Here is a 70,118-nt window from a genome sequence, read left to right as displayed (position 1 = left end):
CCCCGTCTGGGAGGAAGTGAGGAGCACCTCTGCCCGGCTGCCCCGTCTGGGAGATGAGGAGCACCTCTGCCCGGCCGCCCCGTCTGGGAGGTGAGGAGTGCCTCTGCCCGGCCGCCACCCCGTCTGGGAGGAAGTGAGGAGCACCTCTGCCTGGCTGCCCCATCTGGGAAGGGAGGAGCGCCTCTGCCCAGCCGCCACACCGTCTGGGAAGTGAGGAGCGCCTCTGCCTGGCCACCCCGTCTAGGAGGTGAGGAGCGCCTCTGCCCGGCCGCCCAGTCTGGGAAGTGAGGAGCGTCTCTGCCCGGCCGCCCAGTCTGGGAAGTGAGGAGAGCCTCTGCCCGACCGCCCTGTCTGGGAGGTGAGGAGCGCCTCTGCCTGGCCGCCACCCCGTCTGGGAGGAAGTGAGGAGCGTCTCTGCCCGGCCGCCCCGTCTGGGAAGTGAGGAGCGCCTCTGCCCGGCCGCCCGGTCTGGGAAGTGAGGAGCGCCTCTGCCCGGCCGCCCCCTCTGGGAAGTAAGGAGCGCCTCTGCTCGGCCGCCCCGTCTGGGAAGTGAGGAGCGCCTCTGCCCGGCCGCCCCCTCTGGGAAGTGAGGAGCGCCTCTGCTCGGCTGCCCCGTCTGGGAAGTGAGGAGCGCCTCTGCCCGGCCGCCCCGTCTGGGAGGTGAGGAGCGCCTCTGTCCGGCTGCCACCCGGTCTGGGAGGAAGTGAGGAGCGCCTCTGCCTGGGCGGCCCCGTCTGGGAAGCGAGGAGCGCCTCTGCCCGGCCGCCCTGTCTGGGAGGTGAGGAGCGCCTCTGCCCGGCTGCCCTGTCTGGGAGGTGTACCCAACAGCTCTGAAGAGACAGCGACCATCGGGAGCAGGCCATGAGGACGATGGCGGTTTTGTTGAAAGGAAGGGGGGGGAAGTGTGGGGAAAGAAAGGACAGATCAGATTGTTGCTGTGTTTGTGTAGAAAAGGGTGGGTATAGGAGACTCCATTTTGTTCTGACTAGGAGAAATTCTTCTGCCTTGGGATGCTGTTGATCTATGGCCTTGCCCCCAGCCCCGTGCTCTCTGAAACATGTGCTGTGTCAAGTCAGGGTTAAATGGATTAAGGGCGGTGCAAGATGTGCTTTGTTAAACAGATGCTTGAAGGCAGCATGCTCTTTAAGAGTCATCACCACTCCCTAATCTCAAGTACCCAGGGGCACAAACACTGCAGAAGGCCGCAGGGACCTCTGCCTAGGAAAACCAGAGACCTTTGTTCGTGTGTTTATCTCCTGACCTTCTCTCCACTATTATCCTATGACCCTCCCATATCCCCCTCTCCGAGAAACACCCAAGAATGATCAATAAATAATTCATAAATTAAAAAAAAAAAAGAAATTGAATATAGGGTGCTATGCTCTGAATGTGTCCCCCTAAAATTAATCACCAATGCCATAGGATTAGGAAGTAGGGCTTTTAGGTAGTGATTCAGTCATGAAGGGAGAGTCTTCACGAATGAGTTTAGGATCCTTACACAAGGACTGGAGGGAGTGGGCTTCCCCTGTTTTGCCCTTCCGCCTTCTGCCATGTGAGGACACAGTGCATCTCCTCCTGAAGACACAGTGCACAAGATACCATCTTGGATGCAGAGACCAGGCCCTCACCAGACACCAGTCCTGCTGGCACCCTGATCTTGGACTTCTAGCCTATGGAACTGTGAGAAATATATTTCTGTTCTTCAGAAATTACCCAGCCTAGTGTATTTTCTTATATAGTAGCACAAACTCATTAAGGCATAATTCCTCTTATCATTTTCTTCTACCATTTTCTTTGTTGCCTCTTTAGCACTGGGTCATTTTATATTTGATCCTTCATAATATCTCTTACTTTTGGTTTTTCACATTTCTGTTCCAAGTGTATTCTTAGATATATATTTTCCACGATTAGTATCCAGGTCAGAAAGTCCAGAATATGTTCTTTTAAGGGTTCCATTTCTGCAACAATAAAGTATTAATGCCTCCTGTAAACTAGGTATTTCCTTTCCAATTGTAACTGCCATCTGGAAGCAAAGTAGAATTACAGTCCATGAGTGTGGAGGTGATTTTTCAAGTATCTAGAGTATGGTTAAATGCTGGTTTTTAATGACACAGATACATTGATTGCTTGGCACACTAAGGTATCAGTTGCTAGTTATCTCTGTATTTATCCATATGGTTACAGAGGGAAAGTACAGACCGTGAAGTTGGACCAGCTGTCATACCCACAACATTTGGGGAGCTTTGATTTTTTTTTAACCTTTAGCTGCTTAACTGTAACACATAGCAGCTCAGGTGAAAAGCATCTTTATTGTGGGGACTTTCCCTTAGTGCTCTGTGGCACAAAAGTGCAGACCTATGTAGAAGCATTTAAGTATTTTGTGCATCAACAGGAAAATTAAAGGAACAAATTCTTATTGTATCCTTTAGTCCCTGAAGACAAAACCACAGTGACAGTAACTGGGTCATGGCATTGTATTCAGAGAGGGTCAGCCTTGGTCTTTCAGAGAGAAACCCCTTTACCCCACCATCAAGACTCACAGAGCAGATGGGAAAGTTCAGGTGGAACATGCAGTGAATAGCAAACATGGTGACAGGGGCTCACTGCCATGCACTGCCATGCCTGCCATGGTCAGCAGACCTGTCTTCTACTTGACAACAGGCAAGTGAGAAACATTTTCTTGGAGATTTTCTTGATTCTTCCCAGTTGTGGCAGGATGGACTGACTTAGAGGAGCTCAGGAAGGTTGTTAAACAACACAGAAACACAAGACGAATTGTACTCCTCATCACGCCTATGTTAGAGCAGCAGGTCCTTGAAGCCTCAGCCACTCCTGGACACAGCATAATGCCCCTAATGATTTGAAATTTGGCTGCTAATCCCTGTATCCAGGGACAAAAAGAGACATAAACAACAAAAAGTTATAAAATAAGTGTGCCTAACATCTGCTTATTGTGGGAGGTAGGGATTTAAGATATAAGAATTTAGCTGCATGTGGAAGCTCACATCTGTAATCTCAGCACATTGGGAGGCCAACGCAGGAGGACGGCTTGAGCCCAGGTGTTTGACATGAGCCAGGCAACACAGTAAGTCCCCATTCGTACAAAAATATTTTTGAAGAAAAGTAGTTGAGTGTGCGGGCACATATCTGTAGTCCCAGGTACGTGGGACGCTGAGGCAAGAAAATTGCTCAAGCCTGGGAGATTGAGGCTGTAGTGAGCTATGATCACAACAATGCACGCCAGCCTGTGAGTCCGGAGACCCGAAACGGCACCCTCAAGCAGGGTCCACCTCCACCAGTAGAAATCGGCTCAAGGAGGTCCTGAGGACAGGACTCCCGGGGTCTTGCCCTGGGGTGCCGGAAGCCCCCACTCCCACAATGCCCCCTACTACATCCCCGCTCCAGCCACCACCGCGACTGCCACAGAAACCCCCGTCCACGCATCACAGAACCTGTTTAAAACGGCCGCAGCCAGACCTTGAAGAGCAAACCAGGCGTTGCCCTGGGAAATGCGCATGCGCGAGGCGCGAGCCCATTATCCTGTCACAGTTACTCCAACGGTTGGCTGAGGACGACTCCCTGAACCTTATCAAAGCAGGAGCCCTTCGTGGCAGTGAGTTGGTGTTGAGGCTCCAGCCTGACCAATCCTATGGGTCGACAAAACAGTTTCAGGACACCAGAATACACGGAGAGTCGACCATGATGCAGAAAGAGCAGAGGGAGTCCAGGGAAAACAGCGCAGCCTCACAGCCTCAGGCCTGCACGGACAGTGCTCAGGTGAGTGCCCCCAAAACAGCTGCCCCCCGCGATGTCGAGGACAGGTCAGCCTGTGTGCCCGTGGGCTGCACTCCACCCTAGGGTCGTACTCCTGAAGAGCAGAACCCCAGGGATTGCCTGGGGGTGTGCGTTTCTAGGCCACTGCTCTATGTCTGTGGACCTGTGTCTCCCATTCTCTCTTCTATGTCTCTCACTCTCTGTCTGTGTCTCTTGCTTTCTCTGTCTCTGTGTGTGTGCCCGTGTGTGTGTGTGTGTGTGTGTGTATGTGTTGGGAACAATGTGCCCAGTGAGCCACGAAGAGGTTTCTTGCATGTCAGCCTACGTTCATGCAGCCTCTTTCTGCATTTCTGCTTGGCTCAGGTTGTCAGTTGTCCATCGTTTCCGGGGCGGTTCCACATTGGTTTCTGAAGGCCTCGACGATGTGAGGAGATGCGTCTTCCACAAAGACATTGAAATTTCATACCGATCCTGAGCTACCTCTTTTCTACGATCAACATGACCACACTATAGGAAAACAACAACAACAACAAAAGCCTCACTGGAGCTACTTGTCTTGCAGGAGGGGAGCAGACCGACTTGAAAGGAAACAGTGCTATCTCCTTGTGGCTCTTCTCTGAGAAAAGAAGCCCCACACCGAAATCTTACAGAAGTTGAGAACGGGACATGGCAGGATTCCGGTCAACGGATTCCTGGCCTCTAAGGACAAGTAACCCCTTTGGCACTCCTCCCCTTATGCGCGTGGCGGTGGTTTCCAGGTGCTGTATGTCTTTCCCGGGGATTGTTGGAAAGGTCACCTTTACCCCCCTTCCAAGGGGCACATGCGTGGACACCATTGTTGGTTTCGCCATCGCACCATATGCCCCGGTGACACACATTCACACCATCTGCTCTGGGATACACTGGTGCCACGCGTGATCGCATTGTCTTCACCTCGGATTCGCCCCGTCCCTGTTTGAACCTGTCCTGAAAGCGGTGTCGGCTTGCAGGAGCACCAGGGCTTTTAGAAGTGGGGCACGCCACTGCTCTTTCAAAGGAAGACGGAGGCAGAGGGATCACGGTTCAGTGAACTTTCAGCTGACGCCATGCCTTGAGGGCCATGGGATCATTCTGTGATGCAGGGAGGCCCTGTCTGCCTCACCAGATATGCTGAGTCCATTCTTTCTCACACGGAGGGGTCCAAACTCGGATCTGAAGAGGAGTTCTAAGAACCCAGCAGCCGCCCTGAAGCTCCCCGTCCATCGGTGGAAGTCGGCTCAAGGAGTACCTGAAGAAGGGACTCCTTGGGGCTTGGCCCTGGGACATCCGCGGCCCCCTCTCCCACGCCGCCCCAAACTGGACCCCGGATCCAGCCGCCGCCGCGGCTGCAGCAGGAGCCTCGCTGCTGCCGCCGCCGCGCAGCGGTGGCCTAATTTAAAGGGGACACAGCCTGACTGCCAGGAGCGGAGCGCGATTCGGCCCAGCCAGTGCTCATGCGCGAGGCGAGAGCGGCTTCTCCCGTCACAGTGCTTCCCACGGTTGTCTTAGAAACCAGTCCCTGAGGCTTGGCAAAGCAGGAGCCCTCCGTGGCAGTGCTTGGGTGTCGGGGCTCTGAGGCTCCGGCCTGACCTCTCCACGGGGTCCACGGGAACGTCTCCGGATGGCAGGAGTCGCAAAGGGCCGACCAGGATGAGGAAACCCCGGGCGGAGTCCGCGGGAAGCAGCACGGCATCCCAGCCTCAGGCCTGCCCTGACGGTGTTGGGGTGAGTCTCCTCAAAAGTCCTGCCGCCATGATCTCGAGGACAGGTCGGCCTGCGTGCCCCTGGGCTGCTCTCTCACCCTAGGGTCGTTCTGGTCGAGAGCAGAATCCCGCAGCCTCAGGGGTTGCCTGCGGGTGTGTGTTTCAATGGCTCTGCTCTAGGACTCTGTGTGAGTGTCTGTGTGTGTGTGTGTCGTTTGTGTGTGTGTGTGTGTGTGTGTGTCTGTGTGTGTGTGTGTCTCCCATTCTCTCTTCTCTCTGTGTCTCTCAGTCTCTGTGTGTTTCTTTCCCTCTCTCTGTCGGTTTGTGTGTGTGTGCGCCCGTGTGCGTGTGTGTCTTTGGCCGAACGTACCCTGTGCGCCACAAACCGATTTCCACCATGTCGGCCTGTCTTTGGTGAGCCTCTTTGTGCGTCTCTGCCTGGGTCATGGAGCCCGTTGTCAATCGTCTTCGCCGCCGCGGATCCGCTTTGGGTGTGTGAAGACCTGGTCCACGTGAGGGGATACGTCGGTCCCGGAGCAATGGAAATCTCATCCCCGTCCTGAGCGGCCTCTTTTCTGGGATCCAGATGAACACACTGCAGCCAAGGACAAGATCCCCACAGGAGCTCTGAGAAATGAAGCCACACCACCATACAGTCTGGAAGAGGAAGCCGGGAATGGGAGATGGCAACTATCCCTGTCACTGGAACGCTGGCTTCTCTGGACAAGCCACCCTTTTGGGACCCCTCCCCTTATGCCCGTGGCGGTGGCACGGTGCTGTATCCTGCCTGGGCTCTGGGCTCTGGCCTCTGCTCTGTCCTCCCTCTTGCTCTGCCTCCCCTGTTTCTCAGGGGCCCGGATGCCTCTCGCTCTGGCCACATGTCTTCAACAAAGATGACTTCCCAGTCCGTCAGGGAGACACTTCCTGGGGATCCCTGTCATGATTCTTTCTCTCTCCAGACGTGTTTCTGCTTCATTGGTCAGGTCTCATGACCCTGAAGCTCTTGGCTTCCATCCGTGTCTCAGACAGGGAAGCTTCCTTCTTCTCCACGTTTCCCCTCATGGGTGGGTGGATTGCCTAGAATGAGCGCTAGGCGACCGTGACTGGCCTTGTCTTCTAGGACAGGTGGTGTCGCGTTTCCTCTGCACTTCCTGTCTCATTCTGGAGGGACATCCTCTCCTCTGCTCCTGGGTGGACTGACTTCCTTGATGTTCGGGCCGAAACGAATGTCAGGGAACCAAAGGGACTGGGCTGGGGCTGGGGCTGGGGCTGGGCGCAGGGGAGGTTTCGTCGGGGCTACCAGGGCGGTGGAGGGTTGGGGATGGGGCGAATTTTGCGGAAACCTCTTTGCTCCTCTGGTAGGCGTTTGAAAACGCGGCTTGGGTCAGGCACAGGCCCCCCAGCCCCGCGGTTCCCAGACGTTCTTTGATTTTCCTCGGCATTGAGGGGCACTTTCATCCCTTGTTCCCCCCTTCCACCGGACCATGCCTGGAATCTACCGTTTGTTTCGCCGTCGCCCCGCCCCATATGCCTCCGGTGACACACGTTCACACCGTCTGCTGTGGGATCCGCCAGTGCCACGCGTGGTCACATGGTCTCCACCTCGGAATCGCCCCCGTTCTTGTTTGCACGTGTCCCGTAAGGCGCGGTCGGCTCTCCGGAGCCCCAGGGCTTTTAGAAGCGGGGCAGGCCACTGCTCTTTCAGAGGAGGAGGGAGGCAGAGGGATGATGGATCAGTGAATTTTCAGCTGACACTACGCCTTGAGACCTATGGGATCATTCTGTGCTGCGGCGAGGCCCGGCCTGCCTCACCACGTATGGTGAGCCCATCCTATTTCACTCGGAGGGGGCCGAAATCGGATCTGAAGCGGAGTCCCGGGGACACAGCAGGCGTCCTCAAGCTCCCCCTCCCTCGGTGGATGTCGGCTCAGGGAGGTCCTGAGGACAGGACTCCTGGGGTTTGGCCCTGGGACAGGACACCCGCGGCCCCCTCTCCCACGCCGCCCCAAACTGGACCCCGGATCCAGCCACCGCCACGGCTGCAGCAGGAGCCTCGCTGCTGCCGCCGCCGCGCAGCGGTGGCCTAATTTAAAGGGGACGCAGCCTGACTGCCAGGAGCGGAGCGCGAGTCGGCCCAGCCAGTGCGCATGCGCGAGGCGCGAGCGGCTTCTCCCGTCACAGTGCTTCCCACGGTTGTCTTAGAAACCAGTCCCTGAGGCTTGGCAAAGCAGGAGCCCTCCGTAGCAGTGCTTGGGTGTCGGGGCTCTGAGGCTCCGGCCTGACCTCTCCACGGGGTCGACGGGAGCGTCTCCGGATGGCAGGAGTCGCAAAGGGCCGGCCAGGATGAGGAAACCCCGGGCGGAGTCCGCGGGAAGCAGCACGGCATCCAGCCTCAGGCCTGCCCTGACGGTGTCGGGGTGAGTCTCCCCAAAAGTCCTGCCGCCGTGATCTCGAGGACAGGTCGGCCTGCGTGCCCCTGGGCTGCTCTCTCACCCGAGGGTCGTTCTGGTCGAGAGCAGAACCCCGCAGCCTCAGGGGTTGCCTGCGGTTGTGTGTTTCAATGGCTCTCCTCTAGGACTCTGTGTGAGTGTCTGTGTGTGTGTGTGTCGTTTCTGTGTGTGTGTGTGTGTGTGTGTGTGTGTGTGTGTGTGTCTCCCATTCTCTCTTCTCTCTGTGTCTCTCAGTCTCTGTGTGTTTCTTTCCCTCTCTCTGTCGGTTAGTGTGTGTGTGCGCCCGTGTGCGTGTGTGTCTTTGGCCGAACGTACCCTGTGCGCCACAAACCGATTTCCACCATGTCGGCCTGTCTTTGGTGAGCCTCTTTGTGCGTCTCTGCCTGGGTCATGGAGCCGGTTGTCAACCGTCTTCGCCGCCGAGGATCCGCTTTGGGTGTGTGAAGACCTGGTCCACGTGAGGAGATACGTCGGTCCCGGAGCAATGGAAATCTCATCCCCGTCCTGAGCGGCCTCTTTTCTGGGATCCAGATGAACACACTGCAGCCAAGGACAAGATCCCCACAGGAGCTCTGAGAAATGAAGCCACACCACCATACAGTCTGGAAGAGGAAGCCGGGAATGGGAGATGGCAACTATCCCTGTCACTGGAACGCTGGCTTCTCTGGACAAGCCACCCTTTTGGGACCCCTCCCCTTATGCCCGTGGCGGTGGCACGGTGCTGTATCCTGCCTGGGCTCTGGGCTCTGGCCTCTGCTCTGTCCTCCCTCTTGCTCTGCCTCCCCTGTTTCTCAGGGGCCCGGATGCCTCTCGCTCTGGCCACATGTCTTCAACAAAGATGACTTCCCAGTCCGTCAGGGAGACACTTCCTGGGGATCCCTTTCATGATTCTTTCTCTCTCCAGACGTGTTTCTGCTTCATTGGTCAGGTCTCATGACCCTGAAGCTCTTGGCTTCCATCCGTGTCTCAGACAGGGAAGCTTCCTTCTTCTCCACGTTTCCCCTCAGGGGTGGGTGGATTGCCTTGAATGAGCGCTAGGCGACCGTGACTGGCCTTGTCTTCTAGGACAGGTGGTGTCGCGTTTCCTCTGCACTTCCTGTCTCATTCTGGAGGGACATCCTCTCCTCTGCTCCTGGGTGGACTGACTTCCTTGATGTTCGGGCCGAAACGAATGTCAGGGAACCAAAGGGACTGGGCTGGGGCTGGGGCTGGGGCTGGGCGCAGGGGAGGTTTCGTCGGGGCTACCAGGGCGGTGAAGGGTTGGGGATGGGGCGAATTTTGCAGAAACCTCTTTGCTCCTCTGGTAGGCGTTTGAAAACGCGGCTTGGGTCAGGCACAGGACCCCCAGCCCCGCAGTTCCCATTCGTTCTTTGATTTTCCTCGGCATTGATGGGCACTTTCGTCCCTTGTACCCCCTTCCACCGGACCATGCCTGGAATCTACCGTTTGTTTCGCCGTCGCCCCGCCCCATATGCCTCCGGTGACACACGTTCACACCGTCTGCTGTGGGATCCGCCAGTGCCACGCGTGGTCACATGGTCTCCACCTCGGAATCGCCCCCGTTCCTGTTTGCACGTGTCCCGTAAGGCGCGGTCGGCTCTCCGGAGCCCCAGGGCTTTTAGAAGCGGGGCAGGCCACTGCTCCTTCAGAGGAGGAGGGAGGCAGAGGGCTGATGGATCAGTGAATTTTCAGCTGACACTACGCCTTGAGACCTATGGGATCATTCTGTGCTGCGGCGAGGCCTGGCCTGCCTCACCACGTATGGTGAGCCCATCCTATTTCACTCGGAGGGGGCCGAAATCGGATCTGAAGCGGAGTCCCGGGGACACAGCAGGCGTCCTCAAGCTCCCCCTCCCTCGGTGGAAGTCGGCTCAGGGAGGTCCTGAGGTCAGGACTCCTGGGGTTTGGCCCTGGGACAGGACACCCGCGGCCCCCACTCCCACGCCGCCCCAAACTGGACCCCGGATCCAGCCGCCGCCACGGCTGCAGCAGGAGCCTCGCTGCTGCCGCCGCCGCGCAGCGGTGGCCTAATTTAAAGGGGACGCAGCCTGACTGCCAGGAGCGGAGCGCGAGTCGGCCCAGCCAGTGCGCATGCGCGAGGCGCGAGCGGCTTCTCCCGTCACAGTGCTTCCCACGGTTGTCTTAGAAACCAGTCCCTGAGGCTTGGCAAAGCAGGAGCCCTCCTTGGCAGTGCTTGGGTATCGGGGCTCTGAGGCTCCGGCCTGTCCTCTCCACGGGGTCGACGAGAGCGTCTCCGGATGGCAGGAGTCGCAAAGGGCCGGCCAGGATGAGGAAACCCCGGGCGGAGTCCGCGGGAAGCAGCACGGCATCCAGCCTCAGGCCTGCCCTGACGGTGTCGGGGTGAGTCTCCCCAAAAGTCCTGCCGCCGTGATCTCGAGGACAGGTCGGCCTGCGTGCCCCTGGGCTGCTCTCTCACCCGAGGGTCGTTCTGGTCGAGAGCAGCACCCCGCAGCCTCAGGGGTTGCCTGCGGGTGTGTGTTTCAATGGCTCTGCTCTAGGACTCTGTGTGAGTGTCTGTGTGTGTGTGTGTGTCGTTTGTGTGTGTGTGTGTGTGTGTGTGTGTGTGTCTGTGTGTGTGTGTGTCTCCCATTCTCTCTTCTCTCTGTGTCTCTCAGTCTCTGTGTGTTTCTTTCCCTCTCTCTGTCGGTTTGTGTGTGTGTGCGCCCGTGTGCGTGTGTGTCTTTGGCCGAACGTACCCTGTGCGCCACAAACCGATTTCCACCATGTCGGCCTGTCTTTGGTGAGCCTCTTTGTGCGTCTCTGCCTGGGTCATGGAGCCCGTTGTCAATCGTCTTCGCCGCCGCGGATCCGCTTTGGGTGTGTGAAGACCTGGTCCACGTGAGGAGATACGTCGGTCCCGGAGCAATGGAAATCTCATCCCCGTCCTGAGCGGCCTCTTTTCTGGGATCCAGATGAACACACTGCAGCCAAGGACAAGATCCCCACAGGAGCTCTGAGAAATGAAGCCACACCACCATACAGTCTGGAAGAGGAAGCCGGGAATGGGAGATGGCAACTATCCCTGTCACTGGAACGCTGGCTTCTCTGGACAAGCCACCCTTTTGGGACCCCTCCCCTTATGCCCGTGGCGGTGGCACGGTGCTGTATCCTGCCTGGGCTCTGGGCTCTGGCCTCTGCTCTGTCCTCCCTCTTGCTCTGCCTCCCCTGTTTCTCAGGGGCCCGGATGCCTCTCGCTCTGGCCACATGTCTTCAACAAAGATGACTTCCCAGTCCGTCAGGGAGACACTTCCTGGGGATCCCTGTCATGATTCTTTCTCTCTCCAGACGTGTTTCTCCTTCATTGGTCAGGTCTCATGACCCTGAAGCTCTTGGCTTCCATCCGTGTCTCAGACAGGGAAGCTTCCTTCTTCTCCACGTTTCCCCTCATGGGTGGGTGGATTGCCTAGAATGAGCGCTAGGCGACCGTGACTGGCCTTGTCTTCTAGGACAGGTGGTGTCGCGTTTCCTCTGCATTTCCTGTCTCATTCTGGAGGGACATCCTCTCCTCTGCTCCTGGGTGGACTGACTTCCTTGATGTTCGGGCCGAAACGAATGTCAGGGAACCAAAGGGACTGGGCTGGGGCTGGGGCTGGGGCTGGGTGCAGGGGAGGTTTCGTCGGGGCTACCAGGGCGGTGGAGGGTTGGGGATGGGGCGAATTTTGCAGAAACCTCTTTGCTCCTCTGCTAGGCGTTTGAAAACGCGGCTTGGGTCAGGCACAGGCCCCCCCAGCCCCGCGGTTCCCAGGCGTTCTTTGATTTTCCTCGGCATTGATGGGCACTTTCGTCCCTTGTTCCCCCCTTCCACCGGACCATGCCTGGAATCTACCGTTTGTTTCGCCGTCGCCCCGCCCCATATGCCTCCGGTGACACACGTTCACACCGTCTGCTGTGGGATCCGCCAGTGCCACGCGTGGTCACATGGTCTCCACCTCGGAATCGCCCCCGTTCCTGTTTGCACGTGTCCCGTAAGGCACGGTCGGCTCTCCGGAGCCCCAGGGCTTTTAGAAGCGGGGCAGGCCACTGCTCTTTCAGAGGAGGAGGGAGGCAGAGGGCTGATGGATCAGTGAATTTTCAGCTGACACTACGCCTTGAGACCTATGGGATCATTCTCTGCTGCGGCGAGGCCCGGCCTGCCTCACCACGTATGGTGAGCCCATTCTATTTCACTCGGACGGGGCCGAAATCGGATCTGAAGCGGAGTCCCGGGGACACAGCAGGCGTCCTCAAGCTCCCCCTCCCTCGGTGGAAGTCGGCTCAGGGAGGTCCTGAGGACAGGACTCCTGGGGTTTGGCCCTGGGACAGGACACCCGCGGCCCCCTCTCCCACGCCGCCCCAAACTGGACCCCGGATCCAGCCGCCGCCGCGGCTGCAGCAGGAGCCTCGCTGCTGCCGCCGCCGCGCAGCGGTGGCCTAATTTAAAGGGGACGCAGCCTGACTGCCAGGAGCGGAGCGCGAGTCGGCCCAGCCAGTGCGCATGCGCGAGGCGCGAGCGGCTTCTCCCGTCACAGTGCTTCCCACGGTTGTCTTAGAAACCAGTCCCTGAGGCTTGGCAAAGCAGGAGCCCTCCGTGGCAGTGCTTGGGTGTCGGGGCTCTGAGGCTCCGGCCTGACCTCTCCACGGGGTCGACGGGAACGTCTCCGGATGGCAGGAGTCGCAAAGGGCCGACCAGGATGAGGAAACCCTGGGCGGAGTCCGCGGGAAGCAGCACGGCATCCCAGCCTCAGGCCTGCCCTGACGGTGTCGGGGTGAGTCTCCCCAAAAGTCCTGCCGCCGTGATCTCGAGGACAGGTCGGCCTGCGTGCCCCTGGGCTGCTCTCTCACCCGAGGGTCGTTCTGGTCGAGAGCAGAACCCCGCAGCCTCAGGGGTTGCCTGCGGGTGTGTGTTTCAATGGCTCTGCTCTAGGACTCTGTGTGAGTGTCTGTGTGTGTGTGTGTGTCGTTTGTGTGTGTGTGTGTGTGTGTGTGTGTGTGTGTCTGTGTGTGTGTGTGTCTCCCATTCTCTCTTCTCTCTGTGTCTCTCAGTCTCTGTGTGTTTCTTTCCCTCTCTCTGTCGGTTTGTGTGTGTGTGCGCCCGTGTGCGTGTGTGTCTTTGGCCGAACGTACCCTGTGCGCCACAAACCGATTTCCACCATGTCGGCCTGTCTTTGGTGAGCCTCTTTGTGCGTCTCTGCCTGGGTCATGGAGCCCGTTGTCAATCGTCTTCGCCGCCGCGGATCCGCTTTGGGTGTGTGAAGACCTGGTCCACGTGAGGAGATACGTCGGTCCCGGAGCAATGGAAATCTCATCCCCGTCCTGAGCGGCCTCTTTTCTGGGATCCAGATGAACACACTGCAGCCAAGGACAAGATCCCCACAGGAGCTCTGAGAAATGAAGCCACACCACCATACAGTCTGGAAGAGGAAGCCGGGAATGGGAGATGGCAACTATCCCTGTCACTGGAACGCTGGCTTCTCTGGACAAGCCACCCTTTTGGGACCCCTCCCCTTATGCCCGTGGCGGTGGCACGGTGCTGTATCCTGCCTGGGCTCTGGGCTCTGGCCTCTGCTCTGTCCTCCCTCTTGCTCTGCCTCCCCTGTTTCTCAGGGGCCCGGATGCCTCTCGCTCTGGCCACATGTCTTCAACAAAGATGACTTCCCAGTCCGTCAGGGAGACACTTCCTGGGGATCCCTGTCATGATTCTTTCTCTCTCCAGACGTGTTTCTCCTTCATTGGTCAGGTCTCATGACCCTGAAGCTCTTGGCTTCCATCCGTGTCTCAGACAGGGAAGCTTCCTTCTTCTCCACGTTTCCCCTCATGGGTGGGTGGATTGCCTAGAATGAGCGCTAGGCGACCGTGACTGGCCTTGTCTTCTAGGACAGGTGGTGTCGCGTTTCCTCTGCATTTCCTGTCTCATTCTGGAGGGACATCCTCTCCTCTGCTCCTGGGTGGACTGACTTCCTTGATGTTCGGGCCGAAACGAATGTCAGGGAACCAAAGGGACTGGGCTGGGGCTGGGGCTGGGGCTGGGTGCAGGGGAGGTTTCGTCGGGGCTACCAGGGCGGTGGAGGGTTGGGGATGGGGCGAATTTTGCAGAAACCTCTTTGCTCCTCTGCTAGGCGTTTGAAAACGCGGCTTGGGTCAGGCACAGGCCCCCCCAGCCCCGCGGTTCCCAGGCGTTCTTTGATTTTCCTCGGCATTGATGGGCACTTTCGTCCCTTGTTCCCCCCTTCCACCGGACCATGCCTGGAATCTACCGTTTGTTTCGCCGTCGCCCCGCCCCATATGCCTCCGGTGACACACGTTCACACCGTCTGCTGTGGGATCCGCCAGTGCCACGCGTGGTCACATGGTCTCCACCTCGGAATCGCCCCCGTTCCTGTTTGCACGTGTCCCGTAAGGCACGGTCGGCTCTCCGGAGCCCCAGGGCTTTTAGAAGCGGGGCAGGCCACTGCTCTTTCAGAGGAGGAGGGAGGCAGAGGGCTGATGGATCAGTGAATTTTCAGCTGACACTACGCCTTGAGACCTATGGGATCATTCTCTGCTGCGGCGAGGCCCGGCCTGCCTCACCACGTATGGTGAGCCCATTCTATTTCACTCGGACGGGGCCGAAATCGGATCTGAAGCGGAGTCCCGGGGACACAGCAGGCGTCCTCAAGCTCCCCCTCCCTCGGTGGAAGTCGGCTCAGGGAGGTCCTGAGGACAGGACTCCTGGGGTTTGGCCCTGGGACAGGACACCCGCGGCCCCCTCTCCCACGCCGCCCCAAACTGGACCCCGGATCCAGCCGCCGCCGCGGCTGCAGCAGGAGCCTCGCTGCTGCCGCCGCCGCGCAGCGGTGGCCTAATTTAAAGGGGACGCAGCCTGACTGCCAGGAGCGGAGCGCGAGTCGGCCCAGCCAGTGCGCATGCGCGAGGCGCGAGCGGCTTCTCCCGTCACAGTGCTTCCCACGGTTGTCTTAGAAACCAGTCCCTGAGGCTTGGCAAAGCAGGAGCCCTCCGTGGCAGTGCTTGGGTGTCGGGGCTCTGAGGCTCCGGCCTGACCTCTCCACGGGGTCGACGGGAACGTCTCCGGATGGCAGGAGTCGCAAAGGGCCGACCAGGATGAGGAAACCCTGGGCGGAGTCCGCGGGAAGCAGCACGGCATCCCAGCCTCAGGCCTGCCCTGACGGTGTCGGGGTGAGTCTCCCCAAAAGTCCTGCCGCCGTGATCTCGAGGACAGGTCGGCCTGCGTGCCCCTGGGCTGCTCTCTCACCCGAGGGTCGTTCTGGTCGAGAGCAGAACCCCGCAGCCTCAGGGGTTGCCTGCGGGTGTGTGTTTCAATGGCTCTGCTCTAGGACTCTGTGTGAGTGTCTGTGTGTGTGTGTGTGTCGTTTGTGTGTGTGTGTGTGTGTGTGTGTGTGTGTGTCTGTGTGTGTGTGTGTCTCCCATTCTCTCTTCTCTCTGTGTCTCTCAGTCTCTGTGTGTTTCTTTCCCTCTCTCTGTCGGTTTGTGTGTGTGTGCGCCCGTGTGCGTGTGTGTCTTTGGCCGAACGTACCCTGTGCGCCACAAACCGATTTCCACCATGTCGGCCTGTCTTTGGTGAGCCTCTTTGTGCGTCTCTGCCTGGGTCATGGAGCCCGTTGTCAATCGTCTTCGCCGCCGCGGATCCGCTTTGGGTGTGTGAAGACCTGGTCCACGTGAGGAGATACGTCGGTCCCGGAGCAATGGAAATCTCATCCCCGTCCTGAGCGGCCTCTTTTCTGGGATCCAGATGAACACACTGCAGCCAAGGACAAGATCCCCACAGGAGCTCTGAGAAATGAAGCCACACCACCATACAGTCTGGAAGAGGAAGCCGGGAATGGGAGATGGCAACTATCCCTGTCACTGGAACGCTGGCTTCTCTGGACAAGCCACCCTTTTGGGACCCCTCCCCTTATGCCCGTGGCGGTGGCACGGTGCTGTATCCTGCCTGGGCTCTGGGCTCTGGCCTCTGCTCTGTCCTCCCTCTTGCTCTGCCTCCCCTGTTTCTCAGGGGCCCGGATGCCTCTCGCTCTGGCCACATGTCTTCAACAAAGATGACTTCCCAGTCCGTCAGGGAGACACTTCCTGGGGATCCCTGTCATGATTCTTTCTCTCTCCAGACGTGTTTCTGCTTCATTGGTCAGGTCTCATGACCCTGAAGCTCTTGGCTTCCATCCGTGTCTCAGACAGGGAAACTTCCTTCTTCTCCACGTTTCCCCTCATGGGTGGGTGGATTGCCTAGAATGAGCGCTAGGCGACCGTGACTGGCCTTGTCTTCTAGGACAGGTGGTGTCGCGTTTCCTCTGCACTTCCTGTCTCATTCTGGAGGGACATCCTCTCCTCTGCTCCTGGGTGGACTGACTTCCTTGATGTTCGGGCCGAAACGAATGTCAGGGAACCAAAGGGACTGGGCTGGGGCTGGGGCTGGGGCTGGGTGCAGGGGAGGTTTCGTCGGGGCTACCAGGGCGGTGGAGGGTTGGGGATGGGGCGAATTTTGCAGAAACCTCTTTGCTCCTCTGGTAGGCGTTTGAAAACGCGGCTTGGGTCAGGCACAGGCCCCCCCAGCCCCGCGGTTCCCAGGCGTTCTTTGATTTTCCTCGGCATTGATGGGCACTTTCGTCCCTTGTTCCCCCCTTCCACCGGACCATGCCTGGAATCTATCGTTTGTTTCGCCGTCGCCCCGCCCCATATGCCTCCGGTGACACACGTTCACACCGTCTGCTGTGGGATCCGCCAGTGCCACGCGTGGTCACATGGTCTCCACCTCGGAATCGCCCCCGTTCCTGTTTGCACGTGTCCCGTAAGGCACGGTCGGCTCTCCGGAGCCCCAGGGCTTTTAGAAGCGGGGCAGGCCACTGCTCTTTCAGAGGAGGAGGGAGGCAGAGGGCTGATGGATCAGTGAATTTTCAGCTGACACTACGCCTTGAGACCTATGGGATCATTCTCTGCTGCGGCGAGGCCCGGCCTGCCTCACCACGTATGGTGAGCCCATCCTATTTCACTCGGAGGGGGCCGAAATCGGATCTGAAGCGGAGTCCCGGGGACACAGCAGGCGTCTCAAGCTCCCCCTCCCTCGGTGGAAGTCGACTCAGGGAGGTCCAGAGGAGAGGACTCCTGGGGTTTGGCCCTGGGACAGGACACCCGCGGCCCCCTCGCCCACGCCGCCCCAAACTGGACCCCGGATCCAGCCGCCGCCACGGCTGCAGCAGGAGCCTCGCTGCTGCCGCCGCCGCGCAGCGGTGGCCTAATTTAAAGGGGACGCAGCCTGACTGCCAGGAGCGGAGCGCGAGTCGGCCCAGCCAGTGCGCATGCGCGAGGCGCGAGCGGCTTCTCCCGTCACAGTGCTTCCCACGGTTGTCTTAGAAACCAGTCCCTGAGGCTTGGCAAAGCAGGAGCCCTCCGTGGCAGTGCTTGGGTGTCGGGGCTCTGAGGCTCCGGCCTGACCTCTCCACGGGGTCGACGGGAACGTCTCCGGATGGCAGGAGTCGCAAAGGGCCGACCAGGATGAGGAAACCCCGGGCGGAGTCCGCGGGAAGCAGCACGGCATCCCAGCCTCAGGCCTGCCCTGACGGTGTCGGGGTGAGTCTCCCCAAAAGTCCTGCCGCCGTGATCTCGAGGACAGGTCGGCCTGCGTGCCCCTGGGCTGCTCTCTCACCCGAGGGTCGTTCTGGTCGAGAGCAGAACCCCGCAGCCTCAGGGGTTGCCTGCGGGTGTGTGTTTCAATGGCTCTGCTCTAGGACTCTGTGTGAGTGTCTGTGTGTGTGTGTGTGTCGTTTGTGTGTGTGTGTGTGTGTGTGTGTCTGTGTCTGTGTGTGTGTGTGTCTCCCATTCTCTCTTCTCTCTGTGTCTCTCAGTCTCTGTGTGTTTCTTTCCCTCTCTCTGTCGGTTTGTGTGTGTGTGCGCCCGTGTGCGTGTGTGTCTTTGGCCGAACGTACCCTGTGCGCCACAAACCGATTTCCACCATGTCGGCCTGTCTTTGGTGAGCCTCTTTGTGCGTCTCTGCCTGGGTCATGGAGCCCGTTGTCAATCGTCTTCGCCGCCGCGGATCCGCTTTGGGTGTGTGAAGACCTGGTCCACGTGAGGAGATACGTCGGTCCCGGAGCAATGGAAATCTCATCCCCGTCCTGAGCGGCCTCTTTTCTGGGATCCAGATGAACACACTGCAGCCAAGGACAAGATCCCCACAGGAGCTCTGAGAAATGAAGCCACACCACCATACAGTCTGGAAGAGGAAGCCGGGAATGGGAGATGGCAACTATCCCTGTCACTGGAACGCTGGCTTCTCTGGACAAGCCACCCTTTTGGGACCCCTCCCCTTATGCCCGTGGCGGTGGCACGGTGCTGTATCCTGCCTGGGCTCTGGGCTCTGGCCTCTGCTCTGTCCTCCCTCTTGCTCTGCCTCCCCTGTTTCTCAGGGGCCCGGATGCCTCTCGCTCTGGCCACATGTCTTCAACAAAGATGACTTCCCAGTCCGTCAGAGAGACACTTCCTGGGGATCCCTGTCATGATTCTTTCTCTCTCCAGACGTGTTTCTGCTTCATTGGTCAGGTCTCATGACCCTGAAGCTCTTGGCTTCCATCCGTGTCTCAGACAGGGAAGCTTCCTTCTTCTCCACGTTTCCCCTCATGGGTGGGTGGATTGCCTAGAATGAGCGCTAGGCGACCGTGACTGGCCTTGTCTTCTAGGACAGGTGGTGTCGCGTTTCCTCTGCACTTCCTGTCTCATTCTGGAGGGACATCCTCTCCTCTGCTCCTGGGTGGACTGACTTCCTTGATGTTCGGGCCGAAACGAATGTCAGGGAACCAAAGGGACTGGGCTGGGGCTGGGGCTGGGGCTGGGTGCAGGGGAGGTTTCGTCCGGGCTACCAGGGCGGTGGAGGGTTGGGGATGGGGCGAATTTTGCAGAAACCTCTTTGCTCCTCTGGTAGGCGTTTGAAAACGCGGCTTGGGTAAGGCACAGACCCCCCCAGCCCCGCGGTTCCCATTCGTTCTTTGATTTTCCTCGGCATTGATAGGCACTTTCGTCCCTTGTTCCCCCCTTCCACCGGACCATGCCTGGAATCTACCGTTTGTTTCGCCGTCGCCCCGCCCCATATGCCTCCGGTGACACACGTTCACACCGTCTGCTGTGGGATCCGCCAGTGCCACGCGTGGTCACATGGTCTCCACCTCGGAATCGCCCCCGTTCCTGTTTGCACGTGTCCCGTAAGGCACGGTCGGCTCTCCGGAGCCCCGGGGCTTTTAGAAGCGGGGCAGGCCACTGCTCTTTCAGAGGAGGAGGGAGGCAGAGGGCTGATGGATCAGTGAATTTTCAGCTGACACTACGCCTTGAGACCTATGGGATCATTCTCTGCTGCGGCGAGGCCCGGCCTGCCTCACCACGTATGGTGAGCCCATCCTATTTCACTCGGACGGGGCCGAAATCGGATCTGAAGCGGAGTCCCGGGGACACAGCAGGCGTCCTCAAGCTCCCCCTCCCTCGGTGGAAGTCGGCTCAGGGAGGTCCTGAGGACAGGACTCCTGGGGTTTGGCCCTGGGACAGGACACCCGCGGCCCCCTCTCCCACGCCGCCCCAAACTGGACCCCGGATCCAGCCGCCGCCGCGGCTGCAGCAGGAGCCTCGCTGCTGCCGCCGCCGCGCAGCGGTGGCCTAATTTAAAGGGGACGCAGCCTGACTGCCAGGAGCGGAGCGCGAGTCGGCCCAGCCAGTGCGCATGCGCGAGGCGCGAGCGGCTTCTCCCGTCACAGTGCTTCCCACGGTTGTCTTAGAAACCAGTCCCTGAGGCTTGGCAAAGCAGGAGCCCTCCGTGGCAGTGCTTGGGTGTCGGGGCTCTGAGGCTCCGGCCTGACCTCTCCACGGGGTCGACGGGAACGTCTCCGGATGGCAGGAGTCGCAAAGGGCCGACCAGGATGAGGAAACCCCGGGCGGAGTCCGCGGGAAGCAGCACGGCATCCCAGCCTCAGGCCTGCCCTGACGGTGTCGGGGTGAGTCTCCCCAAAAGTCCTGCCGCCGTGATCTCGAGGACAGGTCGGCCTGCGTGCCCCTGGGCTGCTCTCTCACCCGAGGGTCGTTCTGGTCGAGAGCAGAACCCCGCAGCCTCAGGGGTTGCCTGCGGGTGTGTGTTTCAATGGCTCTGCTCTAGGACTCTGTGTGAGTGTCTGTGTGTGTGTGTGTGTCGTTTGTGTGTGTGTGTGTGTGTGTGTGTGTGTGTGTGTCTGTGTGTGTGTGTGTCTCCCATTCTCTCTTCTCTCTGTGTCTCTCAGTCTCTGTGTGTTTCTTTCCCTCTCTCTGTCGGTTTGTGTGTGTGTGCGCCCGTGTGCGTGTGTGTCTTTGGCCGAACGTACCCTGTGCGCCACAAACCGATTTCCACCATGTCGGCCTGTCTTTGGTGAGCCTCTTTGTGCGTCTCTGCCTGGGTCATGGAGCCCGTTGTCAATCGTCTTCGCCGCCGCGGATCCGCTTTGGGTGTGTGAAGACCTGGTCCACGTGAGGAGATACGTCGGTCCCGGAGCAATGGAAATCTCATCCCCGTCCTGAGCGGCCTCTTTTCTGGGATCCAGATGAACACACTGCAGCCAAGGACAAGATCCCCACAGGAGCTCTGAGAAATGAAGCCACACCACCATACAGTCTGGAAGAGGAAGCCGGGAATGGGAGATGGCAACTATCCCTGTCACTGGAACGCTGGCTTCTCTGGACAAGCCACCCTTTTGGGACCCCTCCCCTTATGCCCGTGGCGGTGGCACGGTGCTGTATCCTGCCTGGGCTCTGGGCTCTGGCCTCTGCTCTGTCCTCCCTCTTGCTCTGCCTCCCCTGTTTCTCAGGGGCCCGGATGCCTCTCGCTCTGGCCACATGTCTTCAACAAAGATGACTTCCCAGTCCGTCAGGGAGACACTTCCTGGGGATCCCTGTCATGATTCTTTCTCTCTCCAGACGTGTTTCTGCTTCATTGGTCAGGTCTCATGACCCTGAAGCTCTTGGCTTCCAGACGTGTTTCTGCTTCATTGGTCAGGTCTCATGACCCTGAAGCTCTTGGCTTCCATCCGTGTCTCAGACAGGGAAGCTTCCTTCTTCTCCACGTTTCCCCTCATGGGTGGGTGGATTGCCTAGAATGAGCGCTAGGCGACCGTGACTGGCCTTGTCTTCTAGGACAGGTGGTGTCGCGTTTCCTCTGCACTTCCTGTCTCATTCTGGAGGGACATCCTCTCCTCTGCTCCTGGGTGGACTGACTTCCTTGATGTTCGGGCCGAAACGAATGTCAGGGAACCAAAGGGACTGGGCTGGGGCTGGGGCTGGGGCTGGGTGCAGGGGAGGTTTCGTCGGGGCTACCAGGGCGGTGGAGGGTTGGGTATGGGGCGAATTTTGCAGAAACCTCTTTGCTCCTCTGGTAGGCGTTTGAAAACGCGGCTTGGGTAAGGCACAGACCCCCCCAGCCCCGCGGTTCCCATTCGTTCTTTGATTTTCCTCGGCATTGATGGGCACTTTCGTCCCTTGTTCACCCCTTCCACCGGACCATGCCTGGAATCTACCGTTTGTTTCGCCGTCGCCCCGCCCCATATGCCTCCGGTGACACACGTTCACACCGTCTGCTGTGGGATCCGCCAGTGCCACGCGTGGTCACATGGTCTCCACCTCGGAATCGCCCCCGTTCCTGTTTGCACGTGTCCCGTAAGGCACGGTCGGCTCTCCGGAGCCCCGGGGCTTTTAGAAGCGGGGCAGGCCACTGCTCTTTCAGAGGAGGAGGGAGGCAGAGGGCTGATGGATCAGTGAATTTTCAGCTGACACTACGCCTTGAGACCTATGGGATCATTCTCTGCTGCGGCGAGGCCCGGCCTGCCTCACCACGTATGGTGAGCCCATCCTATTTCACTCGGAGGGGGCCGAAATCGGATCTGAAGCGGAGTCCCGGGGACACAGCAGGCGTCCTCAAGCTCCCCCTCCCTCGGTGGAAGTCGGCTCAGGGAGGTCCTGAGGACAGGACTCCTGGGGTTTGGCCCTGGGACAGGACACCCGCGGCCCCCTCTCCCACGCCGCCCCAAACTGGACCCCGGATCCAGCCGCCGCCGCGGCTGCAGCAGGAGCCTCGCTGCTGCCGCCGCCGCGCAGCGGTGGCCTAATTTAAAGGGGACGCAGCCTGACTGCCAGGAGCGGAGCGCGAGTCGGCCCAGCCAGTGCGCATGCGCGAGGCGCGAGCGGCTTCTCCCGTCACAGTGCTTCCCACGGTTGTCTTAGAAACCAGTCCCTGAGGCTTGGCAAAGCAGGAGCCCTCCGTGGCAGTGCTTGGGTGTCGGGGCTCTGAGGCTCCGGCCTGACCTCTCCACGGGGTCGACGGGAACGTCTCCGGATGGCAGGAGTCGCAAAGGGCCGACCAGGATGAGGAAACCCCGGGCGGAGTCCGCGGGAAGCAGCACGGCATCCCAGCCTCAGGCCTGCCCTGACGGTGTCGGGGTGAGTCTCCCCTAAAGTCCTGCCGCCGTGATCTCGAGGACAGGTCGGCCTGCGTGCCCCTGGGCTGCTCTCTCACCCGAGGGTCGTTCTGGTCGAGAGCAGAACCCCGCAGCCTCAGGGGTTGCCTGCGGGTGTGTGTTTCAATGGCTCTGCTCTAGGACTCTGTGTGAGTGTCTGTGTGTGTGTGTGTGTCGTTTGTGTGTGTGTGTGTGTGTGTCTGTGTGTGTGTGTGTCTCCCATTCTCTCTTCTCTCTGTGTCTCTCAGTCTCTGTGTGTTTCTTTCCCTCTCTCTGTCGGTTTGTGTGTGTGTGCGCCCGTGTGCGTGTGTGTCTTTGGCCGAACGTACCCTGTGCGCCACAAACCGATTTCCACCATGTCGGCCTGTCTTTGGTGAGCCTCTTTGTGCGTCTCTGCCTGGGTCATGGAGCCGGTTGTCAATCGTCTTCGCCGCCGCGGATCCGCTTTGGGTGTGTGAAGACCTGGTCCACGTGAGGAGATACGTCGGTCCCGGAGCAATGGAAATCTCATCCCCGTCCTGAGCGGCCTCTTTTCTGGGATCCAGATGAACACACTGCAGCCAAGGACAAGATCCCCACAGGAGCTCTGAGAAATGAAGCCACACCACCATACAGTCTGGAAGAGGAAGCCGGGAATGGGAGATGGCAACTATCCCTGTCACTGGAACGCTGGCTTCTCTGGACAAGCCACCCTTTTGGGACCCCTCCCCTTATGCCCGTGGCGGTGGCACGGTGCTGTATCCTGCCTGGGCTCTGGGCTCTGGCCTCTGCTCTGTCCTCCCTCTTGCTCTGCCTCCCCTGTTTCTCAGGGGCCCGGATGCCTCTCGCTCTGGCCACATGTCTTCAACAAAGATGACTTCCCAGTCCGTCAGGGAGACACTTCCTGGGGATCCCTGTCATGATTCTTTCTCTCTCCAGACGTGTTTCTGCTTCATTGGTCAGGTCTCATGACCCTGAAGCTCTTGGCTTCCATCCGTGTCTCAGACAGGGAAGCTTCCTTCTTCTCCACGTTTCCCCTCATGGGTGGGTGGATTGCCTAGAATGAGCGCTAGGCGACCGTGACTGGCCTTGTCTTCTAGGACAGGTGGTGTCGCGTTTCCTCTGCACTTCCTGTCTCATTCTGGAGGGACATCCTCTCCTCTGCTCCTGGGTGGACTGACTTCCTTGATGTTCGGGCCGAAACGAATGTCAGGGAACCAAAGGGACTGGGCTGGGGCTGGGGCTGGGGCTGGGTGCAGGGGAGGTTTCGTCGGGGCTACCAGGGCGGTGGAGGGTTGGGGATGGGGCGAATTTTGCAGAAACCTCTTTGCTCCTCTGCTAGGCGTTTGAAAACGCGGCTTGGGTAAGGCACAGACCCCCCCAGCCCCGCGGTTCCCATTCGTTCTTTGATTTTCCTCGGCATTGATGGGCACTTTCGTCCCTTGTTCCCCCTTTCCACCGGACCATGCCTGGAATCTACCGTTTGTTTCGCCGTCGCCCCGCCCCATATGCCTCCGGTGACACACGTTCACACCGTCTGCTGTGGGATCCGCCAGTGCCACGCGTGGTCACATGGTCTCCACCTCGGAATCGCCCCCGTTCCTGTTTGCACGTGTCCCGTAAGGCACGGTCGGCTCTCCGGAGCCCCAGGGCTTTTAGAAGCGGGGCAGGCCACTGCTCTTTCAGAGGAGGAGGGAGGCAGAGGGCTGATGGATCAGTGAATTTTCAGCTGACACTACGCCTTGAGACCTATGGGATCATTCTCTGCTGCGGCGAGGCCCGGCCTGCCTCACCACGTATGGTGAGCCCATCCTATTTCACTCGGAGGGGGCCGAAATCGGATCTGAAGCGGAGTCCCGGGGACACAGCAGGCGTCTCAAGCTCCCCCTCCCTCGGTGGAAGTCGACTCAGGGAGGTCCAGAGGAGAGGACTCCTGGGGTTTGGCCCTGGGACAGGACACCCGCGGCCCCCTCGCCCACGCCCCCCCAAACTGGACCCCGGATCCAGCCGCCGCCACGGCTGCAGCAGGAGCCTCGCTGCTGCCGCCGCCGCGCAGCGGTGGCCTAATTTAAAGGGGACGCAGCCTGACTGCCAGGAGCGGAGCGCGAGTCGGCCCAGCCAGTGCGCATGCGCGAGGCGCGAGCGGCTTCTCCCGTCACAGTGCTTCCCACGGTTGTCTTAGAAACCAGTCCCTGAGGCTTGGCAAAGCAGGAGCCCTCCGTGGCAGTGCTTGGGTGTCGGGGCTCTGAGGCTCCGGCCTGACCTCTCCACGGGGTCGACGGGAACGTCTCCGGATGGCAGGAGTCGCAAAGGGCCGACCAGGATGAGGAAACCCCGGGCGGAGTCCGCGGGAAGCAGCACGGCATCCCAGCCTCAGGCCTGCCCTGACGGTGTCGGGGTGAGTCTCCCCAAAAGTCCTGCTGCCGTGATCTCGAGGACAAGTCGGCCTGCGTGCCCCTGGGCTGCTCTCTCACCCGAGGGTCGTTCTGGTCGAGAGCAGAACCCCGCAGCCTCAGGGGTTGCCTGCGGGTGTGTGTTTCAATGGCTCTGCTCTAGGACTCTGTGTGAGTGTCTGTGTGTGTGTGTGTCGTTTGTGTGTGTGTGTCTGTGTGTGTGTGTGTCTCCCATTCTCTCTTCTCTCTGTGTCTCTCAGTCTCTGTGTGTTTCTTTCCCTCTCTCTGTCGGTTTGTGTGTGTGTGCGCCCGTGTGCGTGTGTGTCTTTGGCCGAACGTACCCTGTGCGCCACAAACCGATTTCCACCATGTCGGCCTGTCTTTGGTGAGCCTCTTTGTGCGTCTCTGCCTGGGTCATGGAGCCGGTTGTCAATCGTCTTCGCCGCCGCGGATCCGCTTTGGGTGTGTGAAGACCTGGTCCACGTGAGGAGATACGTCGGTCCCGGAGCAATGGAAATCTCATCCCCGTCCTGAGCGGCCTCTTTTCTGGGATCCAGATGAACACACTGCAGCCAAGGACAAGATCCCCACAGGAGCTCTGAGAAATGAAGCCACACCACCATACAGTCTGGAAGAGGAAGCCGGGAATGGGAGATGGCAACTATCCCTGTCACTGGAATGCTGGCTTCTCTGGACAAGCCACCCTTTTGGGACCCCTCCCCTTATGCCCGTGGCGGTGGCACGGTGCTGTATCCTGCCTGGGCTCTGGGCTCTGGCCTCTGCTCTGTCCTCCCTCTTGCTCTGCCTCCCCTGTTTCTCAGGGGCCCGGATGCCTCTCGCTCTGGCCACATGTCTTCAACAAAGATGACTTCCCAGTCCGTCAGGGAGACACTTCCTGGGGATCCCTGTCATGATTCTTTCTCTCTCCAGACGTGTTTCTGCTTCATTGGTCAGGTCTCATGACCCTGAAGCTCTTGGCTTCCATCCGTGTCTCAGACAGGGAAGCTTCCTTCTTCTCCACGTTTCCCCTCATGGGTGGGTGGATTGCCTAGAATGAGCGCTAGGCGACCGTGACTGGCCTTGTCTTCTAGGACAGGTGGTGTCGCGTTTCCTCTGCACTTCCTGTCTCATTCTGGAGGGACATCCTCTCCTCTGCTCCTGGGTGGACTGACTTCCTTGATGTTCGGGCCGAAACGAATGTCAGGGAACCAAAGGGACTGGGCTGGGGCTGGGGCTGGGGCTGGGTGCAGGGGAGGTTTCGTCGGGGCTACCAGGGCGGTGGAGGGTTGGGGATGGGGCGAATTTTGCAGAAACCTCTTTGCTCCTCTGCTAGGCGTTTGAAAACGCGGCTTGCGTCAGGCACAGGCCCCCCCAGCCCCGCGGTTCCCAGGCGTTCTTTGATTTTCCTCGGCATTGATGGGCACTTTCGTCCCTTGTTCCCCCCTTCCACCGGACCATGCCTGGAATCTACCGTTTGTTTCGCCGTCGCCCCGCCCCATATGCCTCCGGTGACACACGTTCACACCGTCTGCTGTGGGATCCGCCAGTGCCACGCGTGGTCACATGGTCTCCACCTCGGAATCGCCCCCGTTCCTGTTTGCACGTGTCCCGTAAGGCGCGGTCGGCTCTCCGGAGCCCCAGGGCTTTTAGAAGCGGGGCAGGCCACTGCTCTTTCAGAGGAGGAGGGAGGCAGAGGGCTGATGGATCAGTGAATTTTCAGCTGACACTACGCCTTGAGACCTATGGGATCATTCTCTGCTGCGGCGAGGCCCGGCCTGCCTCACCACGTATGGTGAGCCCATCCTATTTCACTCGGACGGGGCCGAAATCGGATCTGAAGCGGAGTCCCGGGGACACAGCAGGCGTCCTCAAGCTCCCCCTCCCTCGGTGGAAGTCGGCTCAGGGAGGTCCTGAGGACAGGACTCCTGGGGTTTGGCCCTGGGACAGGACACCCGCGGCCCCCTCTCCCACGCCGCCCCAAACTGGACCCCGGATCCAGCCGCCGCCGCGGCTGCAGCAGGAGCCTCGCTGCTGCCGCCGCCGCGCAGCGGTGGCCTAATTTAAAGGGGACGCAGCCTGACTGCCAGGAGCGGAGCGCGAGTCGGCCCAGCCAGTGCGCATGCGCGAGGCGCGAGCGGCTTCTCCCGTCACAGTGCTTCCCACGGTTGTCTTAGAAACCAGTCCCTGAGGCTTGGCAAAGCAGGAGCCCTCCGTGGCAGTGCTTGGGTGTCGGGGCTCTGAGGCTCCGGCCTGACCTCTCCACGGGGTCGACGGGAACGTCTCCGGATGGCAGGAGTCGCAAAGGGCCGACCAGGATGAGGAAACCCCGGGCGGAGTCCGCGGGAAGCAGCACGGCATCCCAGCCTCAGGCCTGCCCTGACGGTGTCGGGGTGAGTCTCCCCTAAAGTCCTGCCGCCGTGATCTCGAGGACAGGTCGGCCTGCGTGCCCCTGGGCTGCTCTCTCACCCGAGGGTCGTTCTGGTCGAGAGCAGAACCCCGCAGCCTCAGGGGTTGCCTGCGGGTGTGTGTTTCAATGGCTCTGCTCTATGACTCTGTGTGAGTGTCTGTGTGTGTGTGTGTGTCGTGTGTGTGTGTGTGTGTGTGTGTGTGTGTGTGTCTGTGTGTGTGTGTGTCTCCCATTCTCTCTTCTCTCTGTGTCTCTCAGTCTCTGTGTGTTTCTTTCCCTCTCTCTGTCGGTTTGTGTGTGTGTGCGCCCGTGTGCGTGTGTGTCTTTGGCCGAACGTACCCTGTGCGCCACAAACCGATTTCCACCATGTCGGCCTGTCTTTGGTGAGCCTCTTTGTGCGTCTCTGCCTGGGTCATGGAGCCCGTTGTCAATCGTCTTCGCCGCCGCGGATCCGCTTTGGGTGTGTGAAGACCTGGTCCACGTGAGGAGATACGTCGGTCCCGGAGCAATGGAAATCTCATCGCCGTCCTGAGCGGCCTCTTTTCTGGGATCCAGATGAACACACTGCAGCCAAGGACAAGATCCCCACAGGAGCTCTGAGAAATGAAGCCACACCACCATACAGTCTGGAAGAGGAAGCCGGGAATGGGAGATGGCAACTATCCCTGTCACTGGAACGCTGGCTTCTCTGGACAAGCCACCCTTTTGGGACCCCTCCCCTTATGCCCGTGGCGGTGGCACGGTGCTGTATCCTGCCTGGGCTCTGGGCTCTGGCCTCTGCTCTGTCCTCCCTCTTGCTCTGCCTCCCCTGTTTCTCAGGGGCCCGGATGCCTCTCGCTCTGGCCACATGTCTTCAACAAAGATGACTTCCCAGTCCGTCAGGGAGACACTTCCTGGGGATCCCTGTCATGATTCTTTCTCTCTCCAGACGTGTTTCTGCTTCATTGGTCAGGTCTCATGACCCTGAAGCTCTTGGCTTCCATCCGTGTCTCAGACAGGGAAGCTTCCTTCTTCTCCACGTTTCCCCTCATGGGTGGGTGGATTGCCTAGAATGAGCGCTAGGCGACCGTGACTGGCCTTGTCTTCTAGGACAGGTGGTGTCGCGTTTCCTCTGCACTTCCTGTCTCATTCTGGAGGGACATCCTCTCCTCTGCTCCTGGGTGGACTGACTTCCTTGATGTTCGGGCCGAAACGAATGTCAGGGAACCAAAGGGACTGGGCTGGGGCTGGGGCTGGGGCTGGGTGCAGGGGAGGTTTCGTCGGGGCTACCAGGGCGGTGGAGGGTTGGGGATGGGGCGAATTTTGCGGAAACCTCTTTGCTCCTCTGGTAGGCGTTTGAAAACGCGGCTTGGGTAAGGCACAGACCCCCCCAGCCCCGCGGTTCCCATTCGTTCTTTGATTTTCCTCGGCATTGATGGGCACTTTCGTCCCTTGTTCACCCCTTCCACCGGACCATGCCTGGAATCTACCGTTTGTTTCGCCGTCGCCCCGCCCCATATGCCTCCGGTGACACACGTTCACACCGTCTGCTGTGGGATCCGCCAGTGCCACGCGTGGTCACATGGTCTCCACCTCGGAATCGCCCCCGTTCCTGTTTGCACGTGTCCCGTAAGGCACGGTCGGCTCTCCGGAGCCCCGGGGCTTTTAGAAGCGGGGCAGGCCACTGCTCTTTCAGAGGAGGAGGGAGGCAGAGGGCTGATGGATCAGTGAATTTTCAGCTGACACTACGCCTTGAGACCTATGGGATCATTCTCTGCTGCGGCGAGGCCCGGCCTGCCTCACCACGTATGGTGAGCCCATCCTATTTCACTCGGACGGGGCCGAAATCGGATCTGAAGCGGAGTCCCGGGGACACAGCAGGCGTCCTCAAGCTCCCCCTCCCTCGGTGGAAGTCGGCTCAGGGAGGTCCTGAGGACAGGACTCCTGGGGTTTGGCCCTGGGACAGGACACCCGCGGCCCCCTCTCCCACGCCGCCCCAAACTGGACCCCGGATCCAGCCGCCGCCGCGGCTGCAGCAGGAGCCTCGCTGCTGCCGCCGCCGCGCAGCGGTGGCCTAATTTAAAGGGGACGCAGCCTGACTGCCAGGAGCGGAGCGCGAGTCGGCCCAGCCAGTGCGCATGCGCGAGGCGCGAGCGGCTTCTCCCGTCACAGTGCTTCCCACGGTTGTCTTAGAAACCAGTCCCTGAGGCTTGGCAAAGCAGGAGCCCTCCGTGGCAGTGCTTGGGTGTCGGGGCTCTGAGGCTCCGGCCTGACCTCTCCACGGGGTCGACGGGAACGTCTCCGGATGGCAGGAGTCGCAAAGGGCCGACCAGGATGAGGAAACCCCGGGCGGAGTCCGCGGGAAGCAGCACGGCATCCCAGCCTCAGGCCTGCCCTGACGGTGTCGGGGTGAGTCTCCCCAAAAGTCCTGCCGCCGTGATCTCGAGGACAGGTCGGCCTGCGTGCCCCTGGGCTGCTCTCTCACCCGAGGGTCGTTCTGGTCGAGAGCAGAACCCCGCAGCCTCAGGGGTTGCCTGCGGGTGTGTGTTTCAATGGCTCTGCTCTAGGACTCTGTGTGAGTGTCTGTGTGTGTGTGTGTGTCGTTTGTGTGTGTGTGTGTGTGTGTGTGTGTGTGTCTGTGTGTGTGTGTGTCTCCCATTCTCTCTTCTCTCTGTGTCTCTCAGTCTCTGTGTGTTTCTTTCCCTCTCTCTGTCGGTTTGTGTGTGTGTGCGCCCGTGTGCGTGTGTGTCTTTGGCCGAACGTACCCTGTGCGCCACAAACCGATTTCCACCATGTCGGCCTGTCTTTGGTGAGCCTCTTTGTGCGTCTCTGCCTGGGTCATGGAGCCGGTTGTCAATCGTCTTCGCCGCCGCGGATCCGCTTTGGGTGTGTGAAGACCTGGTCCACGTGAGGAGATACGTCGGTCCCGGAGCAATGGAAATCTCATCCCCGTCCTGAGCGGCCTCTTTTCTGGGATCCAGATGAACACACTGCAGCCAAGGACAAGATCCCCACAGGAGCTCTGAGAAATGAAGCCACACCACCATACAGTCTGGAAGAGGAAGCCGGGAATGGGAGATGGCAACTATCCCTGTCACTGGAACGCTGGCTTCTCTGGACAAGCCACCCTTTTGGGACCCCTCCCCTTATGCCCGTGGCGGTGGCACGGTGCTGTATCCTGCCTGGGCTCTGGGCTCTGGCCTCTGCTCTGTCCTCCCTCTTGCTCTGCCTCCCCTGTTTCTCAGGGGCCCGGATGCCTCTCGCTCTGGCCACATGTCTTCAACAAAGATGACTTCCCAGTCCGTCAGGGAGACACTTCCTGGGGATCCCTGTCATGATTCTTTCTCTCTCCAGACGTGTTCCTGCTTCATTGGTCAGGTCTCATGACCCTGAAGCTCTTGGCTTCCATCCGTGTCTCAGACAGGGAAGCTTCCTTCTTCTCCACGTTTCCCCTCATGGGTGGGTGGATTGCCTAGAATGAGCGCTAGGCGACCGTGACTGGCCTTGTCTTCTAGGACAGGTGGTGTCGCGTTTCCTCTGCACTTCCTGTCTCATTCTGGAGGGACATCCTCTCCTCTGCTCCTGGGTGGACTGACTTCCTTGATGTTCGGGCCGAAACGAATGTCAGGGAACCAAAGGGACTGGGCTGGGGCTGGGGCTGGGGCTGGGTGCAGGGGAGGTTTCGTCGGGGCTACCAGGGCGGTGGAGGGTTGGGGATGGGGCGAATTTTGCAGAAACCTCTTTGCTCCTCTGGTAGGCGTTTGAAAACGCGGCTTGGGTAAGGCACAGACCCCCCCAGCCCCGCGGTTCCCATTCGTTCTTTGATTTTCCTCGGCATTGATGGGCACTTTCGTCCCTTGTTCCCCCCTTCCACCGGACCATGCCTGGAATCTACCGTTTGTTTCGCCGTCGCCCCGCCCCATATGCCTCCGGTGACACACGTTCACACCGTCTGCTGTGGGATCCGCCAGTGCCACGCGTGGTCACATGGTCTCCACCTCGGAATCGCCCCCGTTCCTGTTTGCACGTGTCCCGTAAGGCACGGTCGGCTCTCCGGAGCCCCAGGGCTTTTAGAAGCGGGGCAGGCCACTGCTCTTTCAGAGGAGGAGGGAGGCAGAGGGCTGATGGATCAGTGAATTTTCAGCTGACACTACGCCTTGAGACCTATGGGATCATTCTCTGCTGCGGCGAGGCCCGGCCTGCCTCACCACGTATGGTGAGCCCATCCTATTTCACTCGGAGGGGGCCGAAATCGGATCTGAAGCGGAGTCCCGGGGACACAGCAGGCGTCTCAAGCTCCCCCTCCCTCGGTGGAAGTCGACTCAGGGAGGTCCAGAGGAGAGGACTCCTGGGGTTTGGCCCTGGGACAGGACACCCGCGGCCCCCTCGCCCACGCCGCCCCAAACTGGACCCCGGATCCAGCCGCCGCCACGGCTGCAGCAGGAGCCTCGCTGCTGCCGCCGCCGCGCAGCGGTGGCCTAATTTAAAGGGGACGCAGCCTGACTGCCAGGAGCGGAGCGCGAGTCGGCCCAGCCAGTGCGCATGCGCGAGGCGCGAGCGGCTTCTCCCGTCACAGTGCTTCCCACGGTTGTCTTAGAAACCAGTCCCTGAGGCTTGGCAAAGCAGGAGCCCTCCGTGGCAGTGCTTGGGTGTCGGGGCTCTGAGGCTCCGGCCTGACCTCTCCACGGGGTCGACGGGAACGTCTCCGGATGGCAGGAGTCGCAAAGGGCCGACCAGGATGAGGAAACCCCGGGCGGAGTCCGCGGGAAGCAGCACGGCATCCCAGCCTCAGGCCTGCCCTGACGGTGTCGGGGTGAGTCTCCCCAAAAGTCCTGCCGCCGTGATCTCGAGGACAGGTCGGCCTGCGTGCCCCTGGGCTGCTCTCTCACCCGAGGGTCGTTCTGGTCGAGAGCAGAACCCCGCAGCCTCAGGGGTTGCCTGCGGGTGTGTGTTTCAATGGCTCTGCTCTAGGACTCTGTGTGAGTGTCTGTGTGTGTGTGTGTGTCGTTTGTGTGTGTGTGTGTGTGTGTGTGTGTGTGTGTGTCTGTGTGTGTGTGTGTCTCCCATTCTCTCTTCTCTCTGTGTCTCTCAGTCTCTGTGTGTTTCTTTCCCTCTCTCTGTCGGTTTGTGTGTGTGTGCGCCCGTGTGCGTGTGTGTCTTTGGCCGAACGTACCCTGTGCGCCACAAACCGATTTCCACCATGTCGGCCTGTCTTTGGTGAGCCTCTTTGTGCGTCTCTGCCTGGGTCATGGAGCCCGTTGTCAATCGTCTTCGCCGCCGCGGATCCGCTTTGGGTGTGTGAAGACCTGGTCCACGTGAGGAGATACGTCGGTCCCGGAGCAATGGAAATCTCATCCCCGTCCTGAGCGGCCTCTTTTCTGGGATCCAGATGAACACACTGCAGCCAAGGACAAGATCCCCACAGGAGCTCTGAGAAATGAAGCCACACCACCATACAGTCTGGAAGAGGAAGCCGGGAATGGGAGATGGCAACTATCCCTGTCACTGGAACGCTGGCTTCTCTGGACAAGCCACCCTTTTGGGACCCCTCCCCTTATGCCCGTGGCGGTGGCACGGTGCTGTATCCTGCCTGGGCTCTGGGCTCTGGCCTCTGCTCTGTCCTCCCTCTTGCTCTGCCTCCCCTGTTTCTCAGGGGCCCGGATGCCTCTCGCTCTGGCCACATGTCTTCAACAAAGATGACTTCCCAGTCCGTCAGGGAGACACTTCCTGGGGATCCCTTTCATGATTCTTTCTCTCTCCAGACGTGTTTCTGCTTCATTGGTCAGGTCTCATGACCCTGAAGCTCTTGGCTTCCATCCGTGTCTCAGACAGGGAAGCTTCCTTCTTCTCCACGTTTCCCCTCATGGGTGGGTGGATTGCCTAGAATGAGCGCTAGGCGACCGTGACTGGCCTTGTCTTCTAGGACAGGTGGTGTCGCGTTTCCTCTGCACTTCCTGTCTCATTCTGGAGGGACATCCTCTCCTCTGCTCCTGGGTGGACTGACTTCCTTGATGTTCGGGCCGAAACGAATGTCAGGGAACCAAAGGGACTGGGCTGGGGCTGGGGCTGGGGCTGGGTGCAGGGGAGGTTTCGTCGGGGCTACCAGGGCGGTGGAGGGTTGGGGATGGGGCGAATTTTGCAGAAACCTCTTTGCTCCTCTGGTAGGCGTTTGAAAACGCGGCTTGGGTAAGGCACAGACCCCCCCAGCCCCGCGGTTCCCATTCGTTCTTTGATTTTCCTCGGCATTGATGGGCACTTTCGTCCCTTGTTCCCCCCTTCCACCGGACCATGCCTGGAATCTACCGTTTGTTTCGCCGTCGCCCCGCCCCATATGCCTCCGGTGACACACGTTCACACCGTCTGCTGTGGGATCCGCCAGTGCCACGCGTGGTCACATGGTCTCCACCTCGGAATCGCCCCCGTTCCTGTTTGCACGTGTCCCGTAAGGCACGGTCGGCTCTCCGGAGCCCCAGGGCTTTTAGAAGCGGGGCAGGCCACTGCTCTTTCAGAGGAGGAGGGAGGCAGAGGGCTGATGGATCAGTGAATTTTCAGCTGACACTACGCCTTGAGACCTATGGGATCATTCTCTGCTGCGGCGAGGCCCGGCCTGCCTCACCACGTATGGTGAGCCCATCCTATTTCACTCGGAGGGGGCCGAAATCGGATCTGAAGCGGAGTCCCGGGGACACAGCAGGCGTCTCAAGCTCCCCCTCCCTCGGTGGAAGTCGACTCAGGGAGGTCCAGAGGAGAGGACTCCTGGGGTTTGGCCCTGGGACAGGACACCCGCGGCCCCCTCGCCCACGCCGCCCCAAACTGGACCCCGGATCCAGCCGCCGCCACGGCTGCAGCAGGAGCCTCGCTGCTGCCGCCGCCGCGCAGCGGTGGCCTAATTTAAAGGGGACGCAGCCTGACTGCCAGGAGCGGAGCGCGAGTCGGCCCAGCCAGTGCGCATGCGCGAGGCGCGAGCGGCTTCTCCCGTCACAGTGCTTCCCACGGTTGTCTTAGAAACCAGTCCCTGAGGCTTGGCAAAGCAGGAGCCCTCCGTGGCAGTGCTTGGGTGTCGGGGCTCTGAGGCTCCGGCCTGACCTCTCCACGGGGTCGACGGGAACGTCTCCGGATGGCAGGAGTCGCAAAGGGCCGACCAGGATGAGGAAACCCCGGGCGGAGTCCGCGGGAAGCAGCACGGCATCCCAGCCTCAGGCCTGCCCTGACGGTGTCGGGGTGAGTCTCCCCAAAAGTCCTGCCGCCGTGATCTCGAGGACAGGTCGGCCTGCGTGCCCCTGGGCTGCTCTCTCACCCGAGGGTCGTTCTGGTCGAGAGCAGAACCCCGCAGCCTCAGGGGTTGCCTGCGGGTGTGTGTTTCAATGGCTCTGCTCTAGGACTCTGTGTGAGTGTCTGTGTGTGTGTGTGTGTCGTTTGTGTGTGTGTGTGTGTGTGTGTGTGTGTGTGTCTGTGTGTGTGTGTGTCTCCCATTCTCTCTTCTCTCTGTGTCTCTCAGTCTCTGTGTGTTTCTTTCCCTCTCTCTGTCGGTTTGTGTGTGTGTGCGCCCGTGTGCGTGTGTGTCTTTGGCCGAACGTACCCTGTGCGCCACAAACCGATTTCCACCATGTCGGCCTGTCTTTGGTGAGCCTCTTTGTGCGTCTCTGCCTGGGTCATGGAGCCGGTTGTCAATCGTCTTCGCCGCCGCGGATCCGCTTTGGGTGTGTGAAGACCTGGTCCACGTGAGGAGATACGTCGGTCCCGGAGCAATGGAAATCTCATCCCCGTCCTGAGCGGCCTCTTTTCTGGGATCCAGATGAACACACTGCAGCCAAGGACAAGATCCCCACAGGAGCTCTGAGAAATGAAGCCACACCACCATACAGTCTGGAAGAGGAAGCCGGGAATGGGAGATGGCAACTATCCCTGTCACTGGAACGCTGGCTTCTCTGGACAAGCCACCCTTTTGGGACCCCTCCCCTTATGCCCGTGGCGGTGGCACGGTGCTGTATCCTGCCTGGGCTCTGGGCTCTGGCCTCTGCTCTGTCCTCCCTCTTGCTCTGCCTCCCCTGTTTCTCAGGGGCCCGGATGCCTCTCGCTCTGGCCACATGTCTTCAACAAAGATGACTTCCCAGTCCGTCAGGGAGACACTTCCTGGGGATCCCTTTCATGATTCTTTCTCTCTCCAGACGTGTTTCTGCTTCATTGGTCAGGTCTCATGACCCTGAAGCTCTTGGCTTCCATCCGTGTCTCAGACAGGGAAGCTTCCTTCTTCTCCACGTTTCCCCTCAGGGGTGGGTGGATTGCCTAGAATGAGCGCTAGGCGACCGTGACTGGCCTTGTCTTCTAGGACAGGTGGTGTCGCGTTTCCTCTGCACTTCCTGTCTCATTCTGGAGGGACATCCTCTCCTCTGCTCCTGGGTGGACTGACTTCCTTGATGTTCGGGCCGAAACGAATGTCAGGGAACCAAAGGGACTGGGCTGGGGCTGGGGCTGGGGCTGGGTGCAGGGGAGGTTTCGTCGGGGCTACCAGGGCGGTGGAGGGTTGGGGATGGGGCGAATTTTGCAGAAACCTCTTTGCTCCTCTGGTAGGCGTTTGAAAACGCGGCTTGGGTAAGGCACAGACCCCCCCAGCCCCGCGGTTCCCATTCGTTCTTTGATTTTCCTCGGCATTGATGGGCACTTTCGTCCCTTGTTCCCCCCTTCCACCGGACCATGCCTGGAATCTACCGTTTGTTTCGCCGTCGCCCCGCCCCATATGCCTCCGGTGACACACGTTCACACCGTCTGCTGTGGGATCCGCCAGTGCCACGCGTGGTCACATGGTCTCCACCTCGGAATCGCCCCCGTTCCTGTTTGCACGTGTCCCGTAAGGCACGGTCGGCTCTCCGGAGCCCCAGGGCTTTTAGAAGCGGGGCAGGCCACTGCTCTTTCAGAGGAGGAGGGAGGCAGAGGGCTGATGGATCAGTGAATTTTCAGCTGACACTACGCCTTGAGACCTATGGGATCATTCTCTGCTGCGGCGAGGCCCGGCCTGCCTCACCACGTATGGTGAGCCCATCCTATTTCACTCGGACGGGGCCGAAATCGGATCTGAAGCGGAGTCCCGGGGACACAGCAGGCGTCCTCAAGCTCCCCCTCCCTCGGTGGAAGTCGGCTCAGGGAGGTCCTGAGGACAGGACTCCTGGGGTTTGGCCCTGGGACAGGACACCCGCGGCCCCCTCTCCCACGCCGCCCCAAACTGGACCCCGGATCCAGCCGCCGCCGCGGCTGCAGCAGGAGCCTCGCTGCTGCCGCCGCCGCGCAGCGGTGGCCTAATTTAAAGGGGACGCAGCCTGACTGCCAGGAGCGGAGCGCGAGTCGGCCCAGCCAGTGCGCATGCGCGAGGCGCGAGCGGCTTCTCCCGTCACAGTGCTTCCCACGGTTGTCTTAGAAACCAGTCCCTGAGGCTTGGCAAAGCAGGAGCCCTCCGTGGCAGTGCTTGGGTGTCGGGGCTCTGAGGCTCCGGCCTGACCTCTCCACGGGGTCGACGGGAACGTCTCCGGATGGCAGGAGTCGCAAAGGGCCGACCAGGATGAGGAAACCCCGGGCGGAGTCCGCGGGAAGCAGCACGGCATCCCAGCCTCAGGCCTGCCCTGACGGTGTCGGGGTGAGTCTCCCCAAAAGTCCTGCCGCCGTGATCTCGAGGACAGGTCGGCCTGCGTGCCCCTGGGCTGCTCTCTCACCCGAGGGTCGTTCTGGTCGAGAGCAGAACCCCGCAGCCTCAGGGGTTGCCTGCGGGTGTGTGTTTCAATGGCTCTGCTCTAGGACTCTGTGTGAGTGTCTGTGTGTGTGTGTGTGTCGTTTGTGTGTGTGTGTGTGTGTGTGTGTGTGTGTGTCTGTGTGTGTGTGTGTCTCCCATTCTCTCTTCTCTCTGTGTCTCTCAGTCTCTGTGTGTTTCTTTCCCTCTCTCTGTCGGTTTGTGTGTGTGTGCGCCCGTGTGCGTGTGTGTCTTTGGCCGAACGTACCCTGTGCGCCACAAACCGATTTCCACCATGTCGGCCTGTCTTTGGTGAGCCTCTTTGTGCGTCTCTGCCTGGGTCATGGAGCCCGTTGTCAATCGTCTTCGCCGCCGCGGATCCGCTTTGGGTGTGTGAAGACCTGGTCCACGTGAGGAGATACGTCGGTCCCGGAGCAATGGAAATCTCATCGCCGTCCTGAGCGGCCTCTTTTCTGGGATCCAGATGAACACACTGCAGCCAAGGACAAGATCCCCACAGGAGCTCTGAGAAATGAAGCCACACCACCATACAGTCTGGAAGAGGAAGCCGGGAATGGGAGATGGCAACTATCCCTGTCACTGGAACGCTGGCTTCTCTGGACAAGCCACCCTTTTGGGACCCCTCCCCTTATGCCCGTGGCGGTGGCACGGTGCTGTATCCTGCCTGGGCTCTGGGCTCTGGCCTCTGCTCTGTCCTCCCTCTTGCTCTGCCTCCCCTGTTTCTCAGGGGCCCGGATGCCTCTCGCTCTGGCCACATGTCTTCAACAAAGATGACTTCCCAGTCCGTCAGGGAGACACTTCCTGGGGATCCCTTTCATGATTCTTTCTCTCTCCAGACGTGTTCCTGCTTCATTGGTCAGGTCTCATGACCCTGAAGCTCTTGGCTTCCATCCGTGTCTCAGACAGGGAAGCTTCCTTCTTCTCCACGTTTCCCCTCAGGGGTGGGTGGATTGCCTAGAATGAGCGCTAGGCGACCGTGACTGGCCTTGTCTTCTAGGACAGGTGGTGTCGCGTTTCCTCTGCACTTCCTGTCTCATTCTGGAGGGACATCCTCTCCTCTGCTCCTGGGTGGACTGACTTCCTTGATGTTCGGGCCGAAACGAATGTCAGGGAACCAAAGGGACTGGGCTGGGGCTGGGGCTGGGGCTGGGTGCAGGGGAGGTTTCGTCGGGGCTACCAGGGCGGTGGAGGGTTGGGGATGGGGCGAATTTTGCAGAAACCTCTTTGCTCCTCTGGTAGGCGTTTGAAAACGCGGCTTGGGTCAGGCACAGGCCCCCCCAGCCCCGCGGTTCCCAGGCGTTCTTTGATTTTCCTCGGCATTGATGGGCACTTTCGTCCCTTGTTCCCCCCTTCCACCGGACCATGCCTGGAATCTACCGTTTGTTTCGCCGTCGCCCCGCCCCATATGCCTCCGGTGACACACGTTCACACCGTCTGCTGTGGGATCCGCCAGTGCCACGCGTGGTCACATGGTCTCCACCTCGGAATCGCCCCCGTTCCTGTTTGCACGTGTCCCGTAAGGCACGGTCGGCTCTCCGGAGCCCCAGGGCTTTTAGAAGCGGGGCAGGCCACTGCTCTTTCAGAGGAGGAGGGAGGCAGAGGGCTGATGGATCAGTGAATTTTCAGCTGACACTACGCCTTGAGACCTATGGGATCATTCTCTGCTGCGGCGAGGCCCGGCCTGCCTCACCACGTATGGTGAGCCCATCCTATTTCACTCGGACGGGGCCGAAATCGGATCTGAAGCGGAGTCCCGGGGACACAGCAGGCGTCCTCAAGCTCCCCCTCCCTCGGTGGAAGTCGGCTCAGGGAGGTCCTGAGGACAGGACTCCTGGGGTTTGGCCCTGGGACAGGACACCCGCGGCCCCCTCTCCCACGCCGCCCCAAACTGGACCCCGGATCCAGCCGCCGCCGCGGCTGCAGCAGGAGCCTCGCTGCTGCCGCCGCCGCGCAGCGGTGGCCTAATTTAAAGGGGACGCAGCCTGACTGCCAGGAGCGGAGCGCGAGTCGGCCCAGCCAGTGCGCATGCGCGAGGCGCGAGCGGCTTCTCCCGTCACAGTGCTTCCCACGGTTGTCTTAGAAACCAGTCCCTGAGGCTTGGCAAAGCAGGAGCCCTCCGTGGCAGTGCTTGGGTGTCGGGGCTCTGAGGCTCCGGCCTGACCTCTCCACGGGGTCGACGGGAACGTCTCCGGATGGCAGGAGTCGCAAAGGGCCGACCAGGATGAGGAAACCCCGGGCGGAGTCCGCGGGAAGCAGCACGGCATCCCAGCCTCAGGCCTGCCCTGACGGTGTCGGGGTGAGTCTCCCCAAACGTCCTGCCGCCGTGATCTCGAGGACAGGTCGGCCTGCGTGCCCCTGGGCTGCTCTCTCACCCGAGGGTCGTTCTGGTCGAGAGCAGAACCCCGCAGCCTCAGGGTTTGCCTGCGGGTGTGGGTTTCAATGGCTCTGCTGTGACTCAGTGTGTGTGTGTGTGTGTGTGTGTGTGTGTGTGTTTGTGTCTCCCATTCTCTCTCCTCTCTGTGTCTCTCTGTCTCTGTGTGTTTCTTTCCTTGTCTGCGTTGTTTTGTGTGTGTGTGCCTGTGTGCGTTTCTGTCTTTTGCCGAATGTGCCCTGTGCGCCACAAAGCGATTCCTCGCATGTCGGCCTGTCTTTGGTGAGCCTCTTTCCGCATCTCTGCCTTGGTCTTGAGGCCGGTTGTCCATCGTTTTCGCCGCCGCGTGTTTGCTTTGGATGTGTGAAGGCCTCGCCCACATACGGAGGTGCGTCGTTCCTGGATTGATTGAAATCTCATCCCCATCGTCAGCGGACTCCGTTCTAGGATCAAGATGAACACACTGCAGCCAAGGACAAAAGCCCCACAGGAGCTCTTTGTCCTGCAGAAGAGAAGCAGACCCATGTAAGAGAAGGTGGTTGCATCTTTTCATGATTCGTCTGTGAGAAATGAAGACACACCATGATACGGTCTTAAGGAAGAAGGCGGGAATGGGAGATGGCAACAATCCCTGTCACTGGAACGCTGGCCTCTCTGGACAAGGCACCATTTTGGGACTCCTCCCCTTATGCCTGTGGCGGTGGCATGGTGCTGTGTACTGCCTGGTCTCTGGCCTCTGCTCTGTCCTCCCTCTTGTTCTGCCTCCCCTGTTTCTCAGGGGCCTAGATACCTCTCGCTCTGGCCAAGTGTCTTCCCAGTCCCTCAGAGACTTCCCAGTCCTTGACTTCCCTGTCCGTCAGGGCGACCCTGCCTTTTGAACCGTGTCAGGGTTGTTTCTCTCTCCCAACGTGTTTCTGCTGGATTGGGCAGGTCTCATGACCCTGGGGCTCTTGGTTTCCATAAGTGGGTCAGACAGGGAAGCTTCCTTCTTCTCCATGTTTCCCCTCATGGGTGGGTGGATTGCCTAGAATGAATGCTGAGCAACCGACTGGCCTTGTCTTCTAGCACAGGTGGTGTTGCATTTCCTCTGCACTTCCTGTCTCATTCTTGAGGGACATCCTCTCCTCTGCTCCTGGGTGGACTGACTCACTGTATCTTTTGCCATAACGAATGTCAGGGAACCAAGGAGACTGGGCTGGGTCTTGGGCTGGGGTTTGGGCTGGGACTTGTGCGAGGCTGGGGCTTGGTGCAGGGGACGTTGCATGAGGGCTACCTCGGCGATGGAGCTTTGGCGTTTTGGTGAATTTTGCAGAAACCTCTTTGCTCCTCTGGCAGGAATTTCAAAATGTGGCTCCGGTCAGTCACAGGCCTCCTCCTGGTTTCCAGGTGTTCTTTAATTTTCATTGCTGTATTGGAAATGTCACTTTTTCCCCCCTTTCCACCGGCTACATGCCTAGACACCACCATTTGTTTTGGCATCACCCCACATTCCTCTGGTTACACACATTCATGCCATCTGCTGTGGGATGGGCCAGTGCCACACGTCATCGCATGGTCTCCACCTGGGATTCGACCCTGTTCCTGTTTGCACGTTTCCTATAAAGCGCGGTCGGCTTCCAGAGCCCAAGGGCTTTTAGAATCCGGTCAGGCCAGTGCTCTTTCAAAGGAGGAGGGAGGCAGAGGGCTGATGGATCAGTGAATTTTCAGCTGAAACCACGCCTTGAGACCCATGGGATCATTGTGTGCTTCATCGAGGCCCTGCCTGCCTCACCAGATGTGGTGAGCCCATCCTATCTCACTCGGAGGCGGCCAAAATCGGATCTGAAGGTGAGTCCTGAGAACCCAGCAGGCGTCCTGAAGCTCCCCCTCCCTCGGTGGAAGTCGGCTCAAGGAGGTCCTGAGGACAGTACTCTCAGGGATTTGGCCCTGCAACAGGACACCTGCGGCCCCCAAACTGGACCCCGGATCCAGTTGCTGCCGGTGCTGCTACAGGATCCCCTCTGCTACCGCTCAGTAGCCATTGTTTAACGTGGCCGCAGCCTGACTGCCAGGAACGGAGCTTTAGTCGGCCTATCCAATGTGCCTCCGCAAGGCTCTAGCTGATTTTCTCGTCACAGTGATTTCCACTGTTGTCTTAAAATCCAGTCCCTGAATTTTGGCATAGCAGGAGTTCTCCATGGGTGTGCTTCGGTGAAGGGGCTTCTTGCCTCCGGCCTGTCTTGCAGGAGTTTTAATACCCTTCCCATCCTGTGCTGCCTCCTTGCTAGGATCAAGAGGACCGCACCACAACCAAGGACAAAGGCCTCACAGGTGCTCATTGTCCAGCCGCAGGAGTGTGCCCACCGACCTTCAAGAAGATGGTTCTCACTCCTCTCGCCCTTTGCCCTCATTGAGAAATCTAGTCACAGCTATACACTGGGACGGAGAAGGAAGCTGGCAACAAGATGGGGCATGCATGTCTGTCACTCAAACGCTGAACTTCCTGGCCAAGTCACCCATTTGGCACTTTTTCCCAGATGCCAGTGATAGTGGCATTGTGCTGTGGCATTGTCCTCTGCTCTGTCCTCCCTCTTGCTCTGTCTGCCCAGTTCCTGTGAAGCCTAGAGGCTTCTTAGTCTGGCTCAATGTCTTCAACAAAGAACACTTCCCAGTCCATTAGGGAGAAATTTCGTTGGGGTCCCTTTTATGATTGCTTCCCTCTCCAAACCTGTTTCTGGATGATAGGGTGTGATGATCGTGGAGTTCTGGGCTTCCATACCTGTCTTGGACAGGGAAGCTCCCTTTGTCTCCATGTCCCAAGTGATGACTTCGTGGTCAGTCCAGGAAGAGTTGGAGGCAACCTCACCGTGGCTGACCTTTGCCTTCTAGAAATGTTATTGTTGCATCCCACCTGCCCTTCCTCTGTCATTCCTGAGGGCCATCCGGTTCCTCTGCTCCTAGGGAAAGTGGCTTCAAGCACTGAAGCTTTTGGCTGCCACCGATGTCAGGGAGTCAAAGGGACTGGGTTTCGCTGGGTGCAGGGGAGGTGGTGTCAAGGGTACCTACGGGTGGCGGGATGTCGGTGTGCTGTAGTTTGTCGAAACCTCTTGGCCCCTCTGGCACTCATTCTTGAATGTGGCTTGGACTCAGGCACAGTCCCTGTCTCACAGGTTTTCTAGTGTGCTTGGCTTTTCCTTGGCTTTGTGTGGGAGGTCCCAGTGATCCACCTGTGCACACCTGGACATCACTATCCATCTCAGCATCGCCCCATAGGGCCTCAAAGACACACACTGACTTGGGAAACATTAGTGCCACATGTGGTCACATTGGCTCCATCTCGGACTCCCCTCTGTCTCTCCTTGCACATGCCGCGGAATGCCGGAGCCCCGGACCTTGGAGATGAAGTCAGGCCACTTCTCCACCTAGGAAGGAGGGAGGCAGTGGGCTCATGGGTCAGTGCATTTTCAGCTAATAGTACACCTTACAGCCCTTAGGATCTTTCTGTGCCCCAGTGAGACTCTTCCCGCCTCACTGCATTGTAACCCCATTCCTGATCACCCGGTGGAAACCAGTCAGATCTGAAGAGGAGTCCAGAGAGCCCAGCCGCACCCTGAAGCTCCTCCTCCACCGGGAACCGAAGCAGAAGACCAATCAAGAAGGTCCTGATTACAGGACCTCTATGGGTCCAACCCTTGTGTCTCCCGCAAGACCCTCTCGTAGTCCTCTTCCCACCCGCCGCCTGGGACTGCGCTGCCGCCGCCACCGCGGCCCAAGTCCCCTCAGCCTCGCGTCGCCGCCATTTTTTAAAGGATCCACAGCCTGACTCTCCGGAGCAAGCGGGGATTCGGCCTCACCAGTGCGCATGCGCAAGGTCTGAGCCTCCGCTTTGGTCCTAGTGATTGCCACCTTTGCCCGGGGATGGGTCCCTGAGATTTTGCGAAGTAGGAGCCCCGTGTGATAGTGCGTCAGAGTCGGGTCTGAGAGCAGTTGTGGCCAGGGCATTAACAGGATGGTCTCCGGAGCCTGGGATTCTCGGAGGGTCGACCACCAGGAAGAAACCTCAGAAGGAAGAAACCTCAGGCGGATCGCCAGGGCGGCAGCGCGAGATCCCAGCCTCAGGCCCGGATTCAGGGAAGGTCAACGGGGCCCCTCTCCCAGTCTTCTCTTCACCCGCCGCCGCCCCAGTCCCCGCAGCCGCCGCTCCGTGGTCATTTTTCTTTTCTTTCTTTTTTTTTTTTTATAGTCGGAGTCTCACTCTGTCACTCAGTCGAGTGCAGTGGCGGGATCTCAGCTGACTGCAAACTCTGCCGCTCGGGTTCAAGTGATTCTCTTGCCTCCGCCTCCCGAGTACCTGGGACTAGAGGGATTAGTCAGAGTCGGGGCTAAGACCAGTCCTGGCCAGGGCATCAACAGGATGGTCTCTGGAGGCCGGGATTCACGGAGGGTCGTCCAGGAGGAAGAAACTGCGGGCGGAGGGCCAGGGAAGCAGCACGGGATCCCAGCCTCAGGCCTGCATGGACGGTGTGCCAGTGAGTCTCTTCAAAAAAGGAGAGGTTTGCTTCTGTGCCCGTGGGCTGCTCTCTCACCAGTGGTTTGTAGTCGTGGAGAGAAGAACCCTGAAAAATCAGGGGCTGCTTGGGGATAGGTGTTACCGTGCCACTGCTGTATGTCTATGTGCGTTTGTGTGTGTGCGTACGTCTCTCTCTTGTTTCTCTCTCTCCCCTTTCTCACTCTTTTGCTCTGTGTCCGTCTGTGTGTGCATGTGTGTGTGTTGGGACACATGTGCCCTGTGCGCCAGAGGGCGGTATCTTCTACGTCCGCCTTTCTTGTGGTCAGCCTCTCCCCGCGTCTCTGCCTGGCTTGTGTGGCCTGTTGTCAGTCATTTTTCCGGCGGTTCCAGTTTAGGTTTGTGAAGGTCCAGATGAGGTGGGGAGCTGCGTCTCTCTCGTAAGAATTTAAATCACCTCCCCACCCTGAGAGGCCTCTTTTCTAGGATTAAGTCCTCCACCCCCCAGCAAGGATAAAAGCCTCACCGGAGAGGTCATTGTCTACCTGCAGAAGCAGTGCAGAGCGACCTGAAAGGAGATGGCTCTCATTCGTCTCTCTCTTTCATCTTCTTGAGAAATCTAGCCACAGGGTAACAGGTTTTGAGAGGATGGGAATGGGATGTGGCCAGGATCTGTGAGTGTGCAGGCTGTGTTTCACATATCATTAAACATAGTCTAGTGAGGGTTCTGCGGATAGCTGGTGTTTAAGTTTGTTTTATTGAATCAAGGAAAAGAAAAAATGCTGAGAAAAAAAATGACACAACCTGCCTTCCAGCCCATCTGACTGTTACAAATTTAATAGTAATTTTAATTCCTCTTCTCATGTAAAAGTCCTTGGCAGTGATACCTAATTTCCTAAGATAGCCTTGCTTTATATTGTATGATTAAGATGCCATGCTTATCAGAGTGTCTGGAAATTCTTCCCAACGTCCTTGACATACGTGATTAATCACATTTCCACAATAACATAACAAAAGAAATAACAGAAAATCATTTTAAGTTGTGGTTGTTTCATGCACAAAACATTTCATGAGTGTCTGGCACTCTTCTGGCCACAGATTTCATCTTAACCTAAGTATTGAAATGCTTGTGCCATTTGATTAATATTTCTATGTAAATACTTTGATAATAAGCTACATTGAGGCCGGGTGCAGTGGCTCACACCTCTAATCCCAGTTCTTTGGGAGGCTGAGGTGAGGCCAGTGGATCACGAAGTCAGGCGATGAAGACCATCCTGGCCAACACGGTGAAACACTGTCTCTTCAAATATACAAAGATTTAGCCAGGTGAGGCCAGGCTCTGGCTCATGCCTGTAATTCCACACTTTGGGAGGCTAAGGAGGGTGGATCACCTAAGGTCAGGAGTTTGAGACCAGTCTTCCCAATATGGCAAAACACTGTTTCTACTAAAAATACAAAAAATTAGCCTTGTATGGTGACAGACACCTGTAATCCCAGCTACTCTGGAGGCTGAGGCGGAAGAATCGCTTGAACCCAGGAGGTGGAGGTTGCATAGAACTGAGATCATGCCACTGCACCGTCCGGCCTGGGTGAGAAGAATGAAACTCTGTCAAAAAAAAAAAAAAAACCTGATCTATACTAAAAATACAAAAATTAGACCCTGAAGGTCACGTCCAAATGAGAAAGACATTGTTTGGCTCAAATAGTCTGACACTAAGGAATAGTGCAGACTGGACAAGTGAGGTGACTGACACCTGTAATCCCAGCACTGTGGGAGGCCATGGCTGATGGATCACCTGAGGTCAGGAGTTGGAGACCAGCCTGACCAACATCGTGAAACTCCATCTCTACTAAAAAAAGTACATGAAAATCAGCTGGCTATGGTGGTTCATGCCTGTAAATCCCAGCTACCCAGGAGGCTGAGGCAGGAGACTCGCTTGAACCCGGGTGGCAGAGGTTGTGGTGAGCGGAGATCGCACCACTGCACTCCAGCCTGGGCAACAAGAGTGATACTCTGTCTCAAAAAATAGAATAGTGCAGAGTAAGAGCAGATTTATGTATGTATGTATGTATATATGTATGTATTTATTTATTTATTTATTTTCAGAGAAGCAGGGAATCTGGAATTTTGGGTGAAATGTCTGTTTCCAGAAGCTGAAAATGCTCTCAAATGGAAAATTCAGGCTAGCCTCTATCAAGCTTCTCCTTGTTCTATGTGTGAATAGCATGGGACAGAGGGAACAGCTTGAGCCAAGGCAGGATGGTGGGATGGGACAGATGGCCAGGGCTGCTGCACTGGGGGCCGTAGTGGAGAATTTGGCTGGAAATGCAGGTGGGACCAGACCATGAAGAGTCTCAAACACAGACCTGAGGACTCTGACCTTTATCCTGGGGGTGGCAGGAAACCATGTTATGTGAAGGAACAAGGCTGTTTCTCCCTCAGCACTAGCGCAAGCAAAGGCCAGGGACGCCCTCAGTGGAAGCTTGCTGCTGGATTTGTTCATGTGCCCTTTCTCCTGCCTGCACTAGGGTCAGAATGGCCTGGGGTACTGCACACATCCTGCCAGGAATAGAAGGCCCCACAGCTATAGCACCTCTCTTCCCTTTAGATCTTTGGAAGGATGAGCAGATTATTCAGCCTCTCTGAGCCTCAGTTTTCTCATCCATAAAATGAGGACAGTACACTAACCTCGCAGGTCACAAGGATGTTATGAAATCAGGTGAGCACAGCATAGCGGGTGTATTTTTGGGTCCTATTATTACTTGTGAACCAAGTTGCCTTGTAGAAAAGGCACAGGCTCAGAGGACCTGTGTTTCAATCCCACTATGCTCCTGTAATGCCCAGCTCTCAGGGATGATGGAAAGATTAAATTCACGGAGATGATGCTTGTGCAACATCTGATACCCAGCAGATGCCTAAGAACCTAACCTACCACCCACCTGAGCAAGTATAAGCAGTCCTGCTCCTCCTGCAAGCACTGGGGATGCTGCCTCCCACCCACCTTAGAACACTGCTCCTCCTCCCTCTCTGCAGAGGGCATTTTGTAGGCCTCAGTCGCTGGGCTTGTTGTCCTCTCACCTGCCTCTCAGCATGGGGCACAGAGCACACATTCTTCACCTTTGCAAGAAGCTTCTCTATGCATCCCTGCCCCCAGCCTTGCTGAGTGCATTCACCTATTGTCTTATTTATAATCAGGATAGAGTTGCTCCTTACTGTGTAGTTGAGGAAATGGAGACCTAGAAAGGGAAGGAAAGACCAACACTCTGAGCACCTGCAATGTGCCTGAGGCAATGTACCCATTAGCTCTGCTTCACAGCAGCCCAAGAGGGAGGTATTATTCTTCCCCTGTGTAAATGTGGGTGTTGAGGCTCAGAGAGGGGCAGTGACTTGTCCAAGGTCACATAGCAAGCAACCGTCAGTGGCTGAGGGCAAACCCAGGTATTTCTGACTTCAGAGTGTGGGATTTAGAACAAACATTTGCAACGTGAGGTTGACAGATCCATCCCCCAGTGCTGTTCCAAGGAGCAGATGGGGTCATAAGTGTGTGAGTACCTGACATGGTGCCCAAGGACTGGGAGTAGAAGCAGAATCCCATCCACCTCCACCTAATCATACAGAGAAAAGAGACAGGAGCCCAGGGAGGGCTGTGCTGTGCCCAAGCTGTCAGCAAGCAGTAGGCAGAGCCCAGGCCCCTGCTTTCCCATGCCAACCCCTTCCCAGTTCAGGGCAAGGCCACCTCTCCAGGGCCTTTCCCTCCCCTAGAAAGGAAATGCCCCAAGTTCCTCTGACCAGACAGGAGAGTGAATGAGAGCATAAAATTCCACCTCAGCACACACACCTGGAGCCTGAGGCTGAAAGCTGGAATCCCAGACTTTGACACTCAAGAAGCCACCTGCACACTCTTTCAGCACCTCCACCTGGGACCTTCATGAGCACCTTGTTTCCCTCCCAGGGGAGAGGGGGTGTCCCCGAGACACTGGGGCCCTTAGAAGGCACTATATGTTGGCAGTGACTGCAGCAGCGTGGTGGGATTCCGGGTGGTGTAGGAAGCAGGGGAAGCAGATCACAACACTCAGGATGGCCAGAGCTGAAGGCATCAGAGTCCTCTGCCCTTGCTCTGCAAAAAAAAACCCACGGCATATTCCCCTCCCACTCCACACCTCCCACGGTCAGCAGTCGGCCCCAGAGGAGGAGCAGCGAGGCCTTAGGAGGACGGCAACCACTGCTGGCAAGGCATTGGTGTTCTCCTGTTGAACTGCACAGGTTGTCAGCATGAGACAATGTCGCTCTGTGACCATGATGGGTCAAGACAAAGCAAGGTCACTTGGTAGCTATCATGGCTCATCTCATGCAAAACATGGACAAAAGTGACCTCACACCCCCTCCTCTGTGTCTATGTCATGACCACTACCTCTTTGTCAATTGCAGCGTTAGCTTTGGTCTTGTCTTCCTTCCTTCTAGGTAAGATTGGGGAAGATGCCATGTGATAGAATCCACCCTGCCTCTGACAGCATCCAACCTGGAGCAAAGGCTTCTTTCAACTCTCCCGCAAGCTCCCAATACAAGCCCAAATTCTGGAACAAGTCCTTTCCAACACCTCCTTCAGAGAAGCTCCCTGGCTCCAGGCAGTGCTTCCTCCCCTCCCTGCAGCAGGAAGCCCAGCTTGCGAGCTGCAGGTGTGCTCCAGGTGGTCACTGGATGCAGGGTATTGACAGCTGGATCCTATCGATATGCCCACTGCATAACCATGTAAGCACATCATCCCCCACTTGCACATGAGGAAACAGAGGTCCACAGGATGGAGAAGGGAAGACATAATTTGTCCTTCAAATGCGATACTGGTGAGATGTGAGAGGCACCACCCCTCATAACTCAGTGAGGCAGTGGGCACACCAGGACCCTCCCAGGCAGATCAGGTGTGTGGTCACCCGCATTGCATAGCATGGGCGGGAGTTCGGGAGACCATACATATGTCTCGCCACCTCTCCACTGGCCCGACCTCCCTGCAGACCCCCAGGACTGGGTTAGCATCTGCTTGCTGTCAGGCCTGACCACCAGAGGTCTTTGCTTATGTCTAAGGTCCCTGTAGTTGTGGTTCACAGGATGGGGGCTGCTCCTGAGATTCAGCACCACACAGGCACTGCACAGCACTGTGCCATGGTGGTGGGCACTCGCTTTCCAGATAGGGCCCATGTTGCCAGCAGGCATGATGCCTCATTTACCCTACCCTGAGTGCAATAGGTCGTTTTATAGAAAAAAACTTGGGCCAGGCGCGGTGGCTCACACCTGTAATCCCAGCACTGTAGGAGGCCAAGGCGGGTGGATCTCAAGGTCAGGAGCTCAAGACCAGCCTGGCTAATATAGTTAAACCTTGTCTCTATGAAAAATACAAAAATTAGCCAGATTTGGTGGTGGGTGCCTGTAGTCCCAGCTACTCCGGAGGCTGAGGCAGGAGAATCACTTGAACCCAGGAGGCAGAGGTTGCGGTGAGCCAAGATCATGCCACTGCACTCCAGCCTAGGCGACAGAGCAAGACTCCATCTCAAAAAAAAAAAAAAAAAAAAGAAAGAAAGAAAAGAAAAGGAAAAGTATTTGTAGATGAATGAAGGTGACTCCTTTGAATATTGGAAATGATTTTATTTTAGCCATTGGTCTGGCAGTCATTCTGATGGGGTGACATGTGTCCCTGCCTTACTCAGCAGAGCACATTAGTGTGCTACACCTCCCCTCATCTGAAGATTCAGCCCACGAGCAGGAACGCCTGTCTTTGTGTCACACCAACAGAGAGGATGTGTCTGGTTTCACCACTCACTGCAGAGGCAGAAATTACCCAGAAAGAAGAGATAGTCTGTTCCCAGGAGTTGGTCCTTTTGACCTAGCATGGGGGTCATCTCCCTTCCTTGGCCAGGACCCCCAATCTGAACACAGAGGCAGAGAACATGTGAAGGGCTCCCATTCGCAGGTGGCCCAGGGTGCAAGCTCTGAGTCTGTGGTCCTGGTCACTGTCCTTTTCTCCACAGCATGGCTTCCACCATCCTGGGCTGGGGCACAGAGGGGCTTTGCAGAGATCAGCATAACAAAAGCATCAGTGAGATGCTGCAGTAGCAAACCGTGATACCTTCGTGGGCTGCCAAGGCAGCCTAAGCTATTTGTTGCTGCACTCAGTGTCCCCAGACAGCTGTGTGGCAGTCACTGCCTCTGGTGTGTCTCTTTTACTTCTCTTCTCCTGCCTGAGCTTCTGCTCTGAACTCTGTCTCTAACTTACAAGAAATCAAGCTCACTGGATTCTGAGCTCTTCAGGGTCAAGGACTGTGTCAGTAGTTCATGTCTCTTTCTAGAGATCACAGCTTAGTATCTGGCACAGAGCAGATACTCAGCCAATGCCAAATGACTCATTTGCCGGAAAGCTGAATTTCATCCATAATCCTAGGGCGTTTTACCAGGCTTTGTAAATACATACAGGCCATTTAGAAATTTGAATGTCAAAGAGTAAAGGAGCTGAGAAAGTAAACATTGGAGAAGCATTTGGGGGGGGTGGTATTATTTGCAAAATATTCCTGGATCCTTGTGAGTACTATAAACCCTTGATGAGCACGGATTCTGGGCCAGGCCAGACACCCAGCTGGACCCAGGAGATACTGAGGTGAGTAAAGCCAAAATGCCTCCCTTCAGCAGGAGGCAGGCAGTCACACCAAAGTGATAAAGGCACAAAACCCAGAGGCAACAGAGGAGAAAGGACTACCTTGTTCCTGGACTCTGTGACTTCAGGGAGAGCTTTGAGAGGAGGACATCTGAGGAGGGCTTGGAAGGATGAACACAAATTTGCCGAGCAGAAAAGGGAGCCAAGGAAATCCCGATGGAGAACAGCTTGGGTGAGAGTGTGAGCCACGGGACTGAGGGGCACAGGCATGGAACTGGAGGAGCAGAAAGAATGAGGGAGGTCAGCAGAGGTCAGTCACAGAAGGTTTGAATCCTGGTGAGGGAGCAGTGGGTGCTGCACAAGGGACATGGGCCTGGAGGAGATGCAGTTATCTCTGAGTGAAGATGGAGCACGCCATCCACCAGGGAACCACAAGATGCAATAGAAATAAGAACCCTGAGAAGCCTGCACAAAAGATGAGGGGCCCAGGGGTGGCACCAAGAAGGTCCCTGTCAGAGGCCAGCTTTGAACGGAGACAGAAAAGACTCTTGAGGGTCTCAGCTGCTGCAAACCTCCTCAACAAATCATATTTTACCTTCAAATATTTGCTAAAGAATACTAACTATTGGAAGAGCAATGCTCCATTGATAATAATTATTCCCTCACTGTACATTTTTTACAATTCTCAAAATGCTGTCGGTCCAGTGTCTCATTGGAACCCCCATATAATCCCATTTTACAAATAGGGAAATGAGGCCCTGTGATGTCACACCGAGGTTTGCAGCAGTTCCAGGATAGAAAATAGGGAGCACTTTCATCTCAGCCCTTGGTATAAGTCTCAAAGTTCCTTTTCTGGGATGGGTTCCTTGAGGCCATCCAACAGCCCGTAGTCCAAGAATTCTTCTTCCTCCTTGGGCTTCTCCACACCTGTTTCCAAAGCCTCCTTCTCCTCCTTTGTTCTCAGGTACCACTACCACTTGTTGGGCAGGGAGACCTCCTGCTGCTGTCCATCCTAGGGTGTATCCTCCAACATTGGTGCATTGTGGTTCAGCCAGCACCTACACCACCTGAAGCCCAGGGCTCCTGTGGTGGGCCTGAGGTTCCTCCCTATCAAATGGAGATGTGCTGGGATTGCTTCCTTTGCTGAAGCCCATGTCCAGGTTATCTTCGGGGTGGCACAGGATACAGGGCTCTGGGGACAGGCCAGAGGGCTGCAGGGGCAAAAACCAAGAGGATGAGGGGATCTCTGAGTCAGACCGCCTGGATCCGCATCCCAGAGACTAGCTGCAAGGCCTGGGGAAGACTGGTTCACCTCTCTGGGCATAAGTTTCCTCCCCTGTAAAGTGGGAGGCATAACAGATTCACTCCTACAGTTGTCTCTGAGCTTTACAGCAGGTAATGTGTGCAAAGTACATCGCGCAATGCCTGGCACATGGTAGGTGAGAATAAACAGGGTTACTATGATATCAACATCTGAGCTAGGTCACTCATGCACTTCTCCAATGCTTCAGGGTTCCCTTCCATCCCTCACAGGGTAGCAGCAAGTGAAAGGGATGCCCCTGGCCTTGAGGAGCTCACATCTTCTCATTTCCAAGGGCTCTCCATCCAGTATCCACACATGCCTGGCATGCAGCAGGCGCCTCATCCACGTCTGGTGAAAGAGTGGAAAGCAGGTCATTATCATGTATTGTTTGGCACAGAATCTGCAGTAGGGGACAGAGAAGTGAGTGACTGTAGTTGTGCTCACCAGTTCCTGTCCCTGAATTTTCAGGGATCAAGCAGCCTTAGCAAGTCTAGTACCAGGGAGTGGGCACTGTGTGGTGGAGCAGGAGGCAGGTCCTGAGAAAGGCAGTGGGGTGAGGAGAGGAACTCTGCCTTTGAGGTCTGGGAGATCCTCCACCAGGACCTCACCAAAGGCCCCAGGCAGGTCATCCCTCATCCCAGAATCTCTCTATGCTCTTCTGTATAATGGGGCTAGCCTGGAAGAGATACTTGCACAACCATGTTCAGAGCAGCATCATCCACAATAACCAAAAGGTGGAAGCAACCCAAGTGTCCATGGATGGATGGACGGATCAACAAAATGCTGTGTATGCATACAGTGGAATAGTGTTCAGCCTTGAAAAGGAAGGAGATTCTGACACCTGCTGCGTCAAGAATGAACATTGAGGACATTAGGTTGAGCAAAATAAGCCAGACCAAGAAGACAAATGCTGTATTATTCCACTTTTCCAAGGCACCTAGAGTAGTCAAATCCATAGAGACAGACATGAAAATGGTGGCTACCAGGTCCTGGGGAGGGTAGTGATTGGGGAGTTGTTTTTAAATGAGTTACAGAATTGTAGTTTTACAAGATGAAAAGCATTCTGGAAATTGGTTGCACAACATTGTGAATGTATTTAATGCCACCGAAATGTAAACTTAAATATAGATAGACAGTAACTTTTAGTTTATTTTACCACAATTTTTATAATGGGGTAGTTATGCCTGTCTTCTTGTGTTGCTGTAGGATTTCATGAGATAACATATAAGGAACCACCCAGCATGTTGCCTGGCACATAGTAACTGCTCAATAAATCACACCTGGATGTTATTGAAGATAAAGTTACCTGACTTCTCTGAGGCTTGCTCTCTTCAGCTGAAAATTCTCCCAAAATATATTAGATGAGACCCTACTGTATTATACTGGGTTCATAAATACCACTCCCCCTTCTCCCTTCCCACAGAGCACAATGAATAGAAGGCACTTCTCTGCACCCCAAAAGCTCCAAGCTGATTGTGAGAAGGAAATGCTGGATGGAGGGGTTCCTGGAACTACTGTGAGGGGTGAGCTTTCCCCAGATGTCTAGAAATGAGGCAGAGGCCCGACATCTTCCACCCCCACTAAGGTTGCCTTGCAGTTCCCAGCTGGCTCTATACTTCCTAGAAACTGCCACTTTTCTGCCTCCATTACCTCATAGCCCAGTCAGCACCATTATCATCATCACCATGATCGCCATCACCATCCTTACAATCACCAACACTATCATCATCGCCATCACCATTCTTACCCTCACCATTCTCACCATCATCAACACCAGCATCTTCACCATAACTATCACTATCGTTATCACCACCTTCACCATCACCATCCTCACCATAATAATTATTGTCACCCTCCCCATCCTCAAAATCATCATCATTATCATCATTACCATCACTATCATCGTCACTATCACCATTCTCACCATCATCCTCATCATCATCACCATTATCCTCACCATAACTATCGCTGTTATCATCACCACTTTCACCATCACCATCCTTATCATCACCATCACAATCACCACCATCACCATTCTCACCATCACCATGTTCACCTTTACCATTCTCACCATCATCATCACCTTCATCATCCTCAACATAACTATCACTTCATTATCACCACCTCCACCTTCACCATCACCATCCTCACCATCATCATCACCACCATCACAATGATCCTTGCTACATGGAACCATGCATTCTGGGTAGGAGGGCTCTTGGGTCAGGGCATCTAACACATCTTGTAGGATAGAAACCCAGCCCTTCAGGGTCTCACAGTTGGTGAAGTAACTGATTCTTGTGAGGCCATGTTCCTCTGGGTGATGTGGGATGTCACAAGACCAATAAATATGGGCTGAAGCCCATCGCATCACTTCTTTTTTTGTAAAATAAGCTCCATCATCAGTAGTAATTGTATGATAGCAGAGAATAAGAACTCAGCAAATGTAAATAATTTGATGCTATGAGAAGCATATGAAGTGGAGTCCATATTCCAATATGCATCTATTCCAGTGAGGGCAATTCTTTACCACTTCCATGAAGGAAGGGAGAAAATATTATTACAACATTACCAGAAATCTGTCTGGTCTAGGCAGGGCAGTTCCTCTTTCCAGGGTCTCAGCATTGCTCATTGTCGGCAGTCAGGGCACTCACCTGGGCAGTGGGCAGCACTGCTGCAGGGAAGTTCATGTTATTGGAAACATGTAGCATCTTCTCCTGCTACCATCGCCACATTGTCCATGAAACCACTGGGCAAAGGATGAGGAATCTGGGAAAAGTTCTCATAACCAGAATATAATCATCCATATCAGGATATCAGCATTCACCCAACACTGCTGTCCAATCAACAGATGCTATAATCTCATCCAAATTTTCTCAGTTGTGCCCTAAATACATTTTTTTTGAACTTTGTAATCCAGGATCCAATCCAGGATTTCCTATTGCATTAATTGTCATGTCTCTTAAGCTCCTTCAACTTCAAACAGTTCCTCTGTTTTGCCGTATTTTTCATAACCTTAAGAGTTTTAAAGAGCATAAGTATTTATGAAGGATGTGTTCACCTTTTTCCATCTGATGTGTTTCTACATCCAGACTTAGGTCATGTATCTTTCACAAGAAAACCACAGAAATAATGCTGTGGTCTTCCTAGGACATCACAGCAGGAGGCACATGATCAAGTTTGTGCCAGATTTCTCCACCACAAAGTCATCATTCTTCCAATTGTAATTGAGAAGTATTTCATATGAAGATATTAATTACACATACACATGAATGTATATTTATATGTAAAATATATACAAAATATTATTTCAATGTCTAACCAATATAAAAGTTATTAATTGATATGTTTAATTTTATTTCCTACTAAGTCTTCAAAATCTGGTGTGTGTTTTACCCTGACAGCACATCTCAGTCCAGCCTAGCCACATTTCAAGTGCTCAATATTCACATGGCTGTGGCTACCATATTTGTCAGGGCAGCACTAAAGCACTAAAGAACTTCTGCCTTGGAGAGGTTCTAAGCTTTCAAAATGTTTGGCAAATACATTTTATAAAATTCTTCAGAATCCATAAATAGGCAATTACACATTCAGTAAGCCATAGAATCCAACATGACATTAAAAATGAATCCCTCTACAAAAAAGAAGGTAGGCAAAATTTTCTTCAGACCCAATGGGCAAATCAATTGTGATTACCTAACATGCCCATCATTATTTGTTAACATCCTTCATTAATACCCCCAAACCCCATCAACAGGTAAATGAACAAATGCATTGAGGACTGTCTGAACAATGTCCCAGTTTCTTACCATTCGTACTTCTTTTGCAAGCAGAAAAGACTCAGTATTAGCAAAGACTATTCAGATAGTTTGTTCTTATGCCAGTAGTTGTAATTTCCTGGAGGTGCAATACTTCTCACAAGTACTTTCCTGTTTGGCCATTTTCTGCAGTACTATCCATGCTCCCATTTTCTCTATTCTTTAATTTCTATCCTAGACTTTTCTTTCATCCTATAATTCTTTATCCTAAAAATATTAATTTAAGGATAACATCACAAAGTAGTATATTTCTTCAGATGATACTCCAAATTGATACCTAATATACAGAAATGACTATCATGGACATAACCCACAACATGTGAAATGTATGGCTCATTCTACTGACATTATAAAGGAAAGTTAATGACAACTGAATTTCTAGTCATTTTCCACCCAACCAGTTGCTTATAAAATGGCAAGGAATTGTAGGTATGTACACAGTGGCTATTTTTTGGTGGGGTGTTCAGCAACTCTCCTCTTGAGAGCCCCCCTTTTCTTTGAGGACCATTTCAATGAGCACCAACTGGGCCTGACCCAACCTACCAGCCCCAGCCCCAGCCCCAGAGGTGATCATGATGCCCAGCTCTGGCAAAAGACTCTACCCTTGGATCATGGCAACTGTTTCAGTACTTTTTTTTTGGAATCATCAGGAAGGACTCTTGCTTTTTCTACCACTGTGGTCTGCGAGGACAAAGTAAAGTGGGTTATTTGTCGTACTATCTCTTGCTACAGAGAGAGAAGAGAGTCATCTTCAGAAGGAAAAAATGAGGCTAAAACAAAAGGAAAAGTGTCAAGAGAAAGAAGGAGAACATTTCTTGATGATTTTATATAAGCCCCTGGGTCCAGCTATGCATGACAGCGACTTGGGTTAAAGCTCTGTCACTTATAGGACCATTGACTTAAATATAAAATAAAGTATTAAAAGCTATGAACTTTTAGATGAAAATACAGAAAAAAAATCTTTGTAATATTCAATTAATCAAAAATGTCTTAGATGAAGCCCCAAAAAACAAATGCACAAGAACAATTAATAAATTGGACCCCATCAATATTAAGAGCATCTGCTATTTGGAAGATAGTGTTGTGAGAACAAAAAAGAAAACTCAAGGGGAAAATGCTGGCAAGTCTCATATCTAATAAGGGATTTGAATCCAGAGTATATAAAGAAACTATTAAAATTTAATAATGAGAAAATAAGCAAAGAAAAAAACCAAAAAGGAAGAAGCAAAAAAAAAAATGTGAACATACACTTTACCAAATATATACACATGGAATGTAAGTATATAAAGAGATACTACATATTATTAGGCATTATGGAACCACAATAAAATACTATTGTACACACATGAAAATGTCTAAAATTTTTAAAGAAGGTCCATACAAAGTGTTAGCAAGAGTGTGGAATTCTTATATATTGCTGATAAAAATATAAAATGGTACAACCATTTTGGCAAACATTTTGACAGTCTCTTAAAACTAAACCTAAACCTATTAGCTGTTACACTCGTAATATTTACTCAAAGTTATAAGAACTTATGTACATGAATGTTCATTGCAAATGTATTTGTATAAGTCCAAAGCTGGAAGCAATGCAAAAACCCATCAACAGGCAAATGGATATATAAGTTGTGACCGATCTGCACAATAGAATACTACTCAGTAATAAAATTAATGACCCATTAATGCCTGCAACGTAGCTGAATCTCAAAATAATTATGCTGTGTGAAAGATGCCAGACCCCTCCAAAAAAGGGTCCATACTACACTTCATTTATATAAATGTCTAGACAAGGCAAACTATTTTATAGTGACAGATTGGTGATTGCCAGGGAGAGTGGTAAGGTAGGAAGATACAGAAAGTTTGGGATTATAAAAGGGCAAGGGTAAACTTTTATGAGTGCTGGATATGTTCATTATTTTTATTTTGGTGATGGATTTGCAAGTACATATAAAAAATAACACACAATAGAAGTAGAAACAGTATTTTTGTTTCTTTCTTAATAAAGCACAATTTACTTACTAATGGGATGTGTGTGCCTGCTGGGCACACAGCACAACTTTTCAAATCTTAAAATCGGACTGGATCTCAACCACTGGACCTTATTCCTATTCCACACTGACTTTAGCACAATACTTGCTTTCATCGCGGTAATTAACAACACCCACCTTAAAGGTAAAGAAATGCACTTCTAACTAACTACTTTTGAAACTATGAACTGCCTCAGGCTAGTAGTTCTTAAGGTCTGCAGCAAATGTTGCTTTGTTTCCCTCAAAAATATACAGCCTGGGCAACATGGCAAAACCCTGTCTCTACTAAAATTACAAAACTTAGCCAGGCATGGTGGTGCATGCCTTACTCAGGGAGGCAGAGGCTGCAGTGAGCCTAGACCTCACCACTCCACTCCAGCCTGGGGGACAGAGTGAGACCCCCATCTCAAATACACACACACACAAATACACACACAAAAATATACTCATACGTTATCCGCTGGTGCCCCTGTCAGTTAAACACAACATCTCAGGGCATCTCAGCACACAGTGTGAGAGCCGTGGTCCTAAACACTTCAATTAAAAGTGAAACATCTCTGGCTGGATTTTTAGAATATTCACTTTTTAATGTTTTATATTATATTTATTTTTTATGTTTTAATTAATTTATCTGGATACAAGAATCCAGACATTTGGAAGTAAAACAATGGAAAACATGCCTGCAAACACTAATCAGCAAAAAGCTCACGTTGCTATGTTATTGACAGTTTAGACTTAAGCCAAGAAATATTGCTGAGATGAAAAGATTTTATGATGTCAGTCACTAGAAAAGTATGCCAATTTTAAATATGTCTAAATATAAAATATCCCTTCAAATTATTTACTACAGAAACTGATATAACTAAAAGAAAACTGGACTAATCTACAATATAGATTTTAACATACCTTTCAATTACCAATGGAACCAACACAAAAAAATCCATAAGAGAAAGAGAGATTTGATGAACGCAATGAACAAACTTGACATAAACTGACATATACAGAATGCGACACTCAACAACTACTGAATACACATCCTTTTCCAGTGCACGTATCATATTTACCAACATAGATTATATGTTGGAATTTAAAGGGACTCATCACAGAGTATTCAGTCGTGGGATTTTGCCTAAATTTGTCTGGCCTTCAACAGGGTTCAAATACCGTTAAATTCTTATTTCATCTAAAGAGTCCTATCCTTTTTTTTGGAAATTTTACTGCAACAATCTAAATTTGCATAACAACTGAACCCAGCCCTTGGAACTTGAAGTTTATTCTAGCCAAAGGCAGATTAAACTGTCTAAGTAGTAATGTCCTTCAAATTGTTGTCCCCTGCTCCAGTAACGGAGTATAGCTCCAAGAAGCTAACAGACTGTCCTTCATAGTATACATTCTATGTTACATCAAAACATGGTATAAATCCTTGAAATCAGCAGCAGAGAGAAAATGAGATCAACAACCATCTAGCTGTGACCTCACTACTTAGTAATTACACTTTTAGCTGACTCCTTTACTTGATTCCTAACTGCTTATTTCTGGCAAGGTAGCACTAATCCCTGACCAAGCTGACCTTTTAAGAAGTGAGCAGAACGAAAAGGCTCTACCACCAGTGATCAGCTTAACAAGCTGCAACGCTAGTCACTGGCTGCAACTCTAGTCACTGGCTGCAACTCATATTGTGGGTTTTAAGAGCTCAGAATTACCATGGAAATATTATTGACTCCAAAAGAAACCCAGAAATCTCTGGGAATCCAGCAAAGATAGAAAGGGTCCTCTCAATAGTCACCACTCACACTTTGCTTTGTTTTGGTAACTGTTTTATTACATACGGAGAATATCAAAAAAGTAGGCCTTTTCCTCATTGTTAATGCTAACCCTAAAATGGTAAGGCTCTTGCAGGTTGAAACCCCCTGGCTCTCACTGGCCCTTCAACAGAAGGCAGTGAAGTCACCTGCAAGAGTGATCACCCAAAAGCTTCCAGGCTGGACCAGTTGGGACTCAGTTCTTGCAGTTCCCAAATTCACAGTTCTCTTGGGACATGGTTATTTATGGAGCTCCTGAAGATGAGAAATTCCACCCAGGAAATTCTGTTTATAAAAATTATTCACATCTAATTATGTCTGGAGACATTAACACAGCAATGTCAAAAATTTTCCATTAATTGTTAATCCATGGAGAAAAACTGAAAAATTATTTTTTAAAATATGAAAACCTTCATATAATACAAATTATACTCCCACATGTGATTCAATTTCTATTCATTAATGCCAGAGAAGTTAATAATTACGAATTGCCAGTGGTAAAAAAAAATCATTCATCACTGGAGAAGCGCAGAAGGTTTAAAAGAGGTAAGAATTAGTTTTTGGCTTTGGGGAGTTTTATGCTTTCCAAAAGGTTTTGCTCTTTTTATTTTTGCTCATGGCTTTCTCTCTCTCTCTCTTTCTTTCTGATTTCAGTTTCTTTCGATTTTCCTGTTTAGAAATGGTGAGAGAACTTTGGATGTGGAATGTGGAGTAGGAGGAACACGAAGTGAGGTTCTGCACTTGGGGTGGTCAGCACTGCGGATGCCCAGCAAAGGCACTGCCTGGTCCACATCCCGGAGGGGTTTCTGCACCCTAGTCGGCATCGCAGCTGATGGTGAAACTTTTGGTGTGGCAGAAGAGTGTCCACAAACTTCGGAAGGTATCCGCTGCATCCTCCATAGCCGTGTATCCCTGCCGAGGGCGATCATCTCGGGGAGCGGAAAGTACTGCTCATGGGCCAGGGCTGGCTGGTTGGAGCCACTTGCGCGGCGCAGCCCTGGCAGAGGTTCAGGCAGCCCAGGTGTCGCAAGCGGCTGTGAGTGATGCCTCCTTGGGGCCGGAGGGGTCCCAGGAAGGCTGCAGACCAGGGCTGACGAGCGGGCAGCATGGTGGCCGTGATGGAAGGTGACAAGGTTAGCAGCGCCAGGGGGCCTAGCAGAGCCCGAGCCCGGGCATCCCGCATCTCCAGCAGCACCACGGGTAGGCCTGGCGCTGGTGACGTGGCGGCCGGTGCACAAGGCCCACGACCCAGTCCCAGAGGCCAGCCCATCGTCAGATAACTTCAGGAACCCCGGGCCAGCTGAGGCCCCAGGCCCCACAGGCAAGACAAAGGGCAGAGGCTCCGCAGGCGGGGACGAGAGCCGGCAGCGAAGGCCTGGCTCCACCGCCGCGGAGCTCGCAGGGCGCAGCAGGCACCGGGCAGCGACCAGGGCTTCCAGAGGAGGTTGTGCACCCCCGCAAAGGCTCCTGCCCGGCGTCCAGCCTCTCCGCGGGGACTCCATGTGCACCTCCTCCTCATTGTCCTTGTCTAGGGCCGCGGCAAGGTCCTCGCTCCCATGGCGCGACTCCGGGGGCGCAGGAGCCTGGGCTGAGCAGGTGGAGTAGGGTGAGCACCGCCAAGAACCCAGCGAGAGTGGCGCCCCAGGGCGGCACAGGAGGCCGCATTTAACGTGTCAATCATCTCAAAGATTTTATGGCATCCTTTTTTTGACATCTTATAATATCGATAATGTCTATTATATCTTGTGATATAATTATTAACACCACTTCATTGTGATTATTATGATTATTTTTATACCAACACATCTTCAATTATTAACATTCCCATTTGCTAGAGAATAATGAAAACGACTAGTTTTGAAAGCCTTACGTCTGCCAATGGAAGCACATTCCAGCATGTCGCCAACGCAATTCACTTTCCACCACTTTCACAAGAAACGTTACTGCACAATTATACTATCCTACCCTTATATACTTTGTGTGTGTGTACTTGTGTGTATGTATGTTATATATGTTTTATATATATATATATATATATATATAAAGTATGCCAGAGATGAACAAGTTTTAGAAAATTAAATGCACACAGGTCATGTCAGTGCTATGTATAGTGTGGTGTACTAAGTATAGATGTTCAACAGTGTGGAATCTAGGCCGGAACAGGACTCCTAGTCTTAAGCAATTCTTCCTAGGTTCAGTCTCTGGAAATAATGCTTTATATCAAGTATGCGAGAAAATTAATGGATTTTAAAGACTGTTCTATGTCAACTATAATATTTCATTTGGGGATTTCTGTCCCTTATAATATCTACCTCATTTTGGATGGATTCCTTGAGGCCTGGTTTATTTTTCTTTTCCTTTCTACACATTGCTGTTCAGAGTGATGAAAGGAATTGTATTTTGAATAAAATAGCTAAGCATCTTTTTGTGAGCAAGGAGCATGATGGTACTTTGACCTACCATTTCTCGTTATGGTAGTTATGGTTACAGTGGGGCTGGAGTGTTTACTGGGAGCCTGGACATCTGCTGGGACATGATACCCACTGGGATTTTTTTGTGTCAACCTGGTCTCTGATGTCCACCTGGGGATTGGGAATCCACCTAAGGCCTGATGTTTACCTGGAGCCAGATGTGCACCTGTGGCCTGATGTTCAGTTGGTGACTAGGAATTCCACTAAGGCTTGATGTCCACCTGGGGCATAGGTAACCATTTGTGGCCTAGTGTTCCCCTGAAGCCCAGGTGTCAACCCAGGGCATAATGTCTTCTTGGGGCCTGCGGTCCACCTGCAGACTGGTGTCTGCATAGGGACTGGTATCCACCTGGGGTCTGGTGACTGCCTGGGGCCTAGTGTCCACCTGAAGACTGAGTATAGACCTCAGACCTGATGTATGCCTGGGGCATATTTATCCACCTGGGGACCAGCATTCTTCTGGGGCCTCATGTCCACTTAAGCCCTGGGTGTCAGCCTGGTGCCTCATGGCCACCAGGGATCTGTGTACTCACCTGGGGCCTGGTGCTCCCATAGGGCCCAGGTATACACCTGGGGAATGATGTGCAGGTGGAGGTGTCTTCCTGGGTGCTGGTGTTCACCTGGGGACAAGGGTCTCCCTGGGGACTGGTGTTTATTGGGAGCCTCATATGCACCTTGAATCTGCTGTCTACCTAGGGCCTGATGTCCATGTTAAGGCTGGGTGTCCACCTGGGGCCTGGTTGTCCACTTGGGGCCTAATGTCCACCTAAGACCTAGTCTTCACCTAGGGCCTGGGTGTCCACTTGGAACCTGATGTTCAGCTGGAGATGCATCCACCCAAGGCATAGGTATCCACCCAGGGTATGGTGTCAAACTGGGGCCTTATGTCCACCTGGGGACTAGATATCTACCCGAGGCTTGATGTCCACCTGGAGCCCGATATCCACCTCAGAGCTGTGTGTCCACCCAGGTTCTGGTATCCACATGGAGCCTGGTATTCATCTGGGGCCCAGTGCCCACCTGGAACCTGGGTATCACCATGGGTCCTGGGTGTCCACTTGGAACGTGATGTGCACCTGGGACCTGAGTTTCCACCTAGGGCCTGATGACCACCTGAGATCCAGGTGTCCATCTGGGGTCTGATATCTACCTGAAGCCTAGGTAACCACCTAGGGCATGGTGTTACCTGTGCCTTGATTTCCACCTGAGCCTGGTGTAAACCTGGGGCCTGGGTGTCCATCTTAGGCCTGATGTACACCTCAAGTCCAGTGTCCACCTGTGGCCTGATGTCAACTTGGAAGCTGATATCCACCTGGGGACTGATGTTCTCCTGGGGCCTGATATCCAATTGGGATCAGATGTTCACCTAAGGCCTGGAGTTAATCTGGGGCCTGATGGTCACCAGGGTCCCAGGTGTCCACCTAGGGCTTAGTGTCCAACTAGGGCCTGATGTCCACCTGGAGTCTAGTATCCACCTTGGCCCTGATGCTACTTGAGGCCTCGGTGTCTTCCTAGAACCTGAATCCCCAATTGGGCCCTGATGTCCACCTGAGGCCTGGTGTTCTTATACGGTCTGATATCTACCTAAGGCCTGGGTATCCTCCTGCAGCCTGATGATCACCTGTAGGCTGGTGTCCATATGGGGCCTGGGTGTCCACCTGTGAGCCTGATGTACACCTGGAGTCCAGTGTCCCCTTGGTTACAAACACATACCAGGAAAATGGTATATACCTGGGGCCTGATGCACACCCAGAGCCTGTGTGTCCACGTAAGCCCTGATGTCCACCTGGGGCCTGGTGTTTACCTGGGGCCTATATCCACCCACTACCCAAAGTCAAGTTGGGAAAAGGGCCCAGGATAGGTGAGGAGCACAGAACAGGGACCTCATTCATAAGAAATTCTGCTGTAGAATGGGTGATCTAAGCTCTTAAAACAGCCTCTGCCTCAGGAAAGACTGTCCAGGGCATAGGAAGCCCACACACAGGGTGGGATGACAAATTTGCATCTGGCACTGCTGGGAGCCCTGGGGGCCTCTGCCCTTTGGGCCGTGTTGTCTCCTGCCTCTTAGGGTGGTGGGATTCTGGGCTCTGATTGCAGCAGGTGGATTCACTTAACTCCCCTCCCCTTTTAGCATTACTGTCTTCTGTAATAAACCTCTCACTTTGATCTGCCAGGCTGTCAAATGCTTTGATTGCCCTCTCTGTTTTGGTCCAATGGTTCATCAATCCAAATATCCACAATAGAAGGACAGATTTTAGTCTCTTCATACAGTGGGATATTTCACAGCTATTAAAACAAAATAAATGCTTGTATATTGATAGGCAAAGTCATCCCACATCAATAACTTTTAAACACGTTTTATGATCCCACATCTATATCTATACATAATGTTTGCCACTGCTTAAACAAAACAAAATCTAAGCTTTAGACTCCAAATGGAATTACAGGGGAGTCTTGATGTCTGTGTTCTGTAGTTCTGTCACGTTTGAAATTGTCAAATAAACATGGTGCCTTTCCGGTAGCCACTCAGAATTCCTCCTGTCTGTCCACAAAGCATTGTTACCCTCCCTGTCCCATTTGCCCCAGCCCCATGGAGCTTGCTGAGCTGGCACCATCATCTCTTGGAATAGACAAAGACATTGAGGACCAGAGAGGGGAAGCACCTTGTTGACATCCCAGAGCTCTGAGTCAGAGTGGACTTGGACTCCCTTCCTAGCTGTTTCCTAAAGTCCAGGGAGCCCTGGAGGCCCAGGAATGTAAGGGCTGGAGGCTGGGGCTTTCTGTCCTGAAGTAGGGGAGGTGGGGCTACAGCTCACGGCTTGAGTGCATTTCCTCTCAAGTACAATAAGGGCTGCTTTGTAAGATGAAAAATATAAATGGCTGCCCGCAAATTTGTCAGGTAATGTGTTTGTCTTGTCTCCCCTATGGGACTGTAAACTTGGTATAAGCAGGGACCTGTCTGAATCACCCTAGTGTCCCCAGCACCAGGCCAGAGCCTGACATATAAAATGACTGACTTCATTAAATACCAACACCTTCTAGGTGCCAGGTACTGCTCTAGATGCTGGAATCTGCAGTGAATAAGATACCCAGAATCCCTGCCCCTGTGTAGCCCTCACTGTAGTAGAGCAGAACAGATGATGAATAAGTAAGCATGCAGGGTGTGAGATGGGTGGGAGAGCTGCATTGCGGAACCAGACAGTGTGCAAAGCAGACACTCAGGAAAGAACCTGAGGGTTGAGCTGCGGACATGATGGAGAAAAGTCGCCCCTAACATGAGTGCAGACACTCCAGCTACAATAACAAGCGAAGGTGGAGAAGGAAGCACAGAGGCAAGCAGCTGGGCAGATGTTGGGCTGGGATCTAGGGAAGGTTCTCTCTTTATTGCATCTATTTTCAAATTGAAATAGGGAGCAAGGCAGCAGGTGTAAGGAAGTCTGGGGAAGGTTTTAGAGGTTTAAGGAGGAAGGCGAAGGCACGATACTGTTGCTTGGGAACAGGGCAGCACTTCCAGAGCTGGGTGCCTGGGCTCCAGGGCAAGTCACTTCATCTCTTCCTATGCCAACATCTCCTCAGCTGTGAAATGGTGATTATTATAGAACAGATTCATAGAGTTTTATGATAATTAAATCAGTTGGTATTCATAACATGCTTAGATTATATATATTTTTATTAAGATAACAAATAGAGAAGTCTGGCAGACTTATGGACTCTGGAAATGAGTGAGTTTGTAGGACATCATCCAGGGCCCACTGGAGGTTTGGGCTTGATGATCAAATGAGAGCAAAAGGCATGTGTGTTTCTCTCTGGCTGTGCTCAGCCACCTGAGTGCAGGAGCAGAGGGAGTGTGTGGCTGGTTTTCAGCAGAGTGCAGTTTTGCCCTGGGAGTACAATCAATTGTAGGGCAAGAGAGTGGAGAGTGTTAGAGAGGGTGGATAACAGGCTGGACAATATAGTCTCAGCTGGGAGGAAGGGAAATTTGCAAGAAAGTGAGTGAGACACAAAAGTGAAAATTTGTAGTCATTGAAGTGTGTTGGAGTTGGGAGGCAGCTGGAAAAAGGAAAGTGGTGGTCAAAAAAAGGGTGTTTGAAATTGAGGGTCTGGAGTAGCCACAGTTTCTGCAGTGACAAGGACAAGAATATACAGGTAGGAGTGGGTGACTCAGGGAGGGTGGAAACAAGGTCTCTAGGGGTGGAGGGACCAAGAGCCAGAGCATGAGGAGGACTCTCTATGTGCATGTTGGCAACACCTCAGCAAGAGAAAAGTGCCCATGATCCGGAAGCTAAGTCTTCAATGCATAGGGATGTGTCCCGGGGTGCAATCTTAGGGCAAGAGCTTCAATACTGATTCCCTTCGTGTGTCACTGTGTCCTTGGGTAATTTTTCTTTGGGCGAACGTCACAGAGTGTGCTTACACACACCTCAATATTGTACCGACCGTACACCTAGGCTCTATGGCACCGCCTTCTGCTCTCAGGCTGCACACCTGGGCACAGGTTACTGCGGTGAATACTGTTAGCAGTTGTAGCACAATGGTCAGTGCTTGTGCATCTAAACATATCATGAAAAGTACAGTAAAAACATAGTATTGCACTATATAAAAATATACTATTGTACCTAGACATGGTGCACTGGTCTAGGACACTTACCATGAATGGAACATGCAGGGCTGGAAGCTTCTCTGGGTGAGTCAGTGAGTGTGGTGAGTGAAGGTGAAGTCGTAGGGCATGACTGTGCACTACTGTAGATTTTATAAACACCGGACACTTAGGCTACACTACAAGATATATATTTCTTTTTCTATAGAATTATAAATCTTTTTTAATAAATATATTTTTAAAGTAACTGTGCCATAACGTTACAATTGTTATGTCACTGGGCTAGGCAGTAGGTGTCTTTCGGCTCCATTATAGTTTCATGGGTCCACAACTGCACATGCGGTCTGGGTTGATGGAAACATCATTTCGTGGCACATGAATGTATTTTGATGGGAGAGAAGGATGATGTGCTGAAAGAGGGAGGCAATGAGAAGCAAGGAGGACCTATCCTGCTCAGGCCCAGGGAAGAGCTGCAGCAGAGGACAGCAAGGCAGCAGTGTCCTCAGGGGATCAGGCCTCTTACTCACAGCACGGAAGAAAAGGAAGAGTTCCCTGAGGCTGCTGAAAACCAGGGGGCTGCTGGTGCTGGAGCAGGCTTTTGAGGACATGCAAAAGGGTTTCGGCAAGGGAGGGAGGGAGGAAGGAACTGGGGAGCGAGAGTCAGCCCAAGATAACCAGGCCTCTCCCAGGAATCTTCTGGCCACTCAGAAGCAGTGGTCATGCCCAGTTGAGCCCACAAAGGGCACCCAGTGCCAGTGTGAGAACCTGGCATGCCTACTGCCCAGCCCTGACACAGCCCAGCCATTGCCGGCATCTGCTGTAGCCCCTAAGGCGGATCAGCCTGGCCCGGTCCTCAACAGCCCTCACTGAGGCAGGTAAAAACACAGCCACCTGTGATAAGAAGTAGGCAGAGGCAAGTCCCATAGTAGTGGCAGACCAGGTGCTGCAGGAGCCCAGTCAGATGGGCACTGAATCCAGGCAGGCTTTCTAGAGGTAGTGACTCAGGGTTTGTGTTCCAGTTGCGATGGTGGCATATTCAGGTCCAGCTGGGCACATTGGGACTGGAGGCTGTTTTTTTGTTTTTGTTTTTGAGACCGAGTCTCACTCTGTCTCCAGGCTGGAGTGCAGTGGCATGATCTAAGCTCACTGGAGAAGGCTGGTTTTTAATGAGTCTTGAGGCAAAGGCAAGGGTCAGGACCAGGGTCCAGCCTCAGTAATGCATTCACCCCTTCACCCTGGGGCACTGCTGCAGGCCCACCATCACCAGCCTGCATTTGCTCCCCTCCTGCCCTCTCTTCCCAGGAAGCCCCTCACCTGTCACTTCATGAAGAATATGGAAGCCAAGGAGGTGTTCTTCAGACATTCCTCTCCACCCATGCACTTCCTCCCTCCCTGCCAGCTTCAAAGGAATTCATGTCCAGAGAGACCCTCCCCAGTTGCCCCACCTTTCCGTCAGCCTCTTCCAGGAACTGTCCTCTGACATCTCTCTGTCTAGGTCTCCCTGTCACTCTTGTGCACACCAAGACTGTTCTCCCTTTTCCCGTCAGCCACTGAGTCCACTCAGATATCTTCTGCTTCCCAAAATTAAAATTACAAACCAAAACAGAAAAAGCTTCCATGACCTTACACATTGTAGACACTTGGCTACAGCAGTGAATGACATAGACAAAGTCCCTTTCCTCATGTAGACCTCATGCTGGTAGAGTGAAACAGGTAATAAATAAACTAGTCAAATGTTCAGCATGTGAGTTGGTGATGAGAGCATGGTGCTTCATGCCTGTAATCCTAGTGCTTTGGGAGGCCAAGATGTGAGGATGGTTGAGGTCAGGAATTTGAGACCAGTCTGGGTAACATAGTGAGACTCTGTATCTACAAAAAATAAAATAAAATAAAGGAAAAGTGAAGGAGTATAGAATGTATCAGTGGGAGAGGGGGATGGGAGAGCCACATTTTAGACAAGGTGGTCCAGGAGGGTATAGCTCCAACCACTATTCCTCTGGCCCATTCCACATCTATTCCCATCCCACCCCCTTCACAGTGCTTGGGTCAAAGTCTCTCAGTCCTGCTTGTATTTCTCCAAGAGTGATCCAGGGTCTAACTGCATCAGAACTGTGGGGTAAGGTCACAGCCCCTGCCTGTGAGAAGTGTGGATTCCTCTGCCTGTACCAGAATCCCTGGGAAATGGACCCAGGAATTTCCCAAGATCTCTGGGGGACTCTGAGACAGCCCAAAGTATGGGAACTGCAGATTTCCTCCTGAAAAGGGAGCACTGTCTCCAGGGGTCCAGGTACCCAGCTCTACCTTGTAGCCACCAGACCAGTCTGAGCCTTGGAGAATGCTGCTCTTTCCTCCTGAAATGCTCTTCCCAGCATTCCTTGCCTGGTAACTCTTGCACAACCCTCAAGACCCAACTCGAGGGCCACCTCCTCCTGACATCACTCCCTGAACTTTCCCCTGTGTTTCCACTCTCCTCTTCACCAAGTGATGTTGACATTTCTATGGGACCATCTCTCTCTCTAGACCAGAAACGCCTACAGTTGTGGCACCCTGTAGTGCAATTTGTGTCAGTCTGGGGAGAGTGGATTTGGAGCCCAACCACCACTGAGGAAAATCCATCTGATGGACATGGTGGGTTCCAGCCCAGACGCAGGGGTCAGCGAGGGGTGGTGTGACAGTGAGCACAGACCCTGGGTGGTGGTGACACTGGCTGTCATGGGGAGGAAGGGAATGGAAAAGGGACTTCATGGGAGCAGAAAGACAGGCCTTAGCAGCAGATGGGCCAGGACCCCGCCAGGAATCCAGAACACGCATCGTAATCCCAGCTCCGCTATAAGTCCACAGCGGAACCCTGACAACGACTTTCCCCTTTCTGAGCCTCATTTTACTCATCAGTAAAATGGTGACAATAACTCCAACTTCACCAAGGAGATGCAAGGCTCAGTGAGATGATGGATGTGAAAATGCCTTATGTTTCATGGCACAAAGGAGAGGGATTCCTGACATGCGACAAACACAGGGAGAGACGGGGAGAGAGGAAGGATGGGGTCTGTAAATGGCCAGGTGGCAGCCCCACCCCTCCACACACACAAACACCCACAGTGTCACCCACACTGGTGATTTTCCCAGTAGGTCCTCCGGCCTGGAAGTAGTACTGCCAGGTGGGCAGGGAGGACTGCAGTCCCATTACAGGGGTGAGGAAACAGGCTGCGGATGGTCCCACAGGGAATAAGGAGCAGGGTCTAGCTCCCCACTGCAGGCAGGGAAGATTGAAGTTGCTCCCCGGGAAGAGGAAGGGAGGCATTGACTGGCACTCCGTGATTTAGATGAGAAGCCCAGGCTCAGCCCGGTGACTTGAGCTTCCTGATGTAGAAGGTGAAGGATGCAGAGGAGACAGAGGGCAGGAGGAAGAAGATGAGGAAGAGAGCAGCAAACTGGGGTCACTACAGGACACTAGCTGCTCCAGGCTGCTCTGTCCCATTCTAAGAGAAAAGGAAAAGTGGGAGAGGGGATCACAGATCATGTCCAGATGTCTCACTGGCATGGATGCTGCTATGGAAACATCCCTGATGGTCCAGGTTTGTGGTGGGAGAGATTGCAATGCTCTGCTTCCTGGAAATCTGTGTTTAGAGCCAACACAGTTACTGCCCAAGACAGCCCCGCCTGAAGATCCCAGAGCTGCCCCAGCTTGCCAGGCT

At 54.8% G+C, this 70,118-nt stretch overlaps 1 protein-coding gene across 2 annotated transcripts; it reads left to right on the top strand.

The window, feature by feature from the left end:
- The first annotated feature begins 31,784 nt into the window (after positions 1-31,784).
- On the top strand, positions 31,785-56,716 carry LOC134738750 (uncharacterized). Of its 2 annotated transcripts, XM_063656954.1 has the most exons (3): positions 31,785-31,981; positions 48,227-48,514; positions 53,132-56,710. In XM_063656954.1, exon 3 carries the CDS (start codon positions 53,247-53,249, stop codon positions 53,883-53,885), a length of 639 nt encoding a protein of 212 aa, XP_063513024.1. In that variant the 5' UTR covers positions 31,785-31,981; positions 48,227-48,514; positions 53,132-53,246; the 3' UTR covers positions 53,886-56,710. The 2 variants fall into 2 exon arrangements, 1 of the variants encoding a protein (XP_063513024.1); XR_010124758.1 differs by lacking the exons at positions 31,785-31,981; positions 48,227-48,514 and having other exon boundaries at positions 50,366-53,231; positions 54,801-56,716.
- The last annotated feature ends 13,402 nt before the right edge of the window (positions 56,717-70,118 follow it).

The sequence above is a fragment of the Pongo pygmaeus genome, chromosome 19 (genome assembly GCF_028885625.2).
Source record: "Pongo pygmaeus isolate AG05252 chromosome 19, NHGRI_mPonPyg2-v2.0_pri, whole genome shotgun sequence".
Classification (NCBI taxonomy): domain Eukaryota; kingdom Metazoa; phylum Chordata; class Mammalia; order Primates; family Hominidae; genus Pongo; species Pongo pygmaeus.
The sequence above is the reverse complement of the archived record's forward strand: the minus strand, read 5'-3'. Positions and strand labels throughout refer to the sequence as shown.

Excerpts from the sequence above, each read along its gene's own strand:
- LOC134738750 (XM_063656954.1), top strand. The coding sequence starts at position 53,247 with ATGTCTAGAAATGAGGCAGAGGCCCGACATCTTCCACCCCCACTAAGG.